This window comes from Microchirus variegatus, assembly GCF_963457635.1.
Source record: "Microchirus variegatus genome assembly, chromosome: 7".
Taxonomy (NCBI): domain Eukaryota; kingdom Metazoa; phylum Chordata; class Actinopteri; order Pleuronectiformes; family Soleidae; genus Microchirus; species Microchirus variegatus.
This window is the reverse complement of record NC_139808.1, coordinates 19581117-19653205: the sequence shown is the minus strand read 5'-3', so window position 1 is coordinate 19653205 and position 72089 is coordinate 19581117. Positions and strand designations below refer to the sequence as shown.

The 72089-nt window shown below is 40.3% G+C and overlaps 3 protein-coding genes across 3 annotated transcripts in view; 1 reads left to right on the top strand and 2 right to left on the bottom strand.

The window, feature by feature from the left end:
* Positions 1–38509, bottom strand: part of LOC310929607 (calmodulin-binding transcription activator 1-like) — a gene marked incomplete at both ends in the record, with an annotated part of 97339 nt that extends 58830 nt beyond the window's left edge. The window contains 3 exons of the mRNA XM_083892414.1: positions 23623–23726; positions 33767–33862; positions 38485–38509. Coding sequence (XP_083748540.1) covers positions 23623–23726; positions 33767–33862; positions 38485–38509 — 225 coding nt within the window. The remainder of the gene's footprint in view (positions 1–23622; positions 23727–33766; positions 33863–38484) is intronic.
* Positions 38510–42663: 4154 nt separating this feature from the next.
* Positions 42664–57999, top strand: LOC310929231 (dnaJ homolog subfamily C member 11-like; the record flags this gene model as incomplete). The annotated part of the gene is made up of 16 exons (XM_083891952.1): positions 42664–42768; positions 45386–45515; positions 45611–45684; positions 45800–45901; positions 47705–47833; positions 47952–48074; positions 48495–48568; positions 48680–48869; positions 49053–49138; positions 50098–50214; positions 50313–50468; positions 52928–52997; positions 53285–53342; positions 55775–55917; positions 57797–57926; positions 57980–57999. The coding sequence occupies exons 1-16, from the start codon at positions 42694–42696 to the stop codon at positions 57997–57999; spliced, it is 1677 nt and encodes a 558-aa protein (XP_083748078.1). The 5' UTR covers positions 42664–42693.
* A 5483-nt stretch (positions 58000–63482) lies between these two features.
* Positions 63483–70153, bottom strand: phf13 (PHD finger protein 13). Its single transcript, XM_083892415.1, has 5 exons — positions 69844–70153; positions 68939–69040; positions 68100–68279; positions 67581–68007; positions 63483–65583 (listed from the first exon to the last, which is right to left on the bottom strand). Exons 1-5 carry the CDS (start codon positions 69886–69888, stop codon positions 65351–65353), a joined length of 987 nt encoding a protein of 328 aa, XP_083748541.1. The 5' UTR covers positions 69889–70153; the 3' UTR covers positions 63483–65350.
* Between the last annotated feature and the right edge of the window lie 1936 nt (positions 70154–72089).

Sequence of the window (72089 nt, the reverse complement as noted above, 5' to 3'; positions counted from 1 at the left end):
CGCTGCTGCTTTATCCTTGAACAAATGGTAGATTTTTTTTAATTAAAAGCTTCTGACTTTCTGTCTGGAAGCTGAAGTTGAAAAAGTGCTCACTCATACTCACACCAAAGTCCATGGAGAAAATCAGCGATTTTACATCCCGGCACAGAGGAGCTGTTGATTCACTGCTGCCTCCATCACTAAGTTCAAATGATGTTAACTTGTGACTTTGGCGTTTGAAATCCTTTGTTCAGATTTAACAAAGTGACACAAACTTACCAAACAATACAGTAAACTAGTAGCTCCTGTGTCCCTGAGAGCTAAAAAATGTGATTTTCATTAAGGACTTTGGTGCAGGAGAGTGAGGGGTTTACAAACTTCAGTTTCCAGCCAGGAAAGACTGTCTAACATTAAAATAAAGCAATAAAATATCTTTAAGATACCAATGACAGATGTAAATTATTTTGTTAAAGAATGTGGCCAAAAACGGTTACTACATTCAAATACAAAATACCGAGGTCTTTTAGGTTTCGTTTTCTGACGTAACTGGCAACCCGTGGTTGCTCGGTAGCTGAGACTCTACTGCCTGCAATGATTGGTAGACGGCGGTAGGTGGCGCCACATGCCAAAACATGATTTCAAAACATAAACATGATTTGCAGTCTGCAAAATATTTTTTAATGCAAATATTTTGTCTGTACTGTTGTTGTAAGTGAGTTAAGTTTGTTATATGAACATTATTCCTGAGTCTCTGTGACATATTAGGAGGATTTTATGGCCAGTTGCTTTAGATTTATTACATAATGCACCTTTAAGTGGCTGAAATCTGTTTCTGTCCCTGCTGGCAGCAATGAGATTATGTGAGAATAAGTTTCCAGGTGACCGGATGAGTTTTGTGTGTGGATTATGCATCAGCATCTCATACAACCAAACCTGAAGTAACCATTAATAGTTATTTGGCTGTTGTAGTAGTGTTATTGTGTTTGTGGGAATAACAATAATCTCTTTTTTTTTAGGCGGGGTTGGAGAGTAAAAAAACTGAGATATCGAAAGGAATGGTTGAACACTATTCTCCGGCCACATCCGGACAGAAACGGCACGAAATGTAAATGTTAACAATCTTTTTAGTTGCCGGCATGGTTTCAGGAAGCATATCCTTCCACACGGAACGCCCTGAAACCACTCAAAACACTGTAGTTCATATGCCAGGACTGTAAGCTGTGCTGTAACGCTACACCGAAAAACAGAGAAGAAGACGTTGATTATAAAATACTAGAAACAGAGACACGATGAGCCGAGCCAGAGGAAAGAATGGGCAATAATGTCTGTTTGTTTATGTTTGGTGCCGTTGTGCTGTGCAGCAGACTGTGTGTGGAATAGTCACTCATAAATGTTGTTATGTTTTCTCCTCTTTTACTTTACAATTCAACACTTCTCTAAAGGAGAAAGGATGTGTTCTCGTGAAATATCTTCTCGGACTGACTTTAGTTACTTTTCGTTGACAGTTGTTGGTAAAACTGTCAAACAATCTCCAAACACAAGACAATGAATGACAGCGCAAGAGAGAGAGCTGGGAATAATGACGTCATCCTTCCCCTAAAGTAGCCTATTCGCTGTCTTCACGGAAACACAAGGCCGGCGTTTTGAGATTTTCAAAAAAAAAAACGCTTCAGGTCCTAAAATCTTTTGGACGAACGCCTCTCTGACAAAAAAGTATGCCTATTCACCTAAACCCGTTTCCATTTGGACGGCCCCTCACTCTGTCATTTGTTCATGATGCTCTTCAGTCCACATTAGTTGGTTTATCATCCCTCCCTCACATCCACCACTTTACATTCAAACAATTAAATATAAGTATTGTCATTATGCAAATGAGGTATCAGTATCCCTAACACCGCCGCCTCCTTCGAGCAGGAGATGATGGATGATGTATTGCAGCTGATGCGGTCGCACACTAATGACACAGCTGCATTATGATACACAACTTAGTACACAGCTAATATTGTATCGCACACGCACACACACCTTGTGCACACATGCCACCTTGTTTAATCCCCACAGGAATCGGCGAAATCGGATTATTGTGACTTTTACAAACACACTCCGTATGAGAGCAGACGTTCCATACATCAGCAGCATGGAGGAGGGAGAGGGGGGAAGAAGGAGGGAGAAAACACTGGACACATACTGTGTCTCTCCTGAGAGGAAACCCCTCTTACACTGGATCTCTGTCCCTCCGTCTATGAAAATACTGTAAATGTAGGAAATTATATTCAGCAGCCAGTCTCACAGTCTCACAGATCTCTCACTATGTTTATAGTTGGCAACCAGTTTCCCTATTTGGCTCAATTCCTGTGATAAAGTGAGAGACAAGAGAACAACTCACAATAAATCAGGAAAAAGGAACCAAAGGACCAAACATTTCCATACAATAATATGTAATGTAAACTCATGCGACCTTAATATTTGAAGCAGTACGGTTCACGTCATCTATCGTTTGTTTTCACTGGATAACGTCAGGGAGAATCAGTGTTTGCTGTGTTCTCGTTCTTCCTCTGCTTTGTTTCATTTATTGCTGAACTGCACTGAGCCACTTGACGGAAATGCAGCTTAGGTGATGAAAGTGGAGACGTGCGACACGCACGCGCTGTCAAAGCGGGTATTAAATTGATAAGTGTCCGCACAAATGACGCTGCAGTCAATATTGATGGCGTATTTACTTTGTCTTCACTTGTTGTGGAATGTTTGAATGTTAAAGAATGTCTTAAAAAAACCAATATGGAGTAAGATATTTTATTTTAAAGGTTAAATGTTGGCTCAAATCAAATCAGAGCTGTACTCATTTCAGCTCAACTTGTTTATTATAATATTAGGTAACGCTTTCTTTTACAGTCCCCTAATTACCTGGTATTTAGCTGGTAAATTCATGGTAACACTAAAGTGTTGCTAGGTAATTACCAAGGGTAATAAGATAAGTAAATACAGTGAAACAGTTGCCAAAATACTGGGTAATGCACGGTAATGTACTCGGTAAGTAAAGTAAAACTGTACTGTAAAAGAAAGCCAAGCTTGTTTCCATGTAATTACACACATTTTTAGGGTTAGGTTTGTTAGATTACCCCTTGGGTAAATAGCTAGTAATTAGGTACCTGCTTATTACCAGTTTATAACCCAATAATACACTTACATTTACCATAGTTTTGCCATAGTTTAGCTGTACATACCTTCTTATTAACAGCAGTAATAACACGCTATAATTAACTATATAGTTACCAGGTAAATGCCCAGTATTTTGGCAACAGTTTCACTGTATTTACTTTCTTATTACCATTGGTAATTACCTAGTAACACTTTGGTGTTACCATGAATTTACCAGGTAAATACCTGGTAATTAGGGGACTGTAAAAGAAAGCGTTACCTAATAGGGTAGTATGGTGTATGTGTGTGCGTGTGCTCTGTAATGTGTCTGCTGTGACGTATTTCATTGTGTTGCATTGTCATTAATTTGCAGCTTTTTAGAATGTATTGTGCATACAAAAGCCCAATCAGCAACTGCTTTAAATATCAGCTTTGTGCTCTGTCAAACTACATCGTACCTATTAAATAAATAAATATATTAAAAAGAAAATAGTTTGATTTTTAGCTGGTGTTTTCTGCTCCTGACCGTCCCCTGTCCATGGCAGTTGGTTAAGTCTGATTGATGCACTTTTATTTCTTGAGAGTTGTGAGTAAAATGTAAATTCAACAGTAAGGGAGCGCAGAGTGTTTGTTAGAAAAAAGCTGATGTCGTTAAAAGATTTAAATGCACCCTATTGGCGCTTTTCCACTGTACAGTTCTAGCACTACTCGGCTTGACTTTTCATTACCAATAGTACCTGGTCCAAGCGAAATGAGTCGATACTAAAATGTGTGACGTCAACAGACTGTCGGCCACTGACGTCTGACACAAGAATCAAAACAAACTGAAAATGAAATGTAGATCAGTTAAAAAGACTTCAAAATCCTGAAAACAGAGGAGTCTGGTGTCGTATTTCAGTTCAGTGTCAGACGGAGTCTGTGCTCCGGTCATGCAGGAAGTAGTGAACTAATCTTTTTTAATTCAGTGATTCTAATGATTCCGTTACACTGAAAACAACTGCTTTGCGCGTCAGTAGTTCATTTAACTGGCAGTTTCATCCATCAGCCATGCCGTGATGATCCCGCCCACATTAGTACTGATACTAAACCGAGCAGAGTCGAACCAGAACTGTAACAAAAGACGTAATCCGCAATCCGGAAGCTGGAGTCCGCTTCCAGGTTCCTGTTCTCCCACCAGTTCACCTCCGTTTCATCGCCTTATCAGCTTCACCAGCCGCTGCATTATAAATAGCCCAGCTTACCTCGGTCAGATCGTTGTTCACCTCTGTGCTATTAACGCTTCACCCCAAATACTCTGCTATTCGTTTTTTTTATTTTTCCAGAATTCTTTATAAACCTGCCAGTCTGCCCTGGTTCTTACCTTCCAGGCAAACAACACCGGCCCAGTCCAGACAGTCTCCACTGCCTCTCACTCATGTTTGTACTCCTGTCTGGTTTCACCTTAACTCAGAATTTAAGTGGACAGACAGACGCAGGGAAACGGTGTTTGTCTGAAAGGTCCTGTGGACTGAGAGTGAAGTTACTCTCAACTCTGTGAACACTCAACTTTTCCAACTTATAACTTATTGCAAGCTTTATATTTCACTTTCCTCAAACTTTCACTTGCTTCTGGTCCTGTTTTCTGCCTTTAGACTTCTAAAAAAAACTAAATTCTAACACCAACTCTGTGGTTGATAGCTCACATTTACTACTTAATATATTCTTACTTACTGCTAACCCCCCCCCCCCCCCCACACACACACACACACACACACACACACACAGACACACACACATTGCCTTTACCAAATCAAATAAGCAGTGCGCAAATTGATAATGAGTGAAAAAGAAATGTAAGTCTTCTAAAGCCACTATAGCAAGTTGACATTTTTTATTACTGTGCTGTATTTTCGTACATTGATTTTGCACTGACAATTCAATTTAACGACCACATAATCTTACCAGATTTAATTAAAAATAGGGAATACAGCCCGCGAGTGGCTGTTAGTGGGCTGCAGCTTATGAGGCCAACACGGCCCGATCCATGCGATATCACGTCAACAGAGCTGACTGTACGACCTCACAGCAACAGGGAACATGTCTGGTCCACTCTGTAGTGCGTTACAAAGTAATCAAGTATGTAAGTATTAAATATTTGCTTTGCTGTCGTCTTACAAATGTTCACGTTTGAAAGTGCCAATTGCTACACAACCGATGCAAATTTGCAGGCCAAATACATGCACATTTGCAGAATAAAAGCATAGAAAATGACTATGTTTCATTATAAATAACAGAGCTATAACCATAATATGTCTGAATATTTTAATAAATCTCAGTATAAAGCAATTAAAATTTGTTAGTACCTTCATTTTACATGATATATGATGTATTTTTCTTTTTTTTTAATGGAAAATTAGGATATATACATATAAGAAACAGTGAAATTGCCTTAAAATATGGTCAAACTCCACTGTGACACAACATAACCTGCTCAATTATGTGTGTTTTTAATCAGTATTTAGTTAAATATCATTTAAAAAAAACAAACATTATATCTGACCGTGTAAATTATAGCACAATAAATTAATTGTGGTGAATGGAGAAGAAAAAAAAATTCATATGTTACGTGAAAAATGTCCTTGAGATTTTTTTTTAAGGTGCCATAAGGGGAGGTATGATATGATCTTATTAAAATAATTATTTTTCCCTCGAACATATGTATCCCATCTGCGATGTTTCTGACCAACATTAATGTGGACTGAAGTCGACGGTTGTTTGAGTTTAACGATCTAAAAAAAAAAAAAAAAAGATATCAAAACATGTTTTTAATCACAATCATGACGGGAGATGTTTATATCGTTCCGTGTTTAACCTAAAGATCAGGGCTGCGACAGATTAAAAAAAAAAAAACACCACAGATGCCACATCAGAAGTGTCTCTTTAAGAAGTTATCTCTGAATATCTCTGCCATTTCTTATCCAAACAACATCAAACTCGGCACAGCACAGACCGGCGCCCTGAGTAAATCACCTGCCAAGTTTGAAGCCTGTTAATTAAACATATGGACAGTTATGCAATTAAGAACGAGACATGCATTCCATGCATTTATAGACAGATATCTTGTCTCGTATCATGATAATATCCCTCGACGGCTATAAAATATTCATAAAGTAGATTAATAGAATACCATGGCGCTGCGATGATATGCTTTTGTCACAATTTGATGGCATGTTTCACCTCAGAGACTCTTATGAGTCAAAAAGGATGCAGAGAAACCGACTCGTGTCTTCATCTCAAGCTGGCTAAATTACTGCAATGCACTTTTTATTGGCCTCCCGCAAAGAAAAGTGAGAAACTTCAGCTTCGTCCAAATCTCGACAGCAGTTTATTAACCAGAAACCAAGAGGAGAGAACACATTAGTCCAGTTTTAGCTGATCTGCACCGTCACTTTAAAGTCCTTCTCATATATAAACCAACCTATATTTTGCCAAATCCCTCGTTAGCTGTGTGCCGTTAAGAAAACTGTGATAATCTACGGCTCTTCTTAAATAAACCAGCCATAGATATCCAAGAAGCCACCTCACTAGATTTTAAGAAAGCTCTCTTTTACCCATTTAGCATTTCACTCAATAATATAATAAAAAAAATAATAATACATTTTATTTATCAGCGGCTTTCAGAACACCCAAAGACACTTTAAAGGAAAATAAAAGACAATAAAACGTGTTCACTGCTATACATTTTAATGTTATGTTTTAATCATTTTATATATTGCATGTTTTACTTTTTATATCACGTTTGAGTTCATTGAGTTTTATGCATTCCATCGTTTTTTCCCCCCCAGTTTTCACTCCGAGAAGTGGATTTTAATTTAACTTAATTCTATCGTATTTTATTTAAAATATGTTCATTTCCTATCTGTGGCGTCATCGTCTTTTATTGTGCTCTTTCAGTGCTTTTTTAATTGTGATGTGAAGCACTTTGAGCTGCGTTCCTGGCTATACACAAATAAAATAAACTACACTAAATAATAATCAAGATACTTGGGCACCAATTCAGTTCAATTTCGACAGCACTGCACTTGAGATTGATCATGATTCTATGAGTATTGTGATTCGATAGTATTGATCAATTCTGTTCTCCTTGTTAAATATCAACAACAATAACAAATGAGACGTATTTTCAAAATCAATGCACATCACATTGATCTGAAATGCATGCGTCGGTGATAAATAACATGTGAGACGAAATGTTTTTTTAAACGTAATAATAGGATAATAAGTGGAAAATAAAGTGTTTTAGCTAAAAAAAAGAGCCTCTCAGGACATGACACAGCATAAATCGTCAAATTAAAATGTCTTTTCAAAACCCTGGATCACAGAAAACACTTATTAACACAACTTCCAAAGCTGCTTAGCCGTTTCCGTTCGCCAAACCAGTAGAAATATCGCACGTCTTGGGCAGACATAGTTTATTACAACAGAAACAACTACTGACGTGCATATAGAACACATGTTTTGTCACATAATTTAAGGGCAGCGCTGCAGAAGATTGTCGGAGGAAACACACAAAATGTGACATAAAGGAAAACAAGCTGCATGCAGAAGAAAGACAAATTATAGTTTTGCATCTATCTATCCTTTATTTGCACACTGGAGCCATAACAGCAGCCCACGACTGCTGGTGGTGGACAACTCCATAATCATTACACAACAGCAAAGAAGTATCAAATGTCTATAAAAACCTCTCCGGTGACTCATGTATAACTCATGCAGTCTCAGGTGTCCACAGATATGCTCGCCGCATATGATTTTACAATAAAATATTGTAATAATAGTGAGCAACAGTAAAGGGAAAAAAAACGGCATCATGATGGAACGACGTGTGAGTCAGACTTAAAGATCCTACTGGTACCTTCCCACACGTGGAATTAAACAATCGCACATAACATTTACATTTATTTTATGTTTTATTTGACTTTTTTTGACGTTATCCGCATTAAGTAAAAAAAATAATATGCAAGTGCAGTATGAGGAGAGGGGAAAAAAAAATTTCACTGAAAGCTATACCTGCCTTCGTAAAAAACATGAGCAGAGAGTATGAAATATGTATTGACTTGAGAAAATTCTGAACAAGGCATATTCTTTTACAAGCCTCCAAGCTCCAGATATTATTAAGTCAGAAAACAAAGGCTACAAAAAAAACTCATCAAAATCAATAGGGTTCCACCACCTTCGGTGCTTGATTTACGCTGTTTTTGTTGACGTCGCACTATTATTTGGGGATGTAAACATGCAAAATTGCTCTGCGCCGCTATAAAACACATTTGACTCTTGAAGGTCTCGCAAAGTCTGAGGAGCAGAATGTTATCAAAGTGAAATGAAATTATGAATTTAGGCAAGACAATGCTCCACACTGCGGACGCAGCCCTCGAAGTATAGGAGTTTACAGGAAGACGTGCGCGCACATTTTAATGCTTTATCTGTCTCCCATGAATTAAATCAAATTTACAGACAGACTCCGATATTACGTGGATTCTATGTGGGGACATTTAGGGAAAGTATTGTCTCCTCAGCACAGCCTGGCTCCATATTACAGCAGACACTGCTGGTCATTCACTGCCTTTAGATTGGAATCTAACAGGAAGTTAAAACACACACACACACACACACACACACACACACACACACACAGAGAGAGAGAGAGAGAGACAGCGCCCCCACACTCACAGTCACACATTCCACTGTTTAATATATTTCTGTGTCGCCAGTTAACAATATTTTGTGTCAAATTATAGTGGGCAAGATAAATAGTGGGTCTGTGCGACATGGAGAAAATAGAACGGGAGGAGAATGAGAGGAGAGGAGAGGAGAGGAGAGGAGAGGAGAGGAGAGGAGAGGAGAGGAGAGGAGAGACTTGGGGCCCGTACACAGGAGTATAAGTTTGGGAGAATCTGCAAAAGTTTTGTATTGTTTCAGCTTTTTATCCGCATAGAAGTGATCTGTTGGGAGCCCTAATGTGCAGGTTTTGGAAAACAGGTCCCACAGTAAAAAAAAAAAACACCACCATCGCCTTTTTGTGTATACAACCAAATAAAACAAAAAATAAATAAATAAAAACCTTGGGAGAACGATGATATCATAGCCCAACCTCTCTCTCTCTCTCGCTCACTCGCCAACTTTTATTTTCTTCCCTCAGTCCCTCGGGCTTGGCTCGTTCAGTCTCTGTTTCTGTGTTTTTAAATAAAGTTGTGTTCAAAAAAAAAAAAATGGGGGCAGAGTTATGTGCATTGTGTGACGGTTCACGGTAGGGCTGAATGGTTTTGATTGTATATCTAATTGTGATTATTTTGACAGCGATATCAGAGAGAATGGTGATTTTTGATCATTATTCTCATTCGCAATCGAAAAACATATTTAAAGTGATTATTGTGTGATGTTTGTGCAGATCTGTGAGAAACAAAGATGTTCTCCTCAGTCTGTAAGAATAAGATGTGCACAGATCAAGACAAGACTCACATTTTGGCTTTAACAAATATTGGCGATAACATTTTGAATAATTGTTCAGCCCCAGTTCTCAGTCATCCAGGTCTGGGTTTACAGTTTGAAGACGTTCCACTTCTCATCCAAGAGGCGTCTGCAGCTCTGAAGAACTGAAGACACTCTTTTGGGAGGTTTTATGTGTTTAAAGACAGTTCTAGAAACAATGCCGTATATTTATATATAAGATTGGGAAAGTTCTGTTTCCGTGTGGATAAGCCTCAGACACCTGGCTTTTACCTGAACAGGCTTGTAAGACCTGGTTAATCCCAGTGAACGTGTTTGTTCTTTGTGCTAAAACAACACAACTGAAACACCCGTCATAACAAACATCTATACGACGCCAGCTCTTCTGCAAACGCAGTGCTTGACAGACAATAATGGGCATAAGAGGCGGAAATTACGTTCATGAATGGGACGGAATGTGCAGTAATTAATTCTTTGCATTCTCTACACATTGCTGTTGACAATTGACACTGCCACTTTTGGACAGCAGGACAGTGTGGCTGTCTGGAGTCTGAGCGGAAATGGAAGTCACAACAGACACTAAATGACAATGGGTGTTAATTGGCCTGCGCTTGGCTCACAGAGAGATGGAAAGATAGACAAAGAGGAGGAGGGAAAGAAAAGAGAGAGGGAGCCTGGAGGACTAATTAGTGATTATAACTTGGCGCTCTCCAAACATAAAATATTTCTCAACCCAAAAGACAGAGGAATGATTAAAAATAAAAGAATGGGAATCAAACACGGGGAGCTCTGCAACCCCCCTCTGGTACACTCTGTATGTGTGTGTATATATAGATTCACACGTGTGTGTGTGTGTGTGTGTGTGTGTGTGTGTGTGTGTGTGTGTGTGTGTGTGTGTGTGTGTGTGTGTGTGTGTGTGTGTGTGTGTGTGTGTGTGTGTGTGTGTGTGTGTGTGTGTGTGTGTGTGAGTATGTGAGAGTGTGTGTGCGATGGCTTCCTTTTTTTTTTTGCCTCCTCATTAAACCGCGCTTTACTCTGGCAAACGGCAACAGCGAACAGTTCAATGTCAACCGGAGAGGTTACAGCCACACACACACACACACACACACACACACACACTGATTTCCATGACTTCAGAGGACACTGCATTGACTTACATTCATTTCCTGGAGACTTACTCTGACCTTAACCTAACCCTGACCTGTCTTCACCTTATGGGGACTCAATTTTTGTCCCCATAAGGGAGACCAATTTCCATAATGGACACACACACGGACACACACTGACACACACACAGACGCACACGGACACACACACACACACACACACACACACACACACACACACACACACACACACACACACACACACACACACACACACACACACACAGTTAAGCTAGCTTGTGTAGCCATCCTTTTAAGGACTTTCATCACTTTGAACAGCTCAAACAAAGCATTATCCCTAACCTTAAGCATAACCAGCTAATGCAGGCAATGGGGAGGAGGGGAACGGTGGCTCAGTGGCAGAGTGAGTCGTCTATCAACTTGATGGTTGTGGGTGCAATACCCAGCTCAGTGGCAGAGTGAGTCGTCTATCAACTTGATGGTTGTGGGTGCAATACCCAGCTCTTTGGGCAAGACACTTAACCTCATGTTGTTCCTGACGGCTGTGAATGAGTGATAGAAAATGTGCTTCAATGAGAGGGTGAACATTGAGTAAAGCAGCTTTGAGTGGTCCCTAACCTTAACCTAAACACAAATCAAATAGTAGCCACTCATTAATGTTGCCCCATGTTCATGAATTCATTCATGGTTGTTTCCATAATCAATTAATCTGTTGATTATTCTTCATCAATTGGTCTGTGATCAGTATTTCCCAAATCTGGAAATAATGATGTTTCTCATATGTTTCATTTTATCCACAAACCAAAAATTCAGTTTTAATGATTTCTTTTGTTGTATGGAGCAAAAAAACAAAAATCTTCACATTTAAGAAGCTGAAAAATCACAAAAAAAATTGTTGACGAATGGTTAAGTAATCGATTAATCAAGGAATTGTTTCAGTCCTAATTCACTGTCTCCCACGTTATCCTGCACATGAGAGTACACCAACACACAAGGACAAACATGCATTCGCTCTCACACTCATTTATTTTGAGTGTCAAATTAACCTCTGCATCTTTTTGTACCTCATTAGGACCTGGTTATGGTTTCTTCACGAGGACGACTGGTCCTGACAAGGTCAGTGTTTATGCCAGAAAAGAATCACAGCACACACACACACATATTATCTAATGAATGCATGAACAACAAGCCCATTTCATTTAAAAATTAAACTTTGGGTAAGTTTCCAACGACACGCCACTTCTGCCTTTGTTCTGGCTCTGCCAACAAAATGGAGAGAGTCAGCAGGAGCCAGCGCAGGCTGGACATTAGCAATTCACACATCAAAGTCATAAATCAAGGGCACCCTTGCTTGCCATGGTTTAAATGGAGCACAGAGGCCTGAAACTGGCTGCTGTGTTAACTGCTTTTCTCTTAACCAATGTGTAGTTTTTGTTCCCGGTGTCACACTGATGTTTAACGTCGTCCACAGCCTCCTCTGCCACTTTCTTTTCCACGCACTCCTTCTTTTCATGTTTTACCAACAAGGGAAGGGGGGAACAGAACAAAAAAAACGGGAAATATCTCCTACAAAGGAAATGCAGGAATACAATGCATGCATATTTAATTGAATGTATCTATTTAATGGCTCCCAAACAATACTGATATGAATAATAAATTAAACATTCACACACACCCACAGACACACACACACACAATGCTTTGTTTGGGCGAGTCATGGGGAACTCACAAAAGCTTACACAGCATACACCAGTGAGTGCGAGTGAAACTTTATACCTGAGCTTTGGAGGTTTTGCCCTTCACCAAGACGCCATTTATTATTAGGATCATTATTATTATTATTTTTGTTGTTGTTATTGTTGTTTTTTGGAGGATGTTTGACAAAATCACACCCAGACATTTCTATCTAGATTTTGCCATTTTAACTTTTTATTATGTTACTATTTTACTCTTTTACTTTTATATTTTTTATTGATTTTATGTTTTATACCTTTTATGTCGCTGTGCCTTTAACTCTGTAAAGTACTCCGGTCGGCCTTGGTTGTTTTTAAATGAGCTCGAGAAATAGAGTTGACTTGACATCTGCACAATCATACAAAAACATAAGCAAATCAAAAATGTGACAGTATATTCACAGTAAATGACTGTCCACAGACGTCTGTGTCGTACATTTCATCATCTGCTCGCCTGTGTGTTTGTCCATGCGGATTAATCCACACTCAACTCCACTTTCATTCCCCCCAGACGAGGCATGGGACGATTTTAAAGGTTTCCGTCACAATTATCCTGACCAAAATAACTGCAATTAACAATATTATTGCAATTAGTGTTTTAATATAATTACTTTGCAAGATTCTTAAACAGGTGCCTTCGGTCTGCACCTACTGTGGTTGGAGACATCGCAGTACAGGATAGGATACATATTTTTCTGTGAAACATTATTTAATAAGATCATAGATGAATGACTGACTGACTGACTGACTGAATGAATGAATAATAAGTAAATAATAAATAATAATAATAAGGAAAGCAGCAGTTCCTCACAGGCACATTAAGAAATATTGTCTCTAGATTCACTCGTGTGAAATATTGATGATTTTCTTAATTCACAATTACCTCATTGTAAGTGCTTTTAATCCTGATAAGTGATAATATTGTATATTATTATCCATCACTAGCCCAGACCTTGAGGCAGAGGTCTCAAACTCGCAGCCCGCAGGCCACATGGGGGCCCCCCAATCAGTTTCATGCAGCCTGCCACTTTATATAATTTCTGTATGTTTTTCTTTCATTAATAGATTCATTTTGTATCACAAATATGTTTATATTGCAACCTATTTATCATTCAAAACAAACACTTTTTATTTTGAAATGATGTGAAATGATGTCTTTTTCTCAAAAAGTTCAACTTCCACTACAGATAAACCAGACACGCAGTGATCCCCAGTTGGTGTCGCTCTCATGTTTTGCTGAAAAGAGACCACAATCATGCTGAAGATGTGATTTAGCAGCCTTTGCCAGTGTAAACGCTATTGTTTACAGTTGCAACATCATATTTCCCTGAATAAATACTGTATTTCACTGTAATAGCAACACATATGGTAATTTCACAATGAAACAAAACAAAACAAAAACAATAATTATAGTGTTATGCGGTGAAATTATCACAGCTAAAGCCTGTGAAATCCTGGGAACAAACAACATGTGATGCAATGTTGATCAAACCATTAGCGGGAGTACGTACGTAGGCATGCACACACACAAAAGCTGTTACCATGGCAACACATACCCTTGGTGTGCACACACACGCACGCACACACAAACACACACATAACAAGAGACAGTATCAAATGTATATGTTGTTTTTTTATCTGCGTCTCATTGAATCATATTAATGTCATGCCGCTGCACCACCTGACACGTGCGTGTGTGAACTGTCAATGAGCCGCCGCCACACACCGCGCAGCTGCCGACACACCAGCACGCAGCGAGAACAGAGCCCTGCAACAGAACACTGCGTGTTTCATATATCATCATCATCACTGATACCAAACCGATGCCTCTCCCTCACACTGCAGCCGCACAGTTGAGCGACACGCAGAGTGCAGACTCCTGTGCAGAAGCTCTGACTGAGGCACAGACGGCTGTCGTCTGTGTGATCTACTGACGTCTGTTACTGGGCCATTTGACAGTTTGCATCATTTGAATCTTTGTAGGGGGGCTGCTGTGAAGCCAGCCTTTAAAATACACGTTAGATCACACAATCGCTTGTTCGCATAGCACAACAGGGCTTGGTCGAACATTTTCTTTAAATTTGTTGCTCTTCATTTGAAATCAAATTCATAAAAACCTTTAAAGCGGAACAAGACTGGAAGTTCCAATTAACGCTGTTTTTAGTGTGTATCTGCGTCATTACCTTGTTTATGAAGCCCTGAAGTTTGGAAACAAACAGTTCAGCCATTGCTGAGAACGCTGTGTTTTATTGTAATCTCGGGCTCAGCGAGATCTCTGAAAATCCCGTTACATTGAACCGCAGAAGAAGAATAATGTGCAACAGGACCACTCTATGTGACCATCCTTAAATAAATGCCTATATTTCCTGTACCCCTGCACACAAGACTTGACTGTCACAGTCACACGTGACTATAACTGGGTTCCCACACTTTGGTTGACATCAGTGCATTAGTGGTCGGTACGGAGTGCTTAACCGGCCCACTTCTCAATTTTAGCCTCTGGTGTACTGGGACTTTTTACGGCGTACCAGGACTTCTCATGGGCGCATAGTACCCCGTCCTGTTCTATTTCTCGCTTTGCGATTTGCGATACTCATACTCCTGTGGCTATACTACATTACCCAGTGTGCACTGGTACTGGTACCACACTCCTGCCCCTCATGAGAGGAGGTCTCACGAGTCGAGTGTGCCGGAAAGGATTTCACATGAAGAAGAAGGGATCTCGCGTATGCTAAATGTCAACATTAACGGCAGTTTGATTTGTAGCTTCTTTGAGTCAGATGGTTTAGGGAACCCAGTTACAAATGTCATTTGTCTGGGAAGTTGAAATTTCAATAAAACGATTTTATTAAAAAAAAATCTTGTTCTAGTATTTGAATATATCACCTAATGATCTGCTGGAACCGACCGCCCACTGCCTAATTTACCTGGCAACAGTTGTATAAGGGGAGTACCAGCACTTATTCTTTTCCAATTAAAGCACTGGTTGACATCGAATTCAGGGAATTTTAAAGGCACTATCCAAGACCAATTCCATCAGATTCAAGGAGCGAATGTGCTGACACGGTTTAAGATTGGAGGACAACTTCTAAGAGTGTATTCGACCATGGCACCCACTATTATTGATTTGCAGCATGCTCTGCATCTGGACAAGTGATTGTCCTTGGGATCTTTGTCAAAGTCAGTCTTTGTCATTTTCTTTGGTGAGAGGAATCGCATCATTTGCTCTCTCTTGCTTATCATCACTCGCTCATTGTTCTGCATGGAATCTCACGTCAACGGCGGAGAGACACAGTGTCCACAACACCGTAATTATGTCTCATCATTTGTTCTACGTAGGCCTAGTCTACGTACTGCATCAATCGATGCAGGGCATGAAACAGTCATAACAAACAGGGGAGACATTTACCTAAATATCAAGTTATTTCTTGCACTAATTCACAAACTTTCAAGGATTTTAAGGACCTGTGAGAACCCTGCTATAAGCTGTTAGCCAACAGTCTGCAGAATTGTTCACTACTTTGCTCTCCATGGTGTAGAACAAGAAATATTTCCACACTTCAGCTGCTTTGGTGGCGTGATTTTCAGCTCAGGACGGCGGTTTATCTTGTTTGTGTCCGCGTTTGTTATCTTAAAACAACGTACCATCACTGTAATCTTCTACTGATGGGCAAACATGGCATTGATGCAGATCCAGCTGCACTCACACTGCCCTCTGCTGGACAACTTGGTAATCTTGGTGTGTGATGCACTTCTGGGCTGTATATATGATATATATTATATAAGGTGTGACTTTTAATGATCACATACCACAGACTGCACTGTAGAGTTGCACTGTGTGGTAATATTCAATAAAATATTGCATTGATGTATCTACTTTGGAGTCAATGATTTTATATTTTTATGACCCGTCCTTTCTGCATGGAGATGTTTGGGTTCTGGTCCAGGATGTACCCGCCTTTTGCCCTATGTCAGCCAGCTGGGATTGGCACCAGCGCCCCCGCGAGCCTCATGTGGAGGATACAGCGTTAGACTATGAGTGAATGAATATACACCAGGTTAGAGAGATACAACGTTTGTCCAATTTGCAGACTGAGATCTGTGAAAATCTCTCTCAAGCAAAACAGGTATAGAAACAAAATTATCACTAAATGAATCAATATCGAATTAAATAAAATTGGAAATTGAATTGAATCGTGATCAAATCAAATCAGAGAATCAGTAGTGGCAGCTCCCATAATTGTTCTACGCTATTATCACCATTAATAATGTCATTATTGCTGCTCAGTAACACACACACACACACCCACACACACTGTAACTGTTTTGTATTTTATGTTTATGTTATATCACCAATAAATAAAATAAATAGGTGCTACCCAGCATTTCATAGCCTAAAATTCATGAATCTGAGGGAGATTACATTTGTTATTCATCTCAGACCGGCCAATTTAAATATAAGTCAAGATGTCAAGGGTCTCCTCAAGAGTGATGAGCTTGAATCTCGGGACCAGAATCTGAAGTTTGTCTTTGTCTAATCTGTAAAAAAAGGGAAAGTTTCGAGAGCCTCTTTTTTTCATTCCGGTGCTCCAAAGATTTTGCTGAAACCCAAACACGTTAATCCTGATGGATGAATAAAAGAGACTCACGCATCCTTCTGTCCACCTGAGTGTGGTTTGTTATCTAAAACTAGTCTATAGTCTATTACCATGGACAGATACACATACACCCTCAATCTATTATTGAACAAAAGGCTCACGCCTCTGCTCAGCCCTTCGGGGAGGAATCCATCCCTCCATCCCAGAATAATTTCACACACCAGTAGGTACACAAAAGAGAGAGAGAGGGAGGAAGGAAGAGAGGGAGGAAGGGAGGGAGAAGAGGGAAGGACAGAGATGAGGAGGAGGAGGAGGAGTGCATCGGGTAAAAAATGTATGGGGTCACAACTCAGTGCTTGTGGGAGGCCAAGCAAAGAGTCATGCGTGACAAAACAGAGATCAGAGGATCATATGCAATCGAGCACATGTGAAAGAAAACGCATGCACACACACACACACACACACACACACACACACACACACACACACTTGCATCGACATTCACACAGCACGAAAAATGAGAGAATAAAGACACGTCAGATGAAGACTTGTAAAGACTGGGACGGCCTTAATCAAAAGAAATCCAAACACAGGAAAGTAATCTCTATCACAATCTACTCATCTTATCAACACATACAGTGCACACCCATGCGTGCGCAAAAATACAGACACACACACACACACACACAAAAGATAATCCTATTTCTAAATACAGACATCATCTATAAACAGAAACCCGGCACCCAAACAGAAGAAATACAAAACCGGTTGAGGATTTCCATACGTGTAAGATACCTGTGGAAATGAAGAATTTTTATGAAAACCCACAAAAGAAGAAACACAAGCACACACACACACACACACACACACACACACACACATTCTGGAGAAATTTCAATCTGGTTTTAGGTCTCGTCACAGTACTGATTCTGCACTGTTAAAGGTGCACGATATTGCGCTGTCTGTGGATGCCAAGAGCCCTGTTGTCTTAGTGCTACTTGATCTCACAGCAGCCTTTGACACGGTGGACCACTCAGTCCTCCTGTCACGTTTAAATAATTACGTTGGCATCCACGGCACTGCACTAAGGTGGTTCACATCGTACCTGTCCTGTAGGACCTTCTCTGTTATGGTTGGTGATCTGTCTTCTTCCAGTGCTCCTCTCTCCTGTGGAGTCCCACAAGGTTCTATTCTTGGCCCCATCCTCTTTTCATTATATATGTTGCCACTTGGGTCAATTATAGCCAGGCACAACCTACCTTTTCATTGCTATGCAGATGATTTACAAATCTACCTGCCAGTGAAGCCTAACAGCAACAGCGCAGTCTTGCTGACATTAAGCAGTGGTTGGCCCAAAATGTTCTTAATTTAAACAACGAGAAAACGTAATGTATTGTGTTCGGGGATACTGTGATGGATGGCTTTGGCTCCTTGTCCTCAAAACTCAGTCCGAACATCAGGAATCTGGGAGTGACATTTGACAGTCATCTGAGGTTTGATAAACAAATAAGCAACGTTGTCAGGACTAGTTTTTTCCAGTTGCGTCTGCTGGCCAAAGTTAAAACGCTTTTAAGCCGTCACGACCTTGAGAAAGCCATACATGCGCTAATCAGTTCCAGATTAGACTACTGCAATGCACTGTATGTTGGCATTTCCCAGACTTCTCTCAGTCGCCTTCAACTTGTTCAAAACGCTGCTGCCCGTCTTTTAACCAACACTAATAGAAGAGAGCACATCACCCCTGTTCTACACTCTCTCCATTGGCTTCCAGTCTCTTTTAGAATCGATTTTAAACTTTTAATGTTTGCCTTTAAAGCTCTTGATTATCTTGCCCCATCTTATTTATCTGAGCTTTTAACTGTTCGTGATCCGGGTAGAGCTCTGAGGTCAAGCAACCAAATGTTGCTGGAAGTGCCCATGTCAAAATATAAACACTGGGGTGATCGAGCCTTTGCTGTTGCTGTTCCCAGGCTCTGGAATTAACTCCCTGTTGAGATGCGTCTTATCTCTGACCTGGGCCTCTTCAAATCAAGGCTAAAAACCTATTTATTTAGGATGGCTTTTAATACCGAGTAGTATGATGACACGTTTTATCTTATCTTCTTATCTTTTATCTGATTCTATCTTATTTTATTTTGCACTATTTTATTGTTTTTATTGTTTTTAATTACTTTTATTTGTTTCCTCTTTATTTATCTATTTCTTGTAAAGCACTTTGGATCACCGAAAGGATTGTTGTAAAGGGCTGTATAAATAAAGTACATTTACATTTACATTTACACACAGGTTTGCATTTAATTCACTAATAGACATAATGCATTCCGTATCCCCTTACCCTGACCTTAACCATCACATCTAAGTGCCTAAACCTAACTTTAACCCAATTACCCCATAATCCTAACCCTAAAACCAGGTCTTAATCCCCAAAAAGCCATTAAAAATGTGAGGACCAGCCTAAATGTCCATATAAACAGAGAGTTATCACTGAACTTAACCATAACTAGTTAAAGCCTAATCCTGGCCTAAAGATAATTCTAGTCTTGGCCCCAATCTTATGAGGTTCTGCCTCATTAGGACCAGGTTTTGGTCTCCATGAGGACTACACAAACCGGTGTCCATGACTTCAGGGGACATTACATTGACTTACATTCAACATCACTGTCTGACTTCAAATCCCAACTCAAAACGTACTTATTCAGATTATTTTACCACATCGTGACCATCCCCCCACTATCTCAGTCATCTCAGTATTCTGCATTTTAAAATCTGGTATTAATTTTTAAACTACTACTGCGCTACTGTGTTGATCATGTCCATTTTATTTCATCTTAACTTTTTATCTTTAATCTTTTTTAATTTGTCTGTTTCATTTTATCTTGATTTGATTTATCTTCTTATCTAAGTGACCTTGAGTGTTGGAAAGGCATAACGTGACTGTGTAAACAGATGTAGGTCCCCACAACATGAGCAACACTGTACCTGGAACACACAGACTCACACACCAACAGGTTTTTATATCTTAGTAAGGACGCATCATAGACATAATGCATTCCCTAGCCCCTTAACCTAAACCACCACAACTACGTGCCTTACCTTATCCCTAAAACCCAGGCCCTTTTGTGCAGCCCCGACAAAACGTCCCCACAAAGATAGGTTTGTATGTATCCAAACCTTTTGGACCTCACAAAGTTATAAATACAAGCACACATACACACACAATCACACAAACACACACTTTGCAAGCAATATCTAGACCAGAAGAGTATTAAATTATAAAGTGTAAACTATAACAGACACAAAGTCTCTAGCTCTCTCTCTCACACACACACACACACACACACACACACACACACACACACACACACACACACACACACACACACACACACACACACACACACACACACACACACACACACACACACACACACACACACACAGGATGCAGCTGAATTAAATTAACGGATTGAAGTCTAAGAGCTGACTTGACAGCTGACAGCTGATTGGTCTGGAAATCCCACATGAAATTGTGTTACCCCACAGACTGTGGTGGACGTAGCATAGTCTGTGTGTAAAATCTGATGACCAATGATGATTTCACTTTTCAATATGCTGCTGATGAAACGCGCTTTGCTTCTTGCAATGTCTGCAATACAGACAGATAACAAACGGGGGGGGGGGGATCAATACCTTTGTTTCAGCAGCTACAAAATAATTGACCACAATAATCTGCAGTTGTGCATATCCCTAACACACACACACACACACACACACAGAGGGGGAAAGAGAGAGAGAGTGAAACACAAACATGCATTAGATGCACATCGAGCATCTTCTCCTCTCATGAAAGCATAAAGCCAGAGGAGCAGCAGACACAATGGAGTGTTTAAGTATGCAGGAAACTTTATGCCTGGGTGGAAAAGGAGCTTTGAAGGAATTCGCTGAGGGACACCCAACCTCCCCCTGAACTGAGACTGTATGTCCTCATCAGAGTGAGGGAGGGATAGAGAGAGAGAGAGAGAGAGAGAGTGGGGGAGGAAGAAGAAGAAATGAAAGTAAGAGATGAAGAGGACGAGGTGGTGAGTTGAAAGAGAGACTTATGGAGAAAAAGAGGGGGAAAGGGCAAGAGGGGGCAGCGACAAGGTACTCTGGTCTCGTCCCTGCACTTTGTGCACAATTGCTTTCGGTACAGGCTGATGAAAGTAGAAGTCCCTACACACACACACACACACACACGTGCTGCCTTTTGGTGTGAGCACACTGTTCAGTAGGCGCCAGGCCTTAACTCCCAGTATGACCTTCATTGAGATGGATTGCATGAAAAATGTAATGACTTTCCTGAGAGAAAAACCACAGGCCAAATCAGCTTTGCATTGCATAATAATGCCAGACCTGGTGATCAATAACACAAACACACAAACACACAAACACACATCCATAATGGAGTATACGCGGCCTGCACATGGAGAAAATGTCCTCACAGAGGGCCCGACCACATCACAATGAATGGATCAAACCACCGGCGTGGAGTGCGGTGCAATGAAACGCACCAACAAGGGCCCATTGACGATAAATGCCTGCAACCACTTCCAGCCATCAAACACTTCCCTATGAGCTCAAGCTAACAGATTGAGTCGGGAACTGCATGTAACTCTGTGAAGCTGTTCACAGCCCAGATGTTTAGCTCAGGTTCCTGCGTGACGAAAGACTTGTCCCAAAAAGAAAAAGAAGTCTGGCCCCATTTTACTTTGTACCACTTAGCCAGCAGCAGAATTTGTGTTATTTATGGTTGTTCAGGCAGCAAATATGACGCTAAATTTAGCCCAGACCTGCTATATTAACGAGTGGCAGCCATGTTTTTGTGTAGGGATTAAACAACATATATATGTTTAAAGCTGCAGAGCATCATTTCTGTTGATTTTTTTTCACCAGTCTGTCAGACTCTGTCAGGTAATACTATCAGACCTGACTGAGGGAGCGTTTGTGTGTATACAGCAGCAGAGCAGGGGGCAGGAGGGGCACTCAATATGACCTGGGGGGTCAGTGAACTTCTATTCTGGTCAGGAGGGGGCGGGGCAGGGGCCGTTCAAGTGAAAAACAGTTTGGGAAAGATCAGCAGTCCAGTGATTAGAAATTCAAATGATCACTGGATAAACCATCATGATGTTGTAATTTAACATATTTAAGATGACATTGCACACCATTTCAAAGTAAAAGTCTTTGTTTGTATCATACAATTTCAAAATAAAAAGTTTTTGACATGGAAGGACGTATACTTCACCAAAAAAAACATGATACAATATATATAATCGGTAAATAACAGAAACAGACATACAGAAATAAAACAGAATCAAAACATTCAAAATAACATGTAGACTTGTAACATGTAACCTATAAATGTTGAATTTAATAATATAATAATATAACCTAATGTATGATTGTTATTATTATGAAAATAGCATTTATTGTTATTGAGTTTGGGCCAATGTTCAATATATCAATATCATTAAAATAATTGTGCCTGCAACATTTTCATAATAATAATAATAATAAGACATTCAGTAATTATTATCACATTATTAACATTACATTACATATATAAGCTTGTTTGGTGTTTTAATTACATTTGTCCACGTTAGTTTTTACTTACTTTAAATGTATTTCTCTGCTTTTGATATTAATAGGTTATTAATGTGAAGTATACGTCTTTGGTGTCAAAAAACGAAAACACATGAATATCTTTATTGTGACATCATGATGGTCATGTTGTCCCTCCCACATACTGAATAGTTTTTTCCTCTGGACCGGCCTCCTTATGACCAGACAAGACACTCATTGTTTCCCCAGGTCATTTGAGTTTGACGCCTCTGCCTTAAGTTGTCTATTAAAAAAAACTAAATACGATAATTATCGAAAAACACAGAGAGATTAACGTGGAGCTGATCATTCAATAACAGCTTAAATGTAACGTTCATGTTCAAATTCCGTGGCTGCATTGTCACCGTTTTTGTTTAAGGTTACGCACATCCAGTTTTTTAATTTTTGCTTCTGAGAAGAACAGCACACATGGGAAGTAGAGCATCATTTTCACACAGAACAAAATACAGAAAAGGCGACCATGTGCAGGGATGTGCCACACATTCAACAGCTTTCTGTGGTTGCATAGCAACAAAGTTAACAATCTTCAACGAAGTGACCAAAGGTTTTCTGAACCGTGTAACACTTGGCAGTGGAAAGATTCAATCTTTAGCCTCATTTCTTGTCTCTTAGCATTATAAGTCCTATAGCTTGAGTCTCAGGAGTCTCTGATCCCAGCGCCTTAACCCACAGTTGTTTGGATTACAAAGTGAAATGGAGAGCAATATGCCAAATGAAATCTACAGTCAGAGCGATTCTGGCTGAGAGCTCGGGTTGTTTTTTTTATTTCCTGGTGTCACAGTTTTAGGGTCACGCAATAAAAAGCTGCCATTGTGTTTGTTTACTTTCTCCTCTCATCTCTCAATGTGACATTAGGTAGAGAAATGCATCACCAGAGGAGAAAAAAAACTGTTTCCTTCTCACCTCATTGGTGTTCCAGCGATGGCGCTCCTTGGGCAGAGAGGAACATTTGGGCAGACACTCCAGCAACTTCTTGGGAAGGTAGATCTTTAACTGGCCCGGCTCATCTACAGTGGAGGGGGGTGGGGGGGTGAGGATGGAGGGAGATAAATGAGGGATGAGTGGGAAAAGGAGAGGCATTTTTCATCAGTTGCAGAGACACTGTGAGAGGAGAGCACCAACGTGCAGCACTTCTGGGATCTAAGTGACTTAAAGTCGTAGCAAACTGTTATTGTGTAACTGCTTCATGTAACCTTGAGTTTGCAGCAAAGAGATTTTGTTCAAACCATGAAGGACGTGAGCTCTAATTAATGTTGTTCAAATAAATCTTGATCTGTAATAACTTCCTACACTCTGAATCAGAGATTTCAATCAGAGGTTTTTTTTTCTTTTGCCATAAAAGTCATAAAAAAGAGAGACATTTTGCATGGAATCCTGCTTTTTATTGGATGTTTTTTATTTTCCCCACCTCGCATGTTCTTAAAAAATCAGTCTGAACCACTTTTCTTTCTATATTCTTATTTATCCATTTATGCACTTCATCCTGTCCTAAACGTTTTATTGTGTCTTTACATTTTGTGTTGTTAAGCACTTTGAGATGCATTTTATGCATGAAAGGTGCCGTATAAATAAAAGCATAATTATTAAATTATTTAACAGGAAAAAGCCAGCAAATAGTATCATCATTTAAATTTATTTAGACATGTAAAAAAAGACATTAAAATATACAGTTTAGGCTCCATGTTAATGTGAAGGAGAATTGCCTAAAATACTAAAATATGAATTCTCCACTGAGCTTATTATTGAAGGGATAAAACAATTGCTGGATTAATCGATTAAATGTCAAAAGACATTAAATATTAGAAATAATATATGTTAAACGATATTCAGTTTTCACACCTTGTTTTATGTAAATTAATGTAATATTTATATGAAATGTTTTTAAAGCATAACTTGCCAAAAACCAAAGTTATATTCTAGGTCTGCAGGGATTATTCGATTAATTGATTATTAAACGATTACTAAATTCATCGCCTTAATTCAACTATTTTAATGACCGATTAATTAATTAATGCAGTGTTTTATAAAAAGTTTCTGATTTTTCAGCTTCATGTGATTTTTTTTCTGGTTTCTTTGCTCCATATAACTAAGAAATCATTAAAACTGAACATCTTTCTGACATTTTCTGACATGTTATGGACCAATCCATTACTCCATGAATCGAGAGAATAATCGTTAGTTGCAGCTGAAATTAAAGGAAATAGTGACATTTCTAAATCTGTTCAAAACATCGTAAAAATTACACAAACAAACGTAACTATCATAGCATTGTGTAAAAAAAAAAACTGAATTAAAATAGTGACATTTCAATAATATTTCAGCATCATCTTCATAATAAGTGTGTCTTATGTAGTTATGGAGGATTCACAGTGATAACAAGGCAATCAGAGATGGCAGACTTCTCCCCATTCATGCAACAAGCCTCTGGCGGCCTCTGTTGGTCATATTGGCAAGTGCAAGTGCGGAAGTACAAACAAACAGACAGACAGACGCACAGAGCCACTAAAACTCCCACTGGGAGTGACGTGATGATGCAAACTTGTGCACTCACGTGAGTTTTTGGACATCAGGTGGACACACACTGCACTGCATGTCCACCTGCGGGACCCACCCAGAGTCAGGATTAAGAAGAATCCATTATCATACATTATTATGAGTTCATTTGGGGTTGGTTAGCGTGATGGACCAATCACATGGGCGTCTCTTATCCCCTTTAAAAGCAATGCTCTCCCCTGAGTCTGACACAGACAGTTCAGTAATGGAGTAGGGACTACACACAAGCTCCACCTAAGAGGAAACTATTATTCTTCTGCACAAGCTGAAGCACTGCATGTTTAAATAACACACAACGTCTTAAACGCTACAATGAACAGGGGCTTTTTTTTTTATTTCTGGATATACACTAAAAGTCCTGTGAGGATCGCGTTCTCACAGCTATGCACTATTTTATTTAGAATCACGGTGATTCACGCACTAGAAGCACCAGGAAGCATTTCTTCCTTCACGTCACTGCCGTGAAGAATGACGTGATGTTTAGGGCTGGATGTTGATTTTGTAAAAGATATTTGTTGTTGTGAGAGATGTTTTCACAGATCTAGTGTTGCAAATTGCACAACATTTGGATATCTCTACCCTGGTGAATCATGAATACACTGGATACTGACCCTGAAAAAGTTATATTAATGCACCTTTTATTTAATATGACCACACAACACAGTCTAGAAGTCCATCAGACAGTAAATACCAAGCTGTTCAGCAGAGGGTTAAAGGCTTGCAGTCATATGAGACTAGAGCAATAGTCTACTTTCTTGTGAGTTTTGTGCAGAGAATACAGGAAATAGCATGTATACAAAGATTCATCTAATGCTTTTAGGATCAGATATTGGATTTTTAAAGTGTAACTAAACCACCTAACCACCCTTTTTCAAGTAAACTGGTGTCTACTGGGATTTAGTAAGGATATTTTCTGGTCCAGGCGCAAATCTTCACAGTTTAGTGCAAAGTATTAAAATTAGTAAATTAATTAGGGATGGCACGATGCCACTGTTCCATGTCGGACACGGAGATTTTTGACCTTTTCAACTATGAAGCTGTTAACAACACATTTGCGCTGATGCCTTTCAAAGACATAATTCTCCAACTGTGTTATAAATATTATTCTCCCGGAAAGAAGAAATAAACCTGCTCCTAACATGACTCAGCTAAAATGCTGTTGTTGGTTTTTTATTGACGTTTTTTACAGTCTGTGCATAGTGAAAAGTGTGATATATAGGAGTTTTGAATATTGTATCAGTATCAGATCAGCCCTAAAATGTAATTGATTAATCGTTTGAGTGTTTAATTTAAGAAGCTTTCTAATTTTTCAGCTTCTTAAATGTGAATATTTTCTGGTTTCTTTGCTCCATATAAATCATTAATCATTTTTGGTTTGTGGTCAAAACAAAACACTCCAGAACATCAACATTCCCAGGTTTGAGAAACACTAATTTCATTTACACTTGGAGATATGTATTGCAGATGAATCCAGCCCTAGGAATGTTCTATGTTTCTATTTTTTTGAAGATGTCCTACGATCTTTAGATACCAACCTCCTCAGCCCTCTCACCACTCCCCCAATCACCTCACCCAGAGGTCTGCAACCACGTGGTGCTTCAGCTCCCTGTAGCTTTGACAAAAACACACTAAGGCGATAAATGAAAGTTGTTTAATATTTCGTCTACGTGAAATACGATGAAAACCTCTCGTCCGTCTTTTGGAACCATGTAATTATGCCAGCAGGTTTTCTTGAGCATGAACTACAAAAAAAATCTAAAATGAAACCAATTCATTTCAAAGTGGGTTCCATTTTTATTTTATATACATAGTTATAGTATATACATAGTATACTGTGTTTTATTTCAGTGTAGGCCTACACGTGCCAGTGTTTTTCATCACTTCATAAGAGTTTAGTATTATTCCTTTAACAGTTAAAAACCGTCATAAAATGTCAACAGTTTTTTTTTTTTGTAATTCCTTGTACTAATTTCACAAATGCAACGAACTATAGTTATTTTATATATAGTATAGCTAGATACAAAACTATATACAGAAAAATAGCTCTTCAGCACCCTTTTTATGTATGTTTTGTATGCTTTTACTTGGTCTTCCCTCATGTTAATATTACTGTTTTTTTTTTATTATTATTATTTCTCTACACTCTTAGAAATAAGGGTTCCAAAAGGGTTCTTCTACAAGGGCTGAGGTTCTACCTGGAACCATTTGCTTCTGAAAAACCCTTTCCCGAAGAAAGGGTTTTTCAAGGGTTCTTGGTAACACTAATGGTTCCAGTAAGAACCATTTTGATCCAGAGAACCCTTTAAAACCCCTTTCCTGAATAAAGGGTTTTAAACGGTTCTTGGTAGAACCCTCCAAAAGGGTTCTCCTATGAGGACGAGCCCAAGAACCTTATATGGTCTTAGAACTTTTATTTCTAAGAGTGTACTTTATACTGAAATCTATTTAATCTATCATCTAGTTTGTGTGTGTTGTGATTTTATGAGGAGCCTTTGAGTGTTTTTTAAAGTGCTTTAAACACAGACACCACACGCATCTAAAGCCTGATACAGAACCAATACAGAAATAATACATTTCTACTTTTGTCGAAAATACATGCGATGCTGCTGAAAGTGACACGTTCCTTCAGAATAATGAATAAGGATGCGATTGTTTATTTTTCCCTAAACCCGACATACACACACACACACCCCATGGTTCTGCCAGAAATACTCATTCAAACAACAAATCCACAGCTGAAAATAGTCCTCAGCTTACGCACTAGTTTCTCCTGTTTCAGAAACATTTGTTCTAAAAAGAAATATAAAAAATAACCCAGCAGCTGCTTTCGCAAACTGTATTATTATTTTTTTGGTAAATGTAGGTTTATAAATTGTACTTCCTGGAGATTAAGGCTGAGAGCCAGCGGAGTTTAATCTTTCAACTAGGATTGTTTACAATAACAAATCCATAGCCAGCCGTGTACTTTATGATTTATCAGCTTGTATTTTGCGACTACCAACATGAGGATGTAAACAGAGGTTAATTTTATTATCACTTTCTATTATTTATTTCACATAAGCACTTAACAAAGCTATGGTGACACCTTTTAAACCAGTGATGTATGTTTTGTATTTATATGTATTGTTTATCCAATGTGAGCTATGGCATACCTGATGAATAAAGTTTATCTTATGTTCTCAAATATCATACGGAGTAAAGAAAAGAAACTAAAAATCGAGTACGAAAAATTAATAAAATTACAGCTTAATCATGGCTGCTCCAATGTGAGACATCATAAAAAAGCAGATTACAGCAAAATAATTTTTTTTTTTTAAACTTTATAACTACAATGATATAAGTTTCAAAAAATAATATAATAATAGTATATACTATAATAATATAACAATAATATAATTGGAATATAAAAAAGTAAACATAACGGAACATTTAGAAAAGCTTTTTCTCAAAGCTGAAGATTATTAATACCCAAGCTTTTAATGAAGACTGCAAATAACTGGAATAATAATTTCACCTGAATCTCACACACTGAACCTTTAAACGTTCTCTCTTTTTGTTGTTGTTGTTGTTTTCTGTCCATAAAGAGAGATTAAAACTACAATTCACTGTTTTCTTCCAACTGCAGCTGAGAGAACTTTACAGCTGACACAGACTGTGAAAAAAAAAAACCTGAGTGAGAAGGAAAAGGTTTGCTTAGTTTTGGAGAGAGAGCTTCAGTGCGAAGAGCTGCTGGATTTCCTGTGAAACTGCCCATACTTTGCCTCTCCTCCCACTGCAGCGTACACAGAATCACCAAAATACTGAATAGGTAAAGAGAGAGAAAAAAATCCCACTGCGCCACAGGAAATACCACTTGACTTCACCAGCGAAAAATGTGTGTGTGTGTGTGTGTGTGTGTGTGTGTGTGTGTGTGTGTGTGTGTGTGTGTGTGTGTGTGTTTGTGCCCAACGGGTGTTCTGCTCAGAAGTCAAAGAGAGCAAGTACTCAAAGGTTATTGATAAGCATTTGAGTAGAGGGCATCCATTCAAGACTCCCCAGGGAAGATAGGAATTATACTGTACCTGAGGGCAGACAGAGTGAGAGTAAAAGAGAGAGATATGTTGAGGGGGGGTTGGGTTGGTGTCATAGCCTCGGAGAGAGAAAGGGGGTGGGTGGCTAGGAGACAATGAGCCAGAGAGAGGCGGCTAATGACAAAAAAGACGAAGAAAAGAAACTTTAGAGATGAATCAGAAAGTAAGAATTTCCCAAGGACAAGAGACAGAAAAAAGAAGAAGATGAGGAGAGACAAGCGCTGATGGAGGACAGGTGTGTGTGTGGTCATGTTAGCGTGGGTGCCCGAATATATTTGTGTGTGTGTGTGTGTGTGTGTGTGTGAGTAGAAGTGTGTTCAGACACATCTGCCCCACCACCACCACCACCAAACACCACCACCCACCCTCTAATCAATTATGCATTTATTAATAGAAGGCCTGAGAAGACAGAATTTCAAACAGCTGAACGGTGCAGCAGCTTAGTTAAACAGCTGAATGGTGCAGCTTAGTTAAAGCCTAATTTCTTTTTTAGCAGCACTCCAGCCGCTCTGCTATGAATGCCAATCAGCGTTTAAACCCCACCCCCCTCCCGGCGATAACCCCCCGCCCCCTCCCCTCCCCTCCCTTCCCTCCTCCCCTCCCCTCCTCTCCTCTCCTCCCGCCGTTCTGAAGAATTCTCATCAGAGCCTCGCCTTTGAAATGTACCAGAACCACCACATCAAACAAGCCCGTAGCACGCACACACACACACACATACACATGCAAACGGACACATATGTCATGCTTGCTGATCAAAAACACTCACACACACACACACACAACAGTATTGCCCCAGAGTGGCTCTCTCTTTTTTTTTTCTTTTCCTCTGAGTGACCTTGGTGCCAAAATCCCTTTCAGTGCACACCGTCACAGCCGTCACCTTCACCTGATCTTACGTCCACTCTCCTCCTCGCTGACGAGCAACTTTTGCACATTTGGCGCATTCACACCCCAAATATATAGATCGAGCACTCACTCTTTTACTAATCTAGCAAAAAATAAAGAAAAAAAGAGAGAGAGTCCACGCGAGTGACAAAGCCTGAATGCTAATGTGAATCTGATGACTCGTTAAGTCATATAGAAGAATGTGTCCTAAAAGTGTTCAACCAAAGTGAAACATAGCTTTGGTCTAGCCAATGAAAATGCCATAATTTAGAGTTAGGGGATCACATAGAGGAGCATGCAGCCACGCCGGCTGATGAATATTTTACCTCATAAAACTGTCATCTCCATATTTAACACAGAAACAAGCCAATGCCCTTGTGAGATGGCTGTCAGTTAATTACAAAACTCTCTCCAGTAAAGAGAGAGGGGGAAAAAAATGCTCCAAATGCAACTCTTAACTCTCCCCCTACTGATATTAGGAGGCACCAGGGGAAATTTTCACATTTCCCCCCTTTTTCTGGGATGAAATTAATGTGACAGAAAGAAAGGCTCATTGCACAGCAGCTAGATGGAGGGAGGGGGGAGAGAGGGATGGCAGGAGGGAGCACCAGGGCAGGGAGAAGAAAGGAGGGAGCATAGCATGGGGATGAGTGAGAGTGCAGGGAGACGGAGGGAGAGACGACAGAAAGAAAGAGTGAGAGCAGAGGGGGAGGAGGTGGGGCAGGGGAGGGCGGGGGTGGGGGCGTAGAGATGGGTGTGCATGCTAATTTTATCATTCTGCTGATAAACTTTTCCTCCAGTAATCCTCCAGCTGGGACGCGAGAACAGATAGAAGATGGGGAGAAGTCTCAGCTCATATGCCGTCCCAAACACAACTCCCTCCTCTTGTTTCTTCTATTCTATTATGTTCCATTCTATTCTATTCTGTAACAGAGACACAACGTCATCAACGGCGATAAAACAAAAAGACCAACATATATATCGACATAATGTTTATGCAGGGCTCAAATGCCCTTCAAGATATAACGCACATTAACGCTTTAAAGCCACAGTGCGCAGAATTTAGCTCAAAGAGTTGCGTGTTGCAGCTGATCGTCCCTCACCTCCAAGCTTCAGTTATCATGAAAACCCCCCAAAAAATGTTCAGTGTAAAAACAGGTTGGACACTCGGTCCTGATGTTCTCCCTATTCAATTCTGTTCTACTCTATTCTATTCTATTCTATTCCAATCTAATCTATTCTATTGTCAGATTGTATCTCACTTCTTTAGTTGCTCTTTTATGACACTCACATTCCCTCTTAACAAAATGAGAAGGTCTGGAGCAGGTATGAGGCCATCTGCTCCTTCGGAAATGAAAAACCGTGTGTGTGTGTGCGTGTGTGTGTGCGTACGCGTGTGTGTGTGTGTTGAGGGGTTACCTTCCCTCTCTCTCTACCCATAACCCCCACCACCTCACTAAGTACAATGTCTGTCTGCTCCTCCTCACATCTGTTTATTTTCCTCCAATTTGGCCCCTAACACCCCCCACCCCACAAACACACACACACCCACACACACATACACTGGTTTCCATCACCTCAGAGGACATTGTATTGACTTCCATTCATTTCCTGGAGACTCTACAGTAACCATCCATCCATCCATCCATTATCTACCACTTTATCCTCCACCAGAGGGTCGCGGAGGGAGCTGTGCCTATCTCAGCTGACATTGGGCGACAGGCGGGGTACACCCTGGACCGTTTTCCAGTCCATCGCAGGGCCACATAGGGCCAGGGCCACACAGACAAACAACAATTCACTCACACTCTCACACCTACGGTCAATATAGAGTGACCAATTCACCTAATCCCCATATCACATGTTTTTGGAAGCCGGAGAACCCGGAGAAAACCCACGCACACACGGGGAGAACATGCAAAATCCTTGCAGAAAGGCCCTTGTTCCGAAGTTGTCCCAAACGGGCCTCGAACCCAGGAACCTGGGTCTTCTTGCTGCAAAGGCAAGAGTGGTAACCACTACACCAACCGTGGGCCCTCTACAGTAACCTTAACCATAAATACTGCTGGCCTAATCCTAATCCTAACCTCAGCCATACTTTAAAACAGGTCTTCACCTTAAAATGTAATAAGTTACTTGATGTTTGTCCCCATTAGGAAGACAAGTCCCCATAATGTGACTGTGTAAACAGATTTAGGTCCCCACAACATAAGGAATACCAGGTACACACACACACACACACACACACTTGTCTCTTTGCACTTGTGAGGACATTCATAGATGTAATGCATTTCCTATAGGCCCTTTGCATTACCATAACCATCTCACACCAACCCTAAAACTAGGCCTTCACAGCCTAATAAATGCACACACACATAGGTTTGCACAGCTATACTTGTTAGGACCCTGCATTGACTCATTTGGACAGTGTAAACAAAGCCATAACCGATGAAAACCTTACCCTAACCTTAACCAGTTCCTCAGCAATTAGATTCTATTAGATGATGTGGTCTTGATGAGGACTACTGGTCAGTGTTTACTACAGAAAAGGTCCTGAAGAGGTGACACACACACACACAGAGGGACAGAGGCAGGGAGGGACATGCATCTGTCACGTCCTCTAGAATCAATAACCAATCAAAGCAATCATTGCCTTTATAGTTCGTCAAACACACCACTGAGAATCACACACACACGCACACACATTCCCACTGCACACTCGTGTACATACACAACCATGTGGTGACCCCAGATTACACACTCCATCTCACTTCTGGTTTAACCAGGCCCATTGAGGATTATAGATACATAATGCCATGTGTACAGATTAGGTATGACAATAAACGACTGATAGCCAACGTAAGCCCTGCCTTATTGTGTCTGTGTGTGTGTGTGAGCGCGCGCGTGTGTGTGTGTCTGTGTGTGTGAGTGTGTGCTCACTAATACTGTACTGGCATGCATGAATAAACATGATGTGTAACAAAGCTGAATTGGAATGATGTCTCAGCAGAGAGCCACAGATTGACTGTGTGCTTGCTCTCTGTACATGTGCTTGTGTGCGCTTACATTTGTCACCTCTTAAGGACCTTTTTCTCGCATAAACACTGACCTTGTCAGGACCAGTAGCCCTCACAGAGACCAAAATCTGGTCCTCAAGAAGCAGAACCTCATTTCTAAAGAACTGGTTTAGGGCTCAGATTTGAGTTGTGCTTTGGTTAAGATCAGGGTTAGACATTCACTGGTTGTGGTTAATGTTAGTGATAGTGCTTAGTTGAGGCTGTCCAAATGAATAAAAGTGAATGCAGTGTCTTAGGAAGAATAGCTGTATGTGTGTGCAGACGAACAGGAATGAGACCTCAGTTCCTGCATCACATCATTCTGCCACAAGGCTTTTATACTTGCTCCCAGAGTCGCCCTGTGCTACAGACAAATGTGCGAGTGGCACTTAAACGCCCTCCCGCACACACACACACACACACACACACGCACGCACGTACTGGTGCACAAACACTGTGAAAGAGTATTTGAGTGTCTCTTACTGTTGGCGTCAGTGTCATCACTCTTGGGAGGGGTGTGTCCTGTGTAGCCCACGGCGATCCTGACCGTTCGCTCTGGATTTCTTATCTTCTTCAGTCCTACGAGAAGAGAGGAGAAAGAGAGAGCGAGAGAGAGAGGGAGAAAAAGAAGAAGACACATTTAGTTGACGCTCCACACTTTCCTGACAGTCTTCATCATCACACCTTCGCTCCTCCTCCCCGAAAAATAAAACTCCATGTCATATGCATGTAGGCTGATCCATTTTCTGATCCACTAACTTGCATCCATTGTGTCCCGTTGATCGATTGGCCACAGCAGATTCGCTGCCTCCATGTGTGTGACTAACTTGTACCCAGCTTTAGTTTCTCTTTCTCTCTCATCATTTCTCTGTTTCCCTGACCACTGTTGCTATGATACAAAGTAGACCAACCAGTGCAGAGGGAGATGGTCTTCCAGGCTATATGGTGGATATTGTTCTCGTGCCCACTGGTGTGCTCTGCTGGCTGGTGCCACGCACATCTGCCAGCATATGGACGGTGAGAGTGGACAGCTGACAGCTGAAGCTGCTAAATTATTACGTCCTCTCTACATGTAACACTGAGAGGTCAGTGGACTGAGAGAGAAAAAAGCCATGCTGTGAAGGTCAAGTGTGTGTTTGCATGTGTGTGTGTGTGTGTGCAGGTGCAGGTGCAGTACAGAATGGTCGGGGGGGTTGGTTTATATTTGTGTGGTAAAACTTCCTGCTGATCTGCCTGTGGGCTTTCTTTCTGTCTCATCTACACTTCTAGTCTTTTCACGCAATGGGACTCTCAACCCACGGATTTCTCTTTGCCTCTGGCCACACACTGCATGCCTGCCTGCACGTGTGTGTGTGTGTGTGTGTGTGTGTGTGTGTGTGTGTGTGTGTGTGTGTGTGTGTGTGTGTGTGTGTGTGTGTGTGTGTGTGTGTGTGTGTGTGTGTGTGTGTGTGTGTGTGTGTGTGTGTGTGTGTGTGTGTGTGTGTGTGTGTGTGTGACTTTAATCGCTTCAATGATACAGCAAAGGGCTGGGCAGTAAAAATCTGTTATTTAATTAATCTTACTATTTTGATAATCGATTCATCAATTTGAGTGTTTTGGGTTTTTTGGGGGGGCAATTAAAACTGTTTTCAGGTTTTTCAGCTTCTTAAATATTAATATTTTCTGGTTTCTTTGCTCCATACAAAAAAGAAACCATTAAAACTGAATAAGTTTGGTTTGTGGACAAAATATTGTGTGGGGAAACACGTTTATTTACATTTTATAGACCAGAGAATAAGTCAAGTTTTTAGAAAAATATTTTGAAATCATTTTGAAAATAACTGTTATATACAGCCCTAATAGATATTGAATACCGATTAGGGCTGAACAATTAATAAACATTTTACTGCTATTTTCAAATCGCCGGTGGCACTATTTGTTAAAGCCAAAATATAATAAAATAAAATAAAAAAATAAAATATATAAAATATAATATAATTTTTCGATGAATTATTGTCCTGACCTACACACATCATATGCTACAAACTGATGAAAACATCTTTGCTTTTCGCAGATCTGCACTCATATCACACTGTAATCATTTTAAATATGTAATTTAAACGAAAATGAGAGTAATGACGTAAACATTACCATTCCCTCTTATATCTCAAATGGTATTGCAATCGCAATATCAGTCAAAATAATCACAATTAGATATTAATTCAAACTCATTCAACCCTAATATGGATATAACACAGGTGCGGCAAATGTCGTTTTTTTAATCTATGCAACTGCGTGTATATAATACATTATAGCACTATGAACATGCAATAACTCATTCAGATCTGTCCCGTCTCAACCCGACAGTTTTTCCTCTGTCCCACAGTTGTCCTTTCACCACAACCTGTCGAGGCAGATGCTGCACATCTTTGAGTCTGGTTCTGTCAGAGTTTTTCTCCGCTGATGCCCAGTGTTTGCTCTTAGTGTGAACTGTTGGGTTTCTTTTCTCTCTATAATATAACGGCTTACAGTGTCTTGAGAAAATGTATGTTGTGATTCGGTGCTATACAGATACAATTGAAATGAATTGAAAAGTCATAATTGGGAGTCACCTCACCTCTCTACAGCTGAGAAATTGGAAAAAACACGGACGCACAAAAAACAGCGTAGCAACATGTCTGCATATAATAATCAAACAATTATGTGTACAAAATAACAAATAACACAGAAGTGCAATTAACATTAAATGTAGCAGCGTGTTTTTACTGTTGACATCTGGAAGGCACAGCAGTTTCATTTTTGTATGCATTAAATTTAGAGGTCAAGTCATTAATCTGTTGGGCTGATTATTTGGGCAGATTTTTTGTTTGTTTTCTTTATAATCATCATCAGCAAAATAAGAAATAAATTCAATCAATCGGCCCAGTTTTTGTTGTAATAAATTTAAACTATTGCTTTTTGACAAATATTTGTGTTTTGATGAGCTGTTTCATATATTCTATTTTATTTTATTTAGTTAAGACTAAATCATTTTTATTGAAAACATACAGGTGCATTGCAGTGCACACACAAAATACAGAAATGTTTACTTCAACTCTGCTATCCAGTGTTTTGTTTGTTATTATTTTCAAAATAAATAAACATTATTAACATTATTATATTTTATCAGATGGAGTAATTACCTGCATCATCATACTGTATATCGGCCATGGTGTGAACCGATCAGTCGACCTCTTGTTGACTTTAATTCTCCTAATTATCTTTGTCCTGTAAACACCGTTATTGACGCATTAAAAAGTTCTGCTCAGACCTTTTTTATTGTTCCTTCAGTGTCTACATCAGTTAAGGAAAGAACAAATGTTGTGTTTTGTGCTAAATGGAATCTGTTGCCTTTAAAAAGCCTTTCGATGTCATAATTTGGTTAATTCAAAAATGCTGTCTTGTCCAATCTTACCGTAAGACAAATTGCTTGTGATTCCAGTAAAGCTGAGACTCATGCGTCATCTTTATCCTCCTTATTTGAATGTATTATATTACTTAAATATTGATCCTGTGTTGCTTTTTTGTCTATCCTCTTGTAAAGTGTTAGCTTTTTTTGGTCACATTTCTCTTTTGGATGAAAAACGTGTAAGTGCACTTAGCAGCAGTTTCTGGGATGTCACCCGTAATTGCCAAGAATCTTTTACAGTTTGATTGTCTTTTACTGTCCATAAAGATGTTTTAAACCACAATAAATTGGTTTCTTCAACTCAGGAGCCAAAATCAATCCCAATTTTCCAACACTTATCATGATAGTTATAGATGCTGACCTATTGGATTCTTTTGTTGTTTTTTCATATCATCCTGCCCTTGATGCAACTTGTGAAGGACAAGTTCTCCAAATAAAATTGCCCCATGGAGAAATCCTGCTCAGCATCGCTCCCTGGTGGACAGAGGGTAAAAGACTCCTGTCATCTCAGACTTTGAGAAAGAGGATGAAGGAAAAGATTTGTTAGCTCAGGATGTCATTAGTTCTTCTGCGGCTCATCCTCAGCAGCACATTTAGCTATTGTGAGCTGCGTGTTTGTTTTTTGTTTTTTTAGTTTGACGAGCATCTCTGGGTAATTTAAGCCTCTGTGACATCACCGTTTGTTTTACAGCGAGGGATGAAGGGACGAATCCTGGGAGCAGACCAAACATCCAGGATGTTTATGAACAGATGTCAAACACTGAGTGAGAAATAGAGTCTCAATTAAGCCATGATCTGAGCAGCAGATAACATTACCATGGCGATTCTGGCCATTCCTTAAATAATTCATGAATGAATGAATGAATAACAATCTGAATGAAATGGTGGTTGTCTGTCCGTGTGTGTGTGTGTGTGTGTGTGTGTGTGTGTGTGTGTGTGTGTGTGTGTGTGTGTGTGTGTGTGTGTGTGTGACAATAATGACCCAAGAGTTTAGTTAAGTGTGTAAAAAAATGCAAACTAGATTCTTACGTGATGTGACCTGAAACTGACACACATACACTCCCCCAGTCTAAATGCAGCTGATTCTCACCTTCACTGCCTTAGCAACCACAGGCTCATCATCCTTATCTTCATCACCGAGTGAACACACACACACACACACACACACACACATACATATGCACACGCACACGCACACACGCACCAAATAAACACACAGCTGGACTGTGGATGTTTGTGTGGCTGCCAGAACATGAAATCTGCCTTTTAATGGTTCACTTTTACGCTTTAAGACAGAGAAATAAACACACGCGCGTGCGCGCGCGCACACACACACACACATACGCGCGCGCGCACAGAAAGCATCTGAATTCCTTCAGCTCTCTCTCTCTCTCCCTCTCTGCCTCTCTCTTTCATCACCATGTCTTCTAACGGTGATAACACTCATAAACGCGCTGTGATGGAGAAACAATTAGTCGGTAAAAAAAAAAAAAAACTCACTGCCCACCGACGGGACAACTCTCTCTCTCTCTCCCTCTCTCTCTCTCCCACTGTCTCTCCCTCCTTCCGTTATTTATGTGCTGTCGGTTAACCGTGCTCCTCACAGTCGCTGGTTCAGCACCAGCGTCCGTGTTTTCGGGACGGGCAGAAAAGAAAGGGAAAGCCCCGCCGCCGAGCTCCCTCTCCTCCTCCATCCTCTCCATCACTTCATCTGACTCCCAAACATCATCGGCGGCTCTGCCTCCTCACATTTAAACCGTTATTCCTCTCTTACCTTCCGGCTTGTCTTCGGCAGCCATTTCCCCTCCACCGCGCGCCTCATCCCTCCTCCTCCTCCTCCTCTTCCTCCTCCTCCTCCTCGACTCGACCTAGTGGTGGTGGAGGTGGTGGTGGTGGTGTCGATGGGGAAGGAGGGGGGGGAGGCTGCCACGCGCGTGCACAGAGAGGACAGCTCAAGGAGGGGGGCGGGGCAGAGAGGAAGGGGTTGGGGGGGGGACGAGCCTGCCAGGTTCCGCTCGACGATTGGTCCAAACGGTGAGGACTGACAGCGGGGATCCGTGATGGCGACTCGCGGAATTCTCCATCCCTCCGTTTACCTCACCCCCTCCCCCTGACGTTCACGCGCACTCTCTCTCTCTCTGTGTGTCTCTCTCTCTGTGTGTGTGTCTCTCTCTCTCTCACGTCACTGAACGACGTCTGAATTCGAGGACACCTTGACAGCCTCGCGCATCATCATCATCATCATGCTCATCACTTACACCGCCCCCCCCCCCACATACACACACACACACACACACACACATATACAAACACGCGCGCGCGCGCACGATGCAGGCCTACACACACATATACCCTATACTACACACACAACCAATGCCTAACCTTAATTTGACCAGGATTTACATCATTCCTCTAACCTAATCCAATAACACAATGATGATGTTGTTAGGACCCGGTTTTGGTCTCTATGAGGTCTACTGGTCCTGACAGGGTCAGTTTTTATGCCAGAAAACAATCCTAAAGAGGTAACAAATACAAGAACACACACACACACACACACACACACACACACACACACACACACACACACACACACAACACTCATCTGAATTTAGCTCTACCCATTTACTCATAAACAGTGGGGGAGCAGCTCAAATGTCCTCACTTTCCCAAAATGTCCTCACCTCCTGTGGTTATAATAAGTCAAGCCAGTCCTTATAAAGATACACGTCAAGTTTCAAACACACACACACACACACATACACACACTCACACACGCACGCACGCACGCACGCACGCACGCACGCACGCACACACACACACACACACACACACACACACACACACACACACACACACAGCCAGTTAAACCAAGTTATAACCTCATCCAAGAACAAGATAATGAGGTTATTAGGACCAGGTTTTGGTCTCCATGAGGGCTACTGACAAGGTGATTGTGCCAGAAATAGTCCTCAAAAGGTGCCCAAAACCGGCACACAAACACACACACACATGTAGTAGGCCTACGCGTACATTTATAGCTCACATTACACACGCGCGCGCACGTGCACGCGCAGACCCAGTGGACTGTTGAGAAACTGCGATGTAAGGTCGCGCCTCGTCATGAATTATGAACACTCCCCCTTGAATTTAATGAAAAGAAGTGCCTGAAAGAGACTTTTCAGATGCGCGTGGGCGCGTGGGAGCTGTCACTGGCTGTGGTGCTGAAGCTCGCGGTGCTGAAAGGACAGCTCCTCACGCGCCTACACTCACTGCTTTCCTCTGAACCCCCTTGTTACTGAACTGAGCAGATGATGGGGTTGGTGTTGGCTGTTTTGGCTCCAGCAGAAAATGGTTGTATCATTGCCTCCCTACAGGAAGTTACCCTGAAATCAGCCCATATTCTCTGTGATGGGCTATTTATAATTCTGCTGCTTTACACTACATACAACCCTGCTAAAGAGTGGGGCTTAACTGGGACCATCGTGTTCTTGTTGCTTCAAGCCCACGCTGTCACTCTGAGCCTCAGGGCGGAACATCGACTTTGCACCAAAGCCTTGTGTGTGACAGTGACAAGCGGCTGCGTAGACACACTTCACGGGAAACACACGTGTCTTTAAAAAGCTCCATCCTCAGTGTACGCTTCGTGTTCCCTCGGTGTGTATGTGTGTGTGTGTGTGTGTATCACAGTGAGGATATACCAGCGATACCAAAACAAAACATGTTGTATGAGGTCAATTTAGTTGAAAGGTCCAATGTGTAAGAATTAGTGACATCTAATGGTGAGAGTGCACATGGTTTAGACTCCTGTCTCTGACTCTTAAGCCTGCCTTCACACTGGAGGATTTTCAAACCTGACTTGATTTTAAAAATGTGGGAAAGCACAGATACTATGAACTTTGTGACCTGATTTTCAACGTTTTAATCCTAAAAGTACAGACTAGACAGGCATGTTCAAAGTCCAGCCCGCGGGCCAATAACGGCCCTCAGTCAAATGTTGAATTGAATTGATGAAGTATTATTTATGGTCCACCTGTGACAGACACATTCTGTCTATTATGTCATTATGTTATTTGACTTCAGATGTGAAAGAAAGGCAGATTTATTTTATTTGTTAACTATTTACATTGCCATTTAAAAATGATAATTGTGACAATGAAGATTAAATTATGATTAAACAGTGCATTTGTGTACAACGTTTCTATTTTGTGTTGCCATTGGCCCCCGGAAATCTTCACATTACCAAATCTGGCACCTCATTAAAAAAAAGTTTGGACTTCCCTGGACTAGCCGATTGTCATTCAAGACAAAGGACTTTCAGGGAGGAGATTTCAGGGATTTGGGATCTCACAGAAACTTGTGTGATTTAACGTGACTTCAGAATATAAACAGGCATGGACGAGGACTGTCAGTCTTGTCAGTTAATAGCTGTTTTCTGTGTGATATTTTGTGCTGAGAAACATAAAACACATAGACGTTTAACACGTACGATTTGAAGACTCTGTTGCGTCCCATGACATTAAAATCGCGTCTGTTAATCCCTCACATTCCAGGATAATTTGGCCACATAATCTGTTCATATCAGCCTAAAATCGTAAAAAAACACCCACGATTGTCGGAAAGACTGAAATCTGTACAGTTATCCTATAGTGTGGGGCTGGATTCAAGTGCTTCAAGAAGCTACTCACATACCAGCAAATAATAGTCTGTCTTCTTGGCACGTGTCCTAAAACATGAAACATACACACTCAACATGTCAGTGTAAGATGATGGCGTCTGTAAAGCCAGGTCCTCACTGAAAGTACCTCTCAGGTCTGGCAACTGACAGGACGACCTTGTCATAGAGGTCATTCATCCTGTGCTGTGTTGATTGCCTTTGCTGGAAAATTTGCATCACATGATTTGATTGACTGACACACAGAAAGTTGAACATTTATCAACTTGTGCTGCACATGACGCCTTATTTTAATATGTAAAATGATGAATTTGAGCAAACATAGTGATAGATGAAAGAGAAGCTAAAATATGATTTGTACTTTTAATTTAACTGTGCATTGATTTATATTTTATTGATTCTTTTTTTTAATGTCCCCCACTTGTTAATGAGTTTCTTTTGTGATGTATTAGTCTGATTCGTGAAGTTGGCATTATTGTTTTTGTCCGTGTTTTTAAATTCAATTCGATTAAAAAAATATTCAACTCTTATGCGACTGTGCTCGCCTTAATAGGATTTTAATATTTAACACTATTTTTGTATATTTTCTGCCATTGGTGCAACAATGGCTGAAGAAAAGAAACAAGTCTGGGCCATAACTGTCCCAGTGTGGGGGCAGCAATTAAAACGAGGCAAATAAGTGATTTGATTACTGACTTATATCAAATTTTATTTTAATAACATCATAATGACATCATCATTAGGGCCGGAATATTGCATGAAGCAATTCATAAAGGGCCTTAACCATGTTAAAGGATATTTTTGGTGAGTAGGTTACAAGTTGTTAGAATTAACGGTGCTTATAATAATAATAATAAGAAGAAGGTCATCTAACAACCTAAAATCATACATTAATAACAGCACATGTTTAAAAAGTGAATTAAAATCAAGCCCTGTAATAAAATAGTAAAATAGATTTTAATGTAATATTGTTATTAGTTACAAGTTTATAAATTGTTTTATTATTTTCAGCAAATTATGGTCCATACTGTCTCTATTTGTATTCTAAACTTGCATTATCATTGAGAGTTGTGTGGAAACCATGTTAAATAATAATAATAATAAATAAGTGTTATTTAGTGTGTACAGATACAGATAAATAAAGAAAAAGAAGACATTTTCTTGCTGGGTTTTTTTTTATACACTGATAAACACGCCTGACCAACAGAGGGCGATAAACGCAACTTCCGCTCCTGGAAACCGCTGACCAATGAGGTTCCGGGAAACTGAGAAACTGGAGGAGTGGGCGGGACTTGACCAAAGGCGAACATGGCGGCGTCCTTAGATGATGATTTCGAGTCCAACAACCAGGATTATTACTCTCTGCTGAACGTCAGGAAAGAGGTACGTTTGTTTTGTTGTGTTCGCTATGCATTGGCGAGTGTTTGTTCTTTGTTCTGTCGTGACTTCCGATCACAAAGTGACACTTACCCGGTAAATCATCACCGTTGTGTCTGAATAGAGGTTTTCTCCATCAGTAACATCAGGAGGCTGACACTCAGAACACCGGCTTCTCTGCAGAGAGACATGGACACACACATGTGTTTAAACATGTCGATTATATAAGGCGATGCAGGAAAAGTGTTTTAAAAATGAATATAAGCAAAGATACAAGGTCTGGACCTACGGACATGTTCTCCTCAGGTCACCAGGAGGGGCCTGAGCTGGACTGACCACTGTGTAATGGCTACTAAAGATTATTTTCATCTATTCATCTGTCAATTACTTGTTAGGCCCGTAAATACCAGAAAATGTTGAAACATTCTGATCAGTGTTGACCAAACCTGGAAATGATGATGTTCTCAAATGTCTTGTTTTGTCCACAAACCCAAAGATGATTCAGTTTGAATGATTTATTTGATATGGAAACCAGAAAATATCCACATTAAGAAGGTGACAAATGTGAATCGAAACTGACCAAAATAATCATTGCAGCCTTATAATGTACTATTCAAAACGTTTTAAAACATAACTAAAAAAAGTTATGCTTTTAAAACATGAACAGTTTAACCAATGAGGAATGAGGTCTTCAAATATTACATTTATTTACATAAAAAAGGCATGTTTACTGAATATATTCTTTAGCATGTATTATTTCTAACATGCAATTTCTTTTGATATATATGTTTACCTTTATATATACACTTTACTATAGACTTTACTGTCTGTGTTAATTTAACACAGCAAATTTCCTTGTGGTCGAAAGGAATATCATGTTTAATCTCCAGATATTTGCCCTTATCTTGGTATCTTATTTCAACTTATTTGATCTTATCTCACCTTATCTCAGGGTTTGTCAATCCTGGTCCTGAGGAGCCACTGCCATGCAGGGTTTAGATTAGTTTCCCTTCTTCAGCACACCTGATTCGAATAGATTGGTCATTGTGCTGAAGCAGGGAAACTAATCAAAACCCCTGCATGGCAGTGGCTCCTCAGGACTAGGATTGCTCAACACTGCCTTATCAACTTTTCTCTCAACTTATTTCATTTTATCTTATCTCAACTTATCTAATTTCAGCTTTTCTCAACGTGTCTTATCTTATCTTTCAAAACACCAGGAAACAAATCGCTCAGTCAACATTTTTTTTGCTGTAATTGTCTGCAGTATGGTTGTGGAGACCAGAGGTGAAAGGAATATGAAGTCAAGTAACAGTACTATTACTTAAATTAAACCTTACATGTATAAAATAACAGGTCTAAATCTCTACAAAATAAATGTATGAAGTAGCTCATTTAAAGTGTACACTGTGTTAAAGTTACTCTTTTTAACCTTTTTAACAGCAGGAGGGGGGGTCTCTCCTGTGTAGTGCAAGAAGTGACAGGGTGATATAAATTTAGTTCATTTTAATAGCATTAACAAAATAATACTTGTCTCTTCACAATATTTAAAACAGGTGCAATGTCACAATAAAGCCAATCAAGACTGATCTTCTTTTCTCCACCAACAAACACAAACTACAGTCACACTGCAAATATATAAATCAAAACAAGTCAAGCCTATAGCACCAGCCACACTTGAGCGAGGAAGCATGAGGCTGCTGAAGCACACGTTAAAGTTTGGTCAGGGCTAAAGGACGTGCGACTTCTCTGAATTATTAAGGGACTTCATTGTTCCCAGTGTCCCCCGTAACAGGTGGCTAGATATCACTTTTTGTTTCTGATATCCAATATCTCAACTAGGGCTGCAACAATTATTTGATTAATTGATTACTAAATCAATCATTGTCAAGTTATGTCTGTTTTCTATTTTCATAATTAATTATAATTCATTAATTGGCTTGAGTGTTTTTTCAAGCTTTGATAAACATCAACATTTTTCAACATTTTCTGCCATTTTACGGAACAAACAAGTACTCGATTAATCTTGAAAATATCCAAGAGATTAATCGATTATGAAAATAATTGTTAGTTGCAGCCCTAATCACAACCTTGAGTATTTACTTACTCCCCCAGAATTTTGATATTTTTACTGGCTTGATGAACATAAACAGCTATAAGCCACAATTTGTAGTTGCTTTCCAGTTCCAGATAACTTAAAAAGTATTGGAAGTTCTGTTTATCATAGTTTTCTGCAGTCTGGGGTTTTGAAGTGTTCATCTCAAGCTGGGTCAATTTGAAGGCTCATATATTTGTTATGTCCTGTTTCAAACGGCTCGATAATAATGCTTTATTTTATACTATATTTACTTTATTATCTACAGGGGCAGCTAAATGTCTCAGTAGATTTATTAAAAAATGATTAATTTAACTGAATAATAACTTAACTTTATTTCTACATTAGATATTTCACAGTCTGAACTGCACTGCTGTTGCTATACAAACCCCAAGCAATTTGAAAACCTTTTACAAACCAAAAAGTCAATCAATTAATCTCTAAAGCACATGGTAGATTAACCAGTAATGACAATAATTGCTGGTTGCAGTCCTGCTGGAGTGAAAGCTGACCCATCTGTAATTACAGGCTACATTAGAGGAGCTAAAGGCGTCGTATCGGAGGCTGTGTATGCTCTACCACCCTGACAAACATCGAAACCCAGAACTGAAAAGTCAAGCTCAGCAGCTTTTCAACGAGGTGCGACAAGCGTATGAAGGTAAATGGAATCCAAATGATTTGGATCAATGTTTTAATCATCATTTCATGCAAAAAGACAAATAAGTTAACAGCGACTTCTGTGTTTCTCGTCAGTGCTGAGTGATGATCACTCCAGAGCCATCTATGATCTCTTTGGGAAGAAAGGCCTTGAGGTGGAAGGCTGGGAGGTGTGTATTCCCTCCTCTTTGTTCCCCAGTCGAGTGGTTTCATCGCCACGTTGTACACATTACACCGTTAATGTATTTTCATCAACAATTATCTTGTGGTGACGATGTTGTGTAGGTGGTGGAGAGGAAGAGAACTCCAGCAGAAATCCGAGAGGAGTATGAAAGGCTGCAGAGGGAACGAGAGGAGAGGAGACTGCAGCAAAGAACCAACCCAAAGGTTTTTGTCGTTCACATCTGCATCACAGTCCTGTGTCACCATCACTTCTTTAACTGTATTTATTTGTTCAGATATAAAAAAAAAATCACAACTTAAACATCCAGTGTGTAGCATTAAGCCAGGTTTATAGGTTGAAAATTAATATACTTACCTTTCTTAAAGATTTATGAGGCTTTTTTTTGCCTTTATTAGATAGGACAGAGAAGCATGGAAGCAAAGGACCAAAGGTGTACTCGAAATAGGGTGTGTGCAGGGGCCCCAGGTCTACCAGCTAATCTATCAGGTGTCCCAGAATAAGCCTTATAGTCAAGACTTAAGTCTGCACTGTTTCTACAGTAGCATGAACAGACAAACCAGCCAGAGCCTGCATTTTGAAGTGAGAGCTTACGATGTCAACGAAGGATAATGACATCCTCTCTGGTATGTGAAGGCCAGGGGAGGGGTGGGTGGAGTTGTTCCTTCGTTTGTTGGAATCTGCAGTTTCATCACTAGTTGTCACTTATTCCTACCATAGTGGATAGTATTCACAGCAGGAAGCTAGAGTTCATTGAATAGCCACCAGGGGGAGAGAGTTCAGGTTGAATGGAAGTCTATAGACTAAGGGTCAATTCCAATTCCTATCTTAACCCTCAAGCTCAACCCTTAATTTTAACTGGCCTCAAAACCAAGTGTTGAGGGTTATTTTGTCACTTAGAAATGGGACACTTAAATGCAGATACGTCTTCAGACTGTGGGGGGCAGAATAACGCGAAAGCTGCGTCCAGTCTGTCAACTCCAAAAAAGAATAAGAAGAACACATTTACGTCACGATTTATTAAGATCCGTTTGTCAGTCAAGTTATTAGGTTGTCAGTTAGTTATAAGTTGATACTCATACAAATACCACAACCACGGACATATTCAGCTGACAGTTACCACACACCACGGCTTATTGAAAAGTAAACCATAGCAAACGATCGCTTGTGCGCACCGACCGGCTATTGACAAAAGATCGTAAAATAAAAATAAATGTTACGCAACAATGACGTAAGTAATCCATAATATGGGCCTAAACTTAGATAATACAATGGTTTTCATCAATTTTATATCTCTATTAACAAAGGAAATACTTAATTTGTAGCATACTTATTTCGCTGCTTTCGGCAAAGCATTCTGGGTAGCCCTTGCTCCCAAGGGTGGTCTCGGAAAATCTCAATATTGAGGGCGATACAGCCCTTAAACTTCTTAATTTTTCTGAGAATCGGGACAGCACTTGCACTAGAGGGAGCGCGCATTTTTGAGATTGAGGGTTAAGATTGAGGGTTAAGCAAGGAATTGGAATTCACCCCAAGTCTAAAACATGCCTACTATTTCAACATGATTTATAACATCGCTAAACATTTTCCTGCAGAATAAATGGTCTCAATAGGTAGTTTCAGGACCTTCAATAGAACGTGATGTGAACAGTGTGACTGACAGCTGATATCGTCCAATATCCAAGGTTACATCTGTGAACATCCAAAAACTGCAATGGCGCTGGTCAGATTGCAAATTCTGAGGCTTTACAATGGGAGTTAGTTTTGTAACTGGAAGACAGCGTCCGTGGTAGTAGCGGTAAAAGTAGAAGTAAAAATAGAAGTAGCAGTAGTGGTGGTTGTAGTAGTGGTAGTGGTGATGGTAGTAGTAGTAGTAGCAGTATATACAGTAAGAACTGTTATTATTCTATTAATTTCTCAACTTAATTTACCACATCATGCCCCACACCTTATTCCTTCTCTCTTAATTCATTCTTTTAATCTCTTTGCATCATTCCCACATCTTTCAGGGCACCATCAGTGTCGGTGTGGATGCAACAGACCTGTTTGACCGCTACGATGAGGACTTTGAAGAGTTGCCAGGAGGAGGCTTTCCTCATATTGAGATCAATAAGATGCACATTTCTCAGTCCATCGAGGTACAGCAGAACACACTGGCTCAGCATCTGCCTTCCACACAACTACATGCTGTTCCTGAGCCAGAATCACTGTTGTGTTTGTCTTTTATCTGACACCGGTTTGTCTTCCTTGCTTCAGGCTCCTCTGACAAACTCTGACACAGCCGTGCTGTCTGGTTCACTCTCCACACACAATGGAACTGGAGGGGGCAACATTAACATGACCGTTCGAAGGGTTACATCAGCAAAGGGCTGGGGAGAGGTAAATGCTGTGTTTTCGATACTGTCTTTTGCTTTTGCCCACACAGAAAGTGGAAAAGGGCTTTTGTATGACCTGCACACGTCTTGAATAAACCTGGGTTAATAGATCTTCTTCTCAGCAGATATTTTTTTTGGATATGAACTAGAAGGTTCCACTCCAGGTTTAAGAAAACCAGGGTTGTGCTTTTGTTCAACTGTAAGATTAGGTCACATATTTCGTGCATGTCCAAACCGGAATGAGGCCCTGCAGCAGATCTAGGACATGCTGATATATCATATCTCTCGGCTGGCCTGGGAACTCTTGGTGCCCCCCCGGGAAAGCTGCTTGAGACGAATGTAGAGACCGCTGTCCCCGCGACCCTGTTCTGGATAAGCAACAGAAAACAGAAAAGTCAGGACAGCACTGCATTTGTCTCTGCAGGTGGAGTTTGGTGCAGGAGATATACTGGGGCCACTCATCGGGTTAAAGGTGTTTCGCAACGTTACTCCGCGGTGGTAAGGTCCAACTGTTTGACATTTGAAACAAAAATACACCCTGTATTTAAACACAATGCTCTCCTCTCGACTTTAGTCTCGTTTTAATCCCGCTCGTCATTTCCTGCACAGTTTCATGACGGCCCAGTGTGGTTTGCAGTTCTCTCCTCGAGGTCTGCGTCCCACCTGCTCTCTGATGACGGCGCGACACCTGGACCAGAACACCATGGGTTACCTCCAGTGGCGCTGGGGGCCCAATAGCGCCATGACCACCAGCCTGGTCCGAGACACAAAGAGCAGCCACTTTACTTTGTCTCTGCAGGTACACACAAACACTTTCACCAGGAAATGTTGACAGGGATGCATACACGCTGCTACTGGCTGTCTCTTTATGATGAATACACTCTGTACTAGTACTGAAAATAGCTGTACCTAACCTTGTGTGCTTCTGTTGTTGTTGTTTTTCTTTTTCTTTTACACAATATATGCATCTGTTGGACTCCAGCTGGGTGTGGCTCACTCCTATATGATGATGAGTTACCAGTACAAGTTCCAGGATGAAGACCAGACTAAAGTTAAAGGCTCTGTCAAGTATGTCTGTCTGTTGGAAAAAGGACTTATTTTTAAACCAGCTGGTTTTAAGAGAGATGAGAGATTAACCTCACCAGCCACTGTATTAGGTGCATTTTAATGCAAATATCTTATCAGCCAATCATAAGGCAGCAACTCAGTGCATTTAGGCACGTTAACACAGTGAAGACAACCTGCTGAAGTTCAAACTGAGCATCAGTACGAAGAAGAAAAGAGATTTAAGTGACTTTGAATGTTTTGCAGAGAAAGAGAGGCACTGTATTTCAGAAACTGTTGATCTGAATGAGATTTGGAAACCCAACCCTCTTGAGAGAATGGTCAGGAAATTATCAAATATCCAGTGAGCAGCAGTTTTGGAGGGAAAATCACATTTGTGATCATAGTAGGCTGGTCACTGCATCAGTTACTGTTTTGACCACAAGTTTTTCTATGTGGAGTTTGTATTTTTCTCCAATCCAACGTAGAGCAATCCTGCAGAGAAGAACAACCATTCACTCTCACATCTACAATTTCAATTTAGAGTGTCCAATTAGCACCTGGAGAAATCAGAAAGGCTCTTAGTTATACCAGGACTTTCTCTATATGACCCACTTTCTATATTGGCTATTCAAATGATCACTTTAAAAGCCAAACATTACTGAATTGAGTCTCTTCAGTCATAAAACTGACTGGTTTCCACAGATGGGGAAATAGTAATGACAGGACATAAGCAGCTTATGAAAATCCGTACGCAGCTACATAACATGGTGGAAATGTATAAAAGTAAGTCATCTCAAAGCTATAAAACACCCAATGCAATTTAAGTTGTTCAAAGTGCCATTGGAAACACATTTGGGCCCCAAACATTTTTAATCCACTTGTATTGACTGTTTAATTTACTCTGTCCCACTCTGCCTGTGTTATTGTCTTCAGTAATTGCTCAGCTCCATCTCTTCACCTCTGTGTCCCTGTCGCTCCAGGACAGGCTGGTTCGGTACTGTGGTGGAGTACGGAGCAGAGAGGAGGATCAGCAGACACAGTGTCCTGTCAGCCACCGTCAGCGTCGGCGTCCCACAGGGAGTCACGCTCAAGATCAAGTACTGACCAGCCCCCACATATGATCTCGGTCTCAATCTGTGTCCCACTGATTATCTCATGCATGTGCGATTCTCTGCCCGCTGGTGTTTCCATGCAGGTTGGCGCGCGCCAATCAAACGTACCTGTTTCCAGTCCACCTGACGGATCAGCTGCTGCCGAGTGCTGTCTTCTACGCTACAGCAGGACCGCTCCTGGTCTACGTGGCCGTCCACAGACTGATTATCTTACCGTTCACAAAAGCACAGAAGAAGCAGTGAGTACAACTCAGAGACCATGGGCCAATTCCAATTCCTATCTTAACCCTCAATCTTAACCCTCAAGCTCAACCCTTATCTTAACTGGCCCTCAAAACCAAGTGTTGAGGGTTATTTTGTCACTTAGAAATGGGACACCCCTTAAATGCAGATACGTCTTCAGACTGTGGGGGGCAGAATAACGCGATTGCTTCGTCCAGTCTGTCAACTCCAAAAAAGAAGAAGAAGAACACATTTACGTCACGATTATTTATTTATTATTTTATTTCAGTCAAGTTATTATGTTGTCAGTTAGTTATAAGATGATACTCATACAAATACCACAACCACGGACATATTCAGCTGACAGTTACCACACACCACGGCTTATTGAAGCAAACGATTGCGTGTCTGCACCGGCCGGCTATTGACAAAAGATCGTAAAATAAAAAAAAATGTTACGCAACAATGACGTCAGTAATCCATAATATGGGCCTAAACTAAGATAATACAATGGTTTTCATAATTGTTATATCTCTATTAACAAAGAAAATACTTAATTTGTAGCGCACTCGCTTCGCTGCTTTCGACGCTATCTTTCTTATGTGAAAACACACAATGCATTCTGGGTAGCCCTAGCTCCCAAGGGTGGTCTCAGAAAATCTCAATATTGAGGGCGATACAGCCCTTAAACTTGGCCTCAACTTAATTTTTCTGAGAATCGGGACAGCACTTGCACTAGCGGGAGCGCTCATTTTTGAGATTGAGGGTTAAGATTGAGGGTTAAGCAAGGAATTGGAATTGCACCCCATGTGTCGTTCTTTGTCGTTTATGTTCCTCTTAATTGGAACATAATTGACTAAACTGATGTCTATTAAAAGGGTCATATTATACCCTATTTCTCCAAGTAGTTCCCTGGTGTTCTAAAGAACATGTCTGTGACATGCTTTGATCAAAATACCATAAGGATGAAGCACCACAGCAGTACAATCACCCTGCCAAAACAGCCCTGTTCAGAACGCTCTGTTTAGTTGTATCTCTTTAGGTCCACCATAGAGGTCCCCCCTAAAAAAAGTAAAATGAAACTTAAGGGACAGGAAATTACATCAGCCACAGTGGCTACTGGGAGCTAACAACAGTTAGCATTTGGAAAAGGGATCATTTGCAGGCTCTAGCAGGCACAATTGCGTCATATATAACATGTATCCACTGGACAGATAAATCCTCTGCGGCTGTAAGTTTGTGTAGAACTCTGTGCTGCACTGTGGAGCCAAGAATATAACTTTTCTTGGACTTTGTGGACTTCCGGTTTTCAGATACCGTTGCCCTCACCAGCACTCCCGTGTGTTTTACGGACAAATCGGAGCTCCACGAGATGACAATTCCAGGAATTTAGCGCATTGTGGCGTCCAGAGTCTTAAATATAAGGATTTAAATGATTAAAAAGTTCATTTTGCATAATATGGGACCTTTAAAGTAGACCTGAATCTAGTTATTGAGACCATTAAATCTTCAGAAGTAGAATAATTTTCCATTCAAACTGACTTTGTTGGTATCACCCCCTGGTGTCTATATAGTAAATTCTTACATCCTGGTTAGACCCACCCTTCGAACTTTGAAGATTATGTCCACTTTTGACCACAGTCTATGTTACAGTTCCTCCCTCAGCATCTCACCTTGTCAGAGTAGTAGACTCCCAGTCTTTGTACTGGGCTAGTTTTCATAATCATTTACCGCTGTTCTGATTGGAGTTAAAGGAGTTAATGTAACTGGGGCCATTAGCTTTCAAAACAGACAACAAAAATCAAAATGTAGGACTGTGTTGCTTCCTCCTCCTCAAAATCAAAACTCTCTTTGGTTTTCCAGACAGTTTCTGAAACACAGAAACAAGGAAGTACATTTAAATCATGGTTCTGCACGTTGGTCATGCACATTCATCCTTCATTAGTTTTATTTGCATAAATATTGAGCTTATTTGGTTAATTTTAATGTGTTCAATGTTTCCCAAAAGTTCTATATGGGGAACCACTTTTTAAACAGACCTACATTACAATATAAATCACCACAAGAGCAAATTTGTGCATGATTTAGTGACACATTTACAGCCATATTTGCAACACCTAATAAGATGTTTGTACACATGAATATTGGCTAAAAGCTGATTTGTTTGACTAACTGTATGCATTCATGGTTCAATACTTCATTTGAACACATTTCCTTTATCTCTGAAAACACATCATGGTCATTTTATTATGTAACACAATACATTTCTTACATAACGTTCCTTTTTTCTAGTGATTTACTTTCCCTTACCAAGTAGCAATTTCTCCCTAATCTTCCCCCGTCGATTAGGGCAGACACTCAGCTTTTAATTTGAGTGTGTTCTTAATACTTAGAGGAGTTTTGTTCGTGTCTCTAATGAATCCCTGAATGCGGGTGAATGGTTGATATCTGCTTTATCTGTCTCCGTGATTCTCAGAGAGCTGGAGCTGCAGAAGAAGAGCTCGGCCACAGACATCGCCAAGAAGAAGCAGGAGGCCGAGTCGACTGTGAGCACACACACACACACACACACACACACACACACACACACACACACACACACACACACACACACACACACACACACACACACACACACACACACACACACACACACACACACACACACACACACACACACACACACAGAGTAATTCAGAGTGCAAGTGTGTATGTGAGCTGTCATTGTTTCAAGGCTCAGCTCTCCTCATCTTGTCTGAAAACCCCTCTCCTCCCCGATCCTATTCTATTTCAATTTCCTCCTCCTCCTCCGTCTCCCTGGGCTCCTCTGCAGGTTGTGCTGATGCAGGAGTCTGTGAGGAGAATCATAGAAGCAGAAGAATCCAAGATGGGTGAGCGAAAACACACACACACACACACACACACACACACTACACTACCTTGTTTTTATATCTTAGTGAGGACACACACCATAGACATAATACATTCCCTAGCTCCTTATCTGAACCATAAGTCGCTAACCGTAACCCTAAAACCAATCTTAACCCTGAAATTGCTTTTAAAGCTGTGGGGTTAAAATGTCCCCACAAAGATAGGTTTGGGCACAGATGTAATGCATTCCCTAGAGTCCTATCCTAACTTTTACTAACTAACTATATCCTAACTCTTAACTCAACTCTAACCTTAAGTCTAAAACTATGTCTTCTTCCTTAAAAAGCCCCTGCGAGGACCAGCTAATATGTCCTCGTACTGTCAGATTGTCCTCACAAAGACAGGTTTCAATCACACTCGCAGCCGATTACAGACACACACAGACAGACTTCTTTTTATAGCTTAGTGAGGACACACCATAGACATAATGCATTACCTAGCCCCTAACCTTAACCATCACAAATAAGTATCTGACCTTAACCTTAAAACCATGTCTTAACCCTGAAGAAGCCCTTTAATGTTTTTGGGACTAGACAAATGTCCCCCTAAAAGATAGGTTTGTATGATTTTTGGTCCCCACAAAGATTTAAAAACATGTATACCCACACACAAACTTTTTTTTATGTCTTAGTGAGGACACACCATAGAAATAATACATTCCCTAGCCCCTTACCCTAACCCGAACCATCACAAATAAGCGCCTCACCCTAACCCTAAAACCAGGTCTTAACCTTGAAAAGGACGTTTAACGTCATGGGGACCAGACAAAATGTCACCACAAGGTTAAAATGTCCCTGCAAAGAAAGGTTTGTACATTTTTGTTGGTCCCCACAAAGATATAAAAACATGTACACACACACAAGCACTCGTAGTGAGGACACAGATATAATTGCATTCCCTCGACCCTCATCCTAACTTTATCCTAACTAACTCATATTGTCCTCACAAAGACAGGTTTTTATCAAAAATTGCACTCACAGTCTACTACAGACACACACACACACACACACTCTCGCCCACAGACATTACACCAGGGTGAGAAACTGAGAATCTTTTTAATTTGCAGCCAGTGAGAACTTGGTAGAAATCCAAAAATGTAATTTCAACACATTTCTCATAGTTGCTGTCAACAGCGTTATAATGTACTGTAAACTGTAGCTTCAGAATTCTGTTTAGCTAAGTCTAACTCCACATCATCCTCCACATCATCCGCCACCGCGCAAGAGATAATGATGCAGCTCATCTCCATGCTCTAGTGTTTACAGGAGCCATGCTCGTTCTGTGCACTCTTGCATAAATCAAAACTGTGACATCGGTGTGCTAATGGATTTCATGTGATATTAATGTAGAGGGAGCTTGTGAGTATTTGAGGAGACAGATATCGTGTTGTTTATCTCACACCAACACAGTCGCAGGTAGCGATGAGACACTCGCAGTGAGCTGATCACGGTGAATCTTCAGGATTGGGATAATTGTGTGAATGTTGAAAATCCTAAATATTTCATGTGGGTGACTTGAAAATGCTTGTTACAGATCTATTTTGAAGTACCACAAGGGGGAGCTTGAATCTTTACAGTCATTTTATGACCTCATGAGCTATAACCATGGTTCTCAAACTGTGGTACAAGTACCACCAATGGTACGCGAGCTTCATCTGGTGGTACTTGGAGTAAAATCCGATTAGAGTCACCTTATCACTCGCTCCATCTTAACCTAATTTCACTATACCAGTTTTTAAGTATGAAACTCAGGTGATTTTTATTGTTGTTGATGTCAGGAATCGGGCGAATTTAAGTCTACATCATGAGTATCCTGACCAAAATAATTGCAATTAAAGATATTATTGCAATTAACAGAATTTTTTTTTTTTAATTTATATATTTTTTTTAGATTCTTGGTAGACAGACTGAAGAGAACATCTTTGTTTCTCACAGATATGCACACATATCACACAGTAATCATTTTAAATGTGCTTTTCTAATGAAAATAGTCATGGGAAAGATCATCATCCTGATATCGTGAATCAATTCCTGTCAAAAAAAATCACAATTAGATATTTGTTCAAAGTCGTTCAGCCCTATCAGTAACTAGATTATCTTTTTCCTCCATGTTTGTAAGCTATCAGACGATAAATCTTTTAAAGGTTACGGACACCAGCTAAAATAAATGTAGACTACTAAAATAATTCTTCCACGTCTTCTGTGCACAAATAAAAATACTACTTTAAAGCATATGTTTTAGAAATTATCACAGGAAATGAAAGGTGATATTCATACCGTGCCACACCCAGTAAGTAACAGGACTGCTTTTGTCGGAAGTTTGAAATTGACATGTGTGTTGTAAGTGGACAATGCTTTTACAAACGTATTAAAAATGTTTTTTCACCGTCTAGGCTTGATCATTCTGAACGCCTGGTATGGAAAGTTTGTGTCAGACACCAGTCAGAAGCAGGAGAAAGCAAAGGTGATCGATGTCACTGTTCCTCTGCAGTGTCTGGTCAAAGACTCCAAACTCATCCTCACAGAAGCCTCCAAGGTTTGTTCACTGTGTGTGTGTGTGTGTGTGTGTGTGTGTGTGTGTGTGTGTGTGTGTGTGTGTGTGTGTGTGTGTGTGTGTGTGTGTGTGTGTGTGTGTGTGTGTGTGTGTGTGTGTGTGTGTGTGTGTGACTGTGTGGGTGTGACTGTGTGGGTGTGACTGTGACTGTATGTGACCAGCATTAAATGATTCTTGAGCTGTTGGACAACGACAAAAATGTTCGAATCATGCTCAGAGTTTTGAAAAATCATGTAATAATGAGAAAAGTTTCAAAACAACTTTTACTATTTGATCATGATTTACTGTGTTTTATGTTCTTTGGTCAAACCTGGTCAAGTTGATTCACTAATTATAATAATACTTAGTGTTATAACTTGATATTTTATATTATTATGACATATTATTATAACTGCTTTCACCATGGCCCAAAACATGGATATGCCACTTTTGAGATTCCTACGAAATTGCCGTGTACCAGATTATAATTTCCTCATCGTATCCATTCTCCACACACCATTTTCGAATTATTTTTTAGATATTTTTGGGGAGTTTTTTTTTTTATTAGATAAAATCACTGCGTTTCACATGCTGCGTGTCAGTTGTCCAGCACTACAGAATTTTCCTTTTAATTTTTAATCCTTTTAATTCGTATTAAAGTAAAAAAAAAAAAAAAGATTAATCATGTTATTCAAGAGGCTTTATTGTTAATTCTGCTGTATGTACACAGTACATACATAGGATTGAAATGTGTAGAAAAATATGAACTCGAACAAAAATATACAGCAAATCAAAACTTCAAAATGTACAGTATTTAGAATATACAAATAACTTGTGTTTAAATGTATTTATAATAGTAGTGCAAGAAATAAAGCAGCATGTGTTGTTGAGGGATGAGGTTCACAGTCTTCAATACAAGTGCACAGTCGTAACATGAAATGTTTGACATATGTTCATTAAATGAACTCATAACATGAAACATCATGTTTTATGATGAGATGATTTATCATGTTGTCGGCTTATGATGTGTTCAATGATCTCATAGTTTAGATCACAGTTTATAATGAATCAATAATCAATTAATCTGATTATTGAGTACTTGTTTGGTCCAAAAGTTTGAACGTGTTTCTCAAACCTGGACATGATGATTGTCTTGTTTTTGTCCACGAAACGAAAATGATTCAGTTTGAATGATTTCTTTGTGATATGGAGCAAAGAAACCAGAAAATATTCACATTTGAGAAGCTTAAAAATCAGAAAGCTTCAAAATCAAATAAATTGATTGATTGATTGATTGATTAATTGATTAATTGATTAATTGATTAATTGATTATCACATTAGTGGACATTTTAGTAATTGGATTCACGTTGTTAACGTGATAGAGATTCTTTTTAATTTTTCTGGCGAGGCAAACAAAAAGCTTCTGTGAACAAAAACCACAAAAAGCTACAAAGCCGTCGTTGCATCACGATCTGAGACGAATATCCGTGTTCAAAAAGCCTTTAGTGAGAACTGCATCACCAAAGGAGCTATTTTGTGAAGTAGTTGTAGTGAAAACATTAAATAAGCTTTAACCACTGTTTAAACAAAACATTTTAGTTATAGTTATAGAGAGGATGGACAAAATGGTGGACTGGAATAACAGGATTTTGTTCAGTGAGTCTTTCAAATGTTTCCTTTTCTCTCTTTTGTTTGCTGTGTTTTGTTGTTTTGAGCGTTTCTCTTTGACGTTGTTTTGAATGGTAGAGTTTTTTTTTAAAAAAGGAGAGGACGGACTAGAAAAGTCCTTGACTTCATCCAACACCATTTTGCACCTTGAATTCTCCAACTGAACTAAAGACAATGTGCCTTATTGCATATGAATGTGTCCTCTGTGTGCAGGCAGGGTTGCCAGGCTTCTTCGACCCATGTGTAGGAGAGGAAAAGAGTCTAAAATTACTGTACCAGTTCAGAGGTGTGATGCACCAGGTCATCTCTGCAGACACTGAGCCTCTACGGATACCCAAGCAATGTGAGTGCACATCCACTGAACCTTTACATCCCAGTGTTCTTATTGTCCTGTAGCTGACACAGACTTTATTTAAGAATGGACTTCTGGTTGTAAATGTGAAGCCCAGGATGGAAGGAGCAGTTAGCCACCAGGGGGCGATACTGCTACTTGCAAAATAACTGTGTCTGAATGGGAAAATTTGCAAATTTTTATTTGTAAAGACAGTAAATATTTTCCCGAGCAGTTAATGGTCTCAATCACTAGTTATTATCACAGGTTTGTAAATGGTGTTCCCATTTAGAGGAAATACAGTACATAATAAATGGGACTAGGGCTAGAAATCACAGGGTACTTTATGATACGTTACATGATACATGGACCACGATACCAATAATATCACGATACAACGATTCTGTTCATCAATATATTGAAAGACAATCATGGAACGACATCTGTTTAACTGAAGAATATCCATGAAAAGTTAAAAGTGCAGGATTTCTCTATTTATCCACAACACGGAGAGCAATGCATGGAGCATCTGTTAAAGTAGCTTTCTCTCTTAAAGTAGTCATTATCCCGCTGTAAACTCCCTCTTCTTCAGCCAGGTAACTTCCATCCAAGTTCCCCTCATTCATTTTGGCAAGGAGCGACACCCACCGAGTGAAACTTGTAGGGACTGTTTACTCTAGAGCGCCTTAATTTATTTAATCAAAATGCCCTGGTGTATCAATTATCATATTGCATAAGGAAGGACGACAATATACCACCCCTAATAGCGGCTCATATGAGTGGACACCAGTGTGATTGACAATGTGTACCGTCCAATAGGAGCCCGGTTGCAGTTGACATCTTTGAATTTTGTAAGTTTCAAATCTCGAGGCTTCAAAATTTGTTTTGAAACTGGAGCACTACATCCATTATATACAGTCTGTGGCAGCTGCTCACTTATTGCAGTTTTTCTCCATTGGTTTGGCTCATTTCTTGAAACCAAAATGACATTCTCAAAACTCTAAGATCGTTTGGCACAACAGTCTTACAGTTCAGCACAACACCATAGTTCACTTGCAAAAGCTCATATCTTTCCCAAAACTGTTCACTCATGCTTCAAAACTAAATTCCTTTCCCATATAAATAGTCGGTGTCACCAAAATGCAAGAGATCCTTCTCAATTGGTTTGGCTCATTTCTCAAACCAGACCGGACGTTCTCAACACTCTTGGTGCATTTGACAAAATAACCTGGATGGTTCAGCACAACACCATGGTTCACCTGCAGAAGCTCATATCTCTCCCAAAACCGTTCACTTATGTGTCAAAACTAAATTTCTTTCTCATATAAATAGTCAGTGCCCCCAAAATCCATTGTCCCTTTGGCATTGTGTAAACACTACAAGTCAAAATGTTTAGATGTTTTGTCACTGTGGCAGAGGACCATTGAAATATCCCTCATGTCCACCTCTCAGTCAGCCCAGTAACTTCAATGGTTACTCTACTAGTTTTTTTGTCCAGCTAACAGAATACAATTGTGTAGAATACAGATTTTTTTTTTAGGATTTATGGTAAGAGTACCATCCAAGGTTTCACACATCGCTCTCATACTGCCAAGGAAATTGTAACCATTTTTATTCACAGATATAAACTAACTTCCATACATCAGCTTAAAAATATATATACAATATATACAATATATATAATATACTGTCATATAAACACATAAACAAAATAAAGCTGGAGATTCAAAACTAACATTTCTTGAGGACATTTCTGTCCTCACCCTCCTGTCAACCATCTACACTCTGCTGTCTGTCTGGCCACAGATTCTCATCCACATCACAGAGTATATTCTCCATTGTGATGCAATGAGGAAAGAAACGCTGTGCATGTCACAACCATCGCCTGCACTGATCTCCTGTAATATCAACACATGGAGCAGGGACCTCTGATTTTGAGCCTGATGCTCATGTACTTTCTCCCGGCAAGCAGAGAAAAACTCCTCAATCGGAGTTAGGAAAGGAGAGTAAGGTGGTAGGAACACCATGATCATCCTTGGATGAGTAGTGAACCAGGATCTGATGAGCTGCCCATAGAGGAAATTCACATTGTCCCACACAAGTGCACACTTTGGTAGGTGAGGCCCGACCAGACCTCTCATTTTCAGGGATCAAATCAGAATGAAGATTGTCCAAGTAAATGTGTCAATTATGATATATTTTTTCAAATGTTTCAAGAGATTCATATATGATATTCATGGTATTATATTCTTGACTAATTTTGACAATTGAACAGACTATTGTGCAAGTGATGACTTACACAATGAAATGATGCTGACATGTTTTGCAGAGAACAACCATTAGACTGAGACTTCGACAATCAGTTTAGATCAACAAGATCTATTCACTTGGAAACTGTGCTAAATGAAGGCTAACTGTGCTAACTGTGTGCTACATGTACTTAATCATTTGCAAAGATGTCTAAGACAATTGCAATTTGATAAATGAACGAGAAATGCAATTCTGTTGTGGACAATTGCAAAGTGGTTTGGAGATTTGTCCATGTAGTTTTGAGAATGTAATTTCTGTTTCAAGAAATGAGCCAAACCAGTGGAGAAAAACTGTAATACATGGGGAAAAAACCTATATGCATGCATGTACTTTTAAATTGTAGAATGGTTATAATAATATATATATATGTTTTTGTCTTTTCAGCTCACAGACTTGAGTCTGCACCTTAGGAGCTTGACGCAGAGAAACAAAATGCACATAAACCAGACTTTTGTGTGAAGAGGAGATCCCATGAACAGAGTGGACAAGTCAAAAATAAGTGGTGTTTCTTCCTCAGTACATTTTAGGGAGGAGCCGATACTGAGTGTACGTATCGGTCCAATACTGGCCAAAAAAAAAGAAATCCTTAAAACTCTCAACATGAAACACAGGCAACATGGTGTAAAGATGTCAATTATGTGTTTGAAATGCCGGGTTAAAGCCAGGTGGCGTTTTATTTAGTTTTTTAAAGAAGTACAAGCCCATATTGAAGTGATATCAGTATCGTGATATTGAGCCATCCATAGTTTTCTTTTCTATCATGATATTAGTGAGTCCGTTTATCAACTTCTTCCCTCTCTCTCAGACCATGGTTCAGCAAAAATATAGAAGTCGGAGTTTCTCCGCTGAGTTGCTCCGCGATGTCACCTCCTGAGTCTCTAGTCGGCTTCTCGGCTGTCACAGCTGCTCAGATATCTGCCGCCTGCTGCTGCTGCTGCTGCTGCTGCAGATCACAAATTGGCCCAGAACGTAGTTTTACATTCGCACTACACAGAGGGACTCGTAGTCTCCACAGACACGGTGACAGTTCCCTTCAACGATGAGCTCAACCTGCACAGATTAATTTAAAAAATGTGTCTCGACATTTGTTATGTCAGGTGTACAGAAATGAGCCGTTACTCTTTATCACTGTAGCCTGTGTTGTGTGTGTCTCTGTGAGCCTGGTAACATTGTTCTAACAAACCAGTCATGTTTAGATTATAACGTTTCATGTTTGTGATCCCCGAGGCTGGCCCTGTGATCCGTGTTTTCTTATTTGTATTGTTTGAAAAGGGAAATGTCTCGTGCTGATTTATTATGCCTTTCAGTGACACGTCTGTTTCACTGGTGCTGAAAACTTCTATCTGTGAAGGTTTGGATTTGAAGTGGAAGTGAGAATGATTTCCTTGAGTGCAGAGACGGGCACAAATTTATGATACAGATTCCATGTGAGTGTTTATTGATTATCTCTATCCAGTTGCAGCCAAAACTGAATTTTTAATGTTGATTTTAAAAATGTGAAGGCTTTTATTTGTGCATCTCTGGCAGAAAGTCAGTGATGATAACTCCTGGTTTGGATTTGAAAGACATTTACACCCAATCATGATATGTCGCTTACATCGTCTTTCAAAAGTGACCCATATTTGGAATCTGCATATACTCTGGATAAAGTAGGCTTGTCTACTGACCTGGTGATGGTTATTTGGCCAAAATGGAAGTGAAAGTGATGTTAATTTGAAATTTCGCCACAAATGAAACCTCAGCATAAGTCCAGTGGCTTGAGTCCTCGTCTTGTGATTGTGGAAAGTGTCCACGTGTCATTCATGTGTCATTGTTGCATTTTTGACATGTCTGCTTAGATTGTAGAGGTAAATGCACAGATCTGATTCATATCAGATTCAATCCAAATCTGACAATATTTGAATGTGTGCTTCCTCCCCCCCATGTCTGATTTTTGTGCTGCACGGGAGGAAATCATCAGAACTGGGTCACTGGCACCCTGCGGCGCAAATGCAGCCTCAGGCACATTTACACACTTCCACAAGTTCTGTGTTGAAATCCAGGAATATATCATTATCTTTTAGTTGTATTGTACATAATTGGAATTGAATTTGAATGGCTCTATCTTAAAAGAGCTGTATGTAAGAAATAGACAATGATACATTCAGTTTATTCTTAATTTAAATACTTATTAACAGCCAGTAAATACTGTTTATGTTTATGTTGTGGAAAAATGGAAGTAGAAGTGTTGATCCTTGTGGATCTGTCTTTTGGTTCATGTGGGGTTACTTCTGCAACTCCAGACTCAAGAGTTGCAGAAGTCGAGACACTTTCCAAAACTTTAAACTGTACTCGTATATCTTACATATAGCCCCTTTTACGATTTGTATGAGATGCTTAAACCATATTTTTCCAGCCAGCATTATTATCCCTGACTGTAATGTCTGGATGACTGGACAACATTATCCCCGTTATTTAGACGATAATCTTCGCTCAGCGAGTCACTTTTTGTTGTGAAGTTGAAATGGAGAAATAGAATATCCTATGATGCACTTTCTGTTGAGATATACTGTAGGTGTTGTAGCACAGATGTTTCAATGTTTAATCCTTCTCCTTAAAACGAAACTGTAATCTGTGATAGTAGTTACAGTGGTTTTAAGCAGAAGGTGGACCTGAACATACTACTGTAGTATAAAAATGATTTTACTTTTACTCTACATAAAAGTAATATTTTGCACATTTATAAATACTGTATAATACTCTATTTACCTACAGTTTGAGTTGTGTCCGGTTGACGTGCACGAGGTGCTAAAGCTAGAAGGAGAAGCTGTTTTTGAACTCCCACAGGTGATTCCTTCATTTAATCTCGTCTGATTGATTGTGATTTTGTCATCAGTGACGCATGTCTTGGCCTGGGGTCACTGTTCCAGCAGCCATTCTACATCTCCTGTTTTTAAGCATTTTGACAGGCCTTCTTACCTCTGGTGCCAGCAGAAAAACTGCACCGTGCCGTTACTTCACTCCCGACACATCATCCAAACTGAGCCACGTTATGTAAAATGTCCTGTAAACACTTTGCCATTAAACATGAACAACAACAGTTGCTGTGATTTATTCCGAGAGCATTATTGAAGGATTACCTGTTTTTCCTCAAATAAAGTGATATTATTAAAGACAATAAACAAAACAAAAAAAGTTAAAATGGTAACTCTTTATTTACAATAGTTTACAATAGTTTCACAGAAACAGTTTGCACTACAGTACAGACAACGCTTTCTCAATAAGTAATAAGAAAAGCCAGGATTGGAATCAAGGAGAAGGATCACAATGAGCACTGTTGACATTATTCAATCTGATGTCTTTATGGCGCAGATTAACATCAGGAATCCTGTGCCTGAAGGCGTTTAAGATTTGCTTCAAGACATGAACGTCCTGAGAAAGGTCGTAAACACAGAGGTGATTGCTGGGCACAAACCAGTTAACCAACATTTGCAAAAACCAGCAGACCAATAGAATTATTAACCACTTTAGTTCTGAAAAGCCAAACTTTTCATTCGGAGTGTTAATCGTTCCCTGATCGAGTCATTGATTCCGCATTGTAAAAATCCCCGTCCTGGACTAATATCCAAGGTTCTGAGTCTAAAATCTGTCACTTTACAGTATGGCTTTTATATAATCAGTAACAATACGTAGCCTACGCAGACAGGCCCAACAGCAGATGGCACATGTAGAACAAAGCTTTACATTTTCCTCCAGGCTGCAGCAAGTTTACGGAAGACAATGTCCTAAAAGGAAAAACTAAATTTTTTCCCACTAAACTTGCTGCACATGGAAGTAACTGAATACTGCTGTGAAAAGTTGAGCGAGAGTTGTAAAGAGACCGAGGTCTGTCCTTCTGATCTGACCCTTAAGAGACAAACAAACGGAAACCTTAGGGCTTAGCTGAGATGAGTCATAGCAGCACATGCAACACCGTCACAGTGTTAACCATTCAAACAAACACACACTCACATGCATAATTTCAACTGGACTCTTGAGAGTTTCTCTTATCACTACTATTCCAGTTCAGATAGCTTTTCTCTACTAACAGGACGGCGACAGGAGTTCCCTTTTTATAAATATTTGTCTCTGAAAACTTTGTCTTGTGCGTGAAACATCTGCAAACTAAAGAAGCTTTAAATTAAAGTTTGCCAAAAAACTGGATTTGTGAATAGTACAGCTTTAACATGAGCTTAACACCTTCACTGAATATTTTGGATACATCTTGAACATTATCTGTGTTTTTTAACCATAAAATAACAAATAATGACGGAACAACATTTGAACATTTTGGGAAAAACAGCATGAGGAAGCTCCACGTATGGCAGAGTAGCTTTTTGATTCTGACAAGTAGCCGAGGCTGGAAGACGACTTGTGAAAGAAAAGGAACAGGCATTTAGTTGGGTCATATGGGCTTTAAAACCTCTTGGCCAAGTCTCTTTCACAGTGACTTAAATAACAAAACATAAAGAGTTTAAGCAGATACAGCCTCTTGTCTCTTATCCTACATCTTTGTTCTATTGGATTATACCTCAGCTTAATACTATAGCACCATCTGAAGCATTTCACACAAGATTTAACTTGCCATCTCATTTGTTTGAAAGGTTAACTCTGTAACATTAAAAGAGGCATCTTAAGAGAGTTCCAGTTTCATCAGAAAGGACAAAACTGTCAGATGGATTTTAAAACTAAGAAAAAGTGAGAAAAAAGTGCAAACAGTCTTTCCCACAGAACCCAGCATGCACCAGAGTGGGTGGCAGTTGTGAGGATATTCTCTCTACTCTCCCTCTCTCTATGGCAGTTCAATTGTTTCCAGTGTTCGAAAGACACCAAATTCCAACAGTAGCAATTTGCTGCTATGCTAATGTCATCTACAGACAGACTTCCATTCAGTGATTGCCTTACGCAGAGTCTGTAGGGAAGCAGAAACACACCTTAGTAAATCTAAAGGGCTTGGGATAGGTCCACAAAAGTCTATATAGAAAGTGGCTGAACACGAGGGACAGAGATACTGAGAGGTCTAGGACCTGATACAGAGCAAGGACCAGTCCAAACAGCGGTGGAGAAGCAGAAAAGGAAGTGTTCAAAGTTCAGGATGCATCTCGTGGTCAATCCAGCAGGTGTTTGCGCGGGCCTATGCGTGAGCGGTGGGAGCGACGGGCATCCGGGACTCCGTGCACGTCCCGGCAGCTCTGGCACACGTATGACTCCGGCACGTGGCTCTTACGAATCTTCGCACAAGAGAGGTGGATCCAGGTGTTACACTTGTTGCACTCTATCATGGCCCGACCCGCAAAAGGCTTCATGCAGAAACACGTGACCAGGTCCCACGAGTCGTCATCTGAGGAGCAAAGAGAAAGAGAATCCAGTGAGTCCATGTCGTGTATATGAATGTCATACCATATGCATGTATATGTAGTTTCAGTTTAGTTTCTCTGTGCTAAACATGCCGCTTTCACAGTATAATTTGATAGGCTGCACGCACTATGGGCCTGATTTACTAAAGCTTGGATTGCACACGCAGATCTGCGTTGATGCTGATCTACTAACAAGGCGCAACGAGGAGCGCGTCCCTCAGACGGGCAAAATAGCACTCGCAACCCATTTAGAGTTCTTGCCTTAATGCATATGCAATATGGGGCGTTTACACGCTATTTAGCGTGTGATGGGAGGAGAAAATGTAAATATGTTATTTTAGCACGCGCAACGTGATTTATCAAACCTGAAACTGATTGCGGTGTTTATTTTTGCGTCTATATTTAGCACGTTTGAAAGGCACGTCTTAACTGGCACAGCGGTGCGCAAACACATGGCTGCCGTTATTTATAGTTATATTATATTTGTTAATCAGGAAATTACACTTTTCCAGAGCATGTTCAACTACACGTTCACAGATGACGCACATTCATTTCTTATTTGGTATATCTGAATAAATTATATATAGATATATAGTAGAAATGAGTGTTTGTACTGGTATGGGCTTACCTTGGTCTGCAGTTTGTGGTTCAAGGAGGGGTCGTACCTATGTTCCCCGGTTAAGACCGGAGGAACGGGGAACCCTGCTTTACCTTAACGGGTCCAGCTCTAACCTGGTCTATTCTCGGTGCACGGCGAATCGCAGGTGGCACAGTGCGCACACATCACCAAAACCTCACAGGCAGGTTACCCTAACCCTTCCAGTTCCAGGCACATTTAAATGCAATAAATAATCACAACAATCACTATTTAATGTAACTATCTGAATCAGCTATAGATATATCATCTATATCGATTGTCCCGTCGCCTCTGACGTCAGATCAAAGGCTGTTGGCACGCGTAATGGAAACTCAGCCTGACTGAATGAACACAGATGAAACCAGGGACAGACTGGGACTAAAAAGCTGTTGTGATGATCCGCTTGATTTATTTATTTACTTATTGACAAGAAAGTCACACATCCATTGAAATTAGACCTATGTGTAATCTTGATAGAAACAGCAGAACTCGCTCCCTGGCAGCTGTCAGTGAGCTGCAGGTGAGTCAGGAGGAGAGCGCAGCACCTTCCTTTTTTTTTTTTTACGGCAACATCCATAGTCCATAGTTTTCTTTGATTGATACGTCAGGTAATGATGGAGCTGTCCAAAATACCGATGCAGGATAAAAATAATAATAATATAAAAAGGTCCTATGGACCCGGGGAACAAGGACGTCATATCCCTCGATCCCAGTTATCAGCTCATCGCAGAACGTCAGCTGTACTTTCTGTTCAGTGGCTTCAAATTTCATTCTGCGCTTCCGTTGAGTCTGCTCTTTCTCCATGTGGACAACTCTTGACTAGCGCAAAATCCTCATTTAAATAGTGCGGTCTCAACCACTTCTGCGCCTGTAGTCAATTGCGGCCGCAATCTTAGTAGTTCACCCGCAAAACGTAATCTAGTAACAGGCGCAGTCTTTCTGCTCGCGCAACAATTTAGCGCTCTTTATTTGGAATCTTAGTAAATCAGGCCCTATGTGTGGAGAGGAGGGGCAGATGAATCGGCTGTGATTTTGTTAAGTGTGCCTGGTGTCTGTGTATGTGAGAGAAAGAGGGGGGAGCTGCATGGGCAGAGAGAAGAATGAACAGAACAATATGTAGGGATGCTTGAAGTCTACCCAACAACATCCCTGCTCACCAGATAGTTCACCTTTTGTCATGTTCAACAGGCCTCCACCGTGAAACATTTATTGAGGAAACTCTGCACAATGTATTGTTGTCATGGAAAAATGAGGCATGTCCATGAGATGCATGGACAAAGAGCTTGACGCAATTAAAATGTGATTGATTGTGCAGCTCTAATACACACTGATAAAAAACCTCACCTGAGTCGACCATGATGTCCTCGTCCTCTTCCGATCCATCTTCGTCCCTGAACACCACCTGTTTCCCCTGGCGGAACACGGTTCTGCTTCCTGATAAGCCCTCCAACTTCTGTACCTTTACAACTCCTTCTTCGAGATCTCGACCATCCCAGGATCGATGGTCATCCTTGGGCTCCTCCTTACAGAGCACAGGGCTAGGCAGACTCTGGGGGAGGAGTGGAATGCTGATATCATCTTCGGGTTCTTCTTTGATCGTTCGGCCACCAAAGGACACGGGGAACCGCATCTCTGTGTCTGTAGTTGTCGAGTGGGCCAGCGGAGCCTCATTTTCCTCACATGCTTGATGATCCCGTTCCTTTCTCCTCTTCTTCTTCTTCAGCTTGTCAGCTTTCCTGCGGTCGTCTGGGTGGAGGGTGGTGAGCTTTTGCTGCAGAAGCAAAAACAGAGGCATGTCTGTCAAAATGGAGGACAGAGAACACAAACTGTGAGAAAGCCTGATTAGACAATAATTTAACTAACATCTTTCTTGGCGTGACTGGACAGAGTGGCTCCTGGGTGTGGACGCTTCCTGTTCCTGTCCTGGGGGACCTTTGGAGGGCGCTGAGGACAAGAAGGTGATGGTCCAGGGGTCCAGCCATCACTGTCAGCTGTGCTGCCTGTACTGTTGGGGGGACTGGAACTACTGCGCAGTGGAGAGTCCTATAACAATGATGGAAAAAGAAAAAAAGAAAAAAAGAAAAAAAACAATCACATGCGGAATACGACGAAATGTAACAATGAGTTGATAATAATTACCAGTCTATCTGTCGTCACTGGACTAAGCATTTGCTTGATTTTAAAGCCCTGTGTGTGTGGGTGCTGCTTCAGACTGAAAATCTATCTATACGATCAATTGCAATGTTTTAAGCAGATTAAATTAAGTTCAATCCAATTTATAAATGTCCTGATTCAACAATTCAATTGCACTTATTACTTCTGACATGCAAATTCCTGTTGGTAGCATTTCAAATTGGGGGTGTAATTGACGACACAGAGCACTTGTTATAGCAAGAAGTTAATTTCTAATGTTCGTATACACTTGTTACTTTCTTTACTTTAAAATCTGTGAAGCTATTATTATCATGAGTAGTGGTATTGCCATCATTATTATGCTATGATTAAAATTTATATCAGTTTAATTTGTATCGCCGATCTATGCTACTACATGTATAAATTACATTGCAGTAAGATAAACATGTCATAACCGATTGAGAACTGTCATGTCTAAACTTGTCACTTTTAATTTGTTGTAATGCGTTAACTTCAATACATGAGGATCTGTGAAAAGGAACTATACGCTTTATTTACGCTTTACTTACCTCCTGGGGGTATGGGATGTAACCGGCATAAGCCAAGACAAAAGTGCAAAACTTGTTAAAATCCTCCACCGTCCTCCTCCTCCTGTATGGTGGACTGAAACCCTGAAACACAGTCAGCGATGGAGAGGTTGGCTCAATCAAAACGTGCACATCCCAACATGGCGTTATGTCTACGAGAGCTGACCGTCACAGAGCCATGCTATGCAGAACGACGCGGAACAATACTACTACAACAACAACACACTGACAAACATGGGTTAAAGTTTGATCAACTAAATTAGCATTTCTTTGCGGACTCGCCTGTGAACCTTCATACCAACCCCCATCGATGAGCTCGTCTAAAATTGGCAGCTAACGTTGACCAAGTCAAAGTAACTGCTGCTAACAGGCTAGCACCTGGCGAGTGTTGGATCACTGTCAAACCAACTTTGTAAATCCACAGATTTTTTTATGTATTTAAATTAATTTAATTAATTTAAAAGGCTTCTAATGTGTCGACGAAGATCCAGTGTTAGTCAGTTATTGGGTGGCAACAAAAGCATATAACGTCAACACGAAGCTTAGTTAGCCAACGTCAGTGAATGTTTTCTTATCGACTCAGCTAACGCTAGCTTTCACCACACCAACACACCAGGCTGAAGTAAAACCAATGATTCATATTTCAGATGTTAAATGTTTTGCTTTAGTTGTGAAAGTTGTCCATTTGATGTAAATACAACCAATGACGGAAAACGGTGTGTAATGTTCTAGTTTCTAATGCAACAGCTGACATTATGTAAACATTAGCACAGCAGGCTAGTGCTAACTAAGAAGATGCTACCACACCGGTGACAAGACCTCGGGGAGACTGACGTTTGCTAACGTCGTTAGCTCGTGGCTGCAAGCTGTCTTTTTACAACACTTACCTCCGACTGAAAAGCGTGAGATGTCGATGGGTCGATGTCGCCCATCTTCACCGAACTCCCCACCACCTGGCGTTGTGTAGAGAGCGTGACAGGCTTCGGCAAACGTGCGACTCGACGCCGCCGTAAACACTGATGTTACCTCGCTAACACCCAACGGTAACTGTGCTAAACTCGAAGCAACAGTGCTGTTCACTTAGTTTGCAGCGAACCGTAACATGACCTGGACCGGCGACACCGGGAACCGCAACAGAGAAGTGGCTGAGATTCAGAGTTGTTAAAAAGATGAGTTCCGTGTACCGAGACTATTACTACTCTATGTCCATCGTCCTCCTGTCCAGCCACATATCCGTTTCATCCAGTTTACTGACTGGTGTTGGGGGAGCGGTTCACTTCAGCTGTCACCAGCCCTCCTCCTGCCCCCTCCCTTCTTGGTCTTCTTCTGGGCATTTAGGTGCCAGTAAACGAAGGGGTGCAGTACCGCCCCCCGTAGGTGAGCATAACATGTGTGACCACCAGCCCCCAGTGAGCACTTATATACTGCGGTAACTTACAGTGTAAGAATGTGTGACATATATACTCATCTCTTTCTCTTCCCTTTCTCAAGTGTGTTGGGGAACTATGGTGGCCCTTGCATGAAAAAACAAGTTTTCTTCTTCTAATAATTGTTTTTGTCGGGCTGTTCACTAACTTCATGTTACAAATTCTCAATCGCAGCTCAAAGTTCTTGAGAAGACGTCATTATTTTGGTTGTGATGGAAGTTTTCACTTCAAAATGCCAAGCACATTCTGTGGCTGGTTCGTCTGTTTGTGCTGCTGTGGAAACATGGCGGCACAAGATGGCTGTCTCTGTAAAGCAAGGCCCTTGCCTAAAGGACAAATAAGTAAATGGCTTATTCTAAAGCTACTAAAACCACATTATCTGTCTTTTAAAGCAAGTTTACACTTGCACAAACATACTTATGGTAGTAAGATTTCTGCCAAAAAACCCTCCAAAATGTTCCAAATGGGACCAAGGTAATATATTTTCAACATTTCCTGGAGCATAGTACCACCATAAGGACTATTGGTTTGTGCTTGTAGCTGAAGAAGTTTGGCAGTACACTCGACCTGCTAGTGCAAGTTGTATTTCCTTTAAATCAGTGGTTCTAAAAATGTTTGACCAAGCACAACCTGAGAAAATAAATATGGAGCTCTGGAAGTAACAACATTATCATCATTTTAAAAAATAAAGTAGTCCAAGCTAAGTCAGACTTTTTTACGGGAGGCGTATTTTTTCCCAATAAGGTTATTCCCAATAATTTGCTCTCTCATCATCCTCCTCTTCCTCACATATACTTCACACACTGGTATAATGAGATTAGATTATGATGGAGCAAGAGATAATGTGACAAACTATTATTATTCAATCCATATTTATTTATATATTTTGTGTTATTTGTTTACATTTTTACACACTCCAGTCAAAATCACATACCTTGGTGTATACAGTAGAACAGTATTTCTGAATTCCTTCCAAGTACCACCAGATGAAGCTTGTGTACCACTGGTGGAACATGTACCACAGTTTGAGAACCATCACTCTAAATCATTACATTAAGGGGAAACACGCCCTAACCAGCTGATAACTATATTAGATACAAAGCATACTATTTTCCTTTTGTACGAGATTAACTTATGTTTTTGTTTATTTATAATTTCCAGCCGTTAGATGGCGACCTTGCTAATGCAGCGCGCGCCACAGAGTCTCAAATCCATAGAAGAAGATGTTGTATTTTTTTTTCTTTAAAGCGGAAGTTCATGCCGACGGTTTCCGTTGTTTTGAGGCTGTTCGCGGGCGGTTCGTTGCGGTTCGAGCCCAACTGTTCTGTTTCTGCGTTAAAATGTCGACCAGCAAAATGCTAACGTTTCGAAGCTTCCTCACGGAGCGGTTCACCGCCGTGGCCGTGGAGATATTTGAAGAAGTGGGAAACATTGTGGAGGAGTTTCACCAGGAAAACATTCGACTGCGGAACGTCCTGCACATGGTGCTCGGTCCCGAGATAAAGTTAACGCACATAGGTCTGCCTCTTTTCTCTTATCTTAACTCAACAAAGTTTGTTATATCAGTCTGAAGTTAATGTTTGTTATCATTAACCTGAAAACAGGATGGCTAAAGTATGACATTAACAATGAGAAGTTAGCTACAGCAGTCTAATCCAACCCTTATGATGTCGTTCTCTGTCTGTCAACAGTTGAATAGGGCTCGG

Excerpts from the sequence above, each read along its gene's own strand:
- phf13 (XM_083892415.1), bottom strand. The coding sequence starts at position 69,888 with ATGGGCGACATCGACCCATCGACATCTCACGCTTTTCAGTCGGAG. Across the intron at positions 68,280-68,938 it reads ACATCCCATACCCCCAGGAG|GACTCTCCACTGCGCAGTAG; the intron begins GTAAGTAAAGCG and ends TCATTGTTATAG. Across the intron at positions 65,584-67,580 it reads GGACATCATGGTCGACTCAG|ATGACGACTCGTGGGACCTG; the intron begins GTGAGGTTTTTT and ends TTTGCTCCTCAG.